We start from the raw sequence: 72,089 nt of genomic DNA on the forward strand, positions 1-72,089 counted from the left end.
CATTTTCCTCTCTCTCTCCTCCATTTCTACTAACATTCAACTGTTGTTTTTTTCTTGTTTATCTAATGGAAATCCTAATAACTCTCCAGCAAAGCCCCCGGGTTGTTGAGATTTGGATGTGCTAATAACAAATAGATGTGAAACAGTTTGGAAAAATTAAAAGCTCATTTGAGCTGTAAGATATTATTAGCACTCCTTAAACAGCAGTCACCTTGGTGTGACCTAGAGGAAAATTGTCTTTCTATGGATACAAGATTTTAGGAAGACAGGGAATTAGGGAAGAAAAGACAAGGTTAGGTACCTGCTATACTGAAGCAGAGAGATGAATTGAAGGAAATCACAGGTCAGAAAAAATGTTAGTATTCAAGACAGTAAGTTGGGGTGGCCCAGCAGGCTGCCTGGAGTGGCTGTTAGCATCCAAGGGCCAGTCTTGTTCTTTGTTCTTTTTCTCAATTCTATCTGAACTGACCTACGTCCCCTGACTATTCCAGAAGCTTTCTCTTTTAGTCTCCAGTTTTTTCAGAGCTGAAAACTTTTCCTTTTTTCCAAATGACCTTCTCCCTTCAACCTACATTTCTGGGTCTATCTTGGATGAATAGGTCTCTCCATCCAGAGCCATTTGATTTCCCCTGGGGAAGAAGGCAGCTCTTGTTTACCCATTGCCATGAAACAATGTTGTATTTATGTGCCTCCGTGTGGTTGTAAGAAGGAGGTCACTCCTTGACATAGCAAAGGTAATCCTCACCATCTAAGTGCCAGTGTATGCAAGATGGTACAACACAGCATACAAATAACAAGGTATACAGATAAACTAGAACAATCACCATTTCTCCCCAAACCCTTGCAAGGGGAAAGTCATGGATTCATGCTTACAGAAGAGAAAATAGCCTGCCTAATGACTTCCAATGTGTGAAGCCATCTCTTTAGCACAGTTCTTGTCCTGTATCAGCATTCCTGATGGAAGATATCTCTTCATCCTCTAGGAATATGCTCTAAAACTCAATGATGATTTTTTGTGGTTATTCTAATCCTTTGTAAGAAACAGACTAATGGAATAAGCACTTTGATGTGCAGATGTGAAATGTAAATGTATAGGCTTTAAAGGTTTGAATTGACAAAATTGTAGGAGGTAGTGGATGTCACAAAGCTGTAAAAATATTCAGTTCTGTTCCTATGTAGAATTACTAGGCACTGAACAAAGGCAAAATGAATATTAAATTTAGGTTTTTTAAAGGCAAACATAGCCAGAAATCCCTAAAACCTTCTAACCTGAGAATTGAGCTTAGTTTAGATGCAAAAATACAAATTGAATATGAGAATCAAATATTTGTATGTCTCATTTCTTCCATAGTTTTAATAATTGAACACTCTAATAATCCTGGAGAATTTCTGCAAATATGAATGACTTAAATATCATAGACCTGTTTTGTAAAAGAAAAAAATATACACTAAAACTCAACATTTTCTCTGTCTTGAATACAGAATTACTATATTCCTGGGCATCTTCATCTGGAAGCAGCAGTCTATGATATTCTCACTAAAAATGAAAATGAATTATATCTAAGAATCAAAGATAGAAAACAAAATAATTTCTGACATAAATGGAACTCCAATACTATAAGAGTTAGGTGTCAGGCTAAGATACTGTAACAAAAGAGAATAAACATTAGCACTTCACAAGGTTATTTAGGATCATTCGGGGTCATTCAGGGACCCTGGTTCCTTCTCCTTTGTGGCTGCCCGTCTCCTGGGCGTTGTCTCTAGCCAGTCAGCCACATTTACAGCTAAAACTTCAAGGTTTCTATTATTAAAAGGGAGATGGGAAAAATTTGTGCTAGGGGATAATAAAATGTCAGCCACAAACATTAAGAAAATCAATTTAAATGTCTCCTATTCTCTACATACTTTATTTCACCTTTTGCCAGAAATACTTGAAATGGTTTGAGAGACTTGGCAGAGGAGTAATTGTGTTTTTTTAAGCTCTCAGGATTATAGCAAATAATTAGCATACTCCAAGATTTTCAATTAATCTATACTTATTCCTCACCTCCATCAAACACTAAGCTGCTTTGGGGTTTGCTTAAAATTTTGTAGAATACTCATTTAAAAGAGAAAGTAAATGCTTCAGAAATAATTTTCTCTATCTTAAGCTGTTGTTGTAATTAGAAAAAGAATAGATGAATGTCTAGCAATTCTCAAGCTTCTGTTATCTCTCTACCCACCACTGTACTCTATTCAGTTGCTAAACTCTATAGACCTGGTACCCTAACAATTAGCTTCTCTTAGTTTCACCAGATCCTGGACAAAATGAATCAAGAGAGCTAAGCTGACCCAAGGCTGATTTGGGCTCCACTACTCCACAGTCAGTTTGATGAATTGTAGGACTATGTCAAATGCCAGAAAGGCTTCGGTATGTAAGCCTGTTAACCTTCATAAGGACATGATTTAAAATATACCCAATGATTGTATGGAAAGGGCAGGTCTACAGACAGTGCCGATGCCAGACAGAACATTAGGTGTTCCTGCTTTGTGCTTGGAAGGGTCTCCCTTGCAGCATTGCTGAAAACAGAAGATTTGGTGCACTCGTTTCTCTGCAGCCCTGCCTTTTCAGTACCCAAGGAGCCCTGTCAGTTCAAAAACCATCAGCACCCAGAGTCAAACAAATAGTTGGTCTTAGTTTACAGAAAGTCCCCAAAGGCATTAAATCTCTTTTTTAATATCTTGGGAGAGCTAGTTTATTCATAGCAGCATATTTTCCCCATTTTGACCTTCTAACAAAAAAACAATTAATGGAGGTAGTTCCCCTTTAAAAACAGTGGGATTTAAAACAAAAAGGTACACATGTAATTTATTATTCTACCTTGAAAATTCGAAGCATATTTTAGTCAGAATATAACCATGGCAAGATTCCTAAAGTACACTTTTAAAAATGTCACACTGATTCTGAATCCTCTATGGGGACACCTGGTTTAAAAATGGGGTGTCCAGAATCAATCTAGATCTCAATGCATACAACTTTTAAAAGACATTTTTTGCCAAGAAGTTGATGCGTTCCCTAGAACAAGAAGAAGACAGGAGAGAGTTGCCATCTCTCGGTAATGTAACATGGACAGGTGCCAGAGGATATCAGAAACTTGGAAGCTGTTATGAGTTTGAATTCTTACAGAGAAGAGTGCAGTCTAAGAAAGTAGAAGGTAAATATAATAATAACAAATTAAATCACTGGAATAAAATGTTTTATTTAGTTGATACATTGTAGGTTTTGGGGAGGGACGGGTGAGGGCATTTTGAAATTTGTAGTTGAGAAAATATTTTCATTCCATAGACAGTTTTAAGTTTTCTGTGGCAGGGATTGTGAATGATTAATATAGAATAGATTTGGAGCAGTTGGATTTAGAGCATTTCAGCAACTGCATAGACAGATCCCCTTGACACAGGCTGAATAAGTCCAGATCCCCTTGACACAAGCTGAATAAGTCCATTTCCCACTGAATTCAGGCCATTATTATTAACTAGATTCTGTCAAGACAGAATATCCTGTGAGAAAGAGCATAGACTATTCTGTATGAGAGAAAACTGCACCAGCTATATATATGAGTTCAATATTTCGTGCCTCTATATTGCAAGCCCGTATGAGTGTCCCCTCTGATTTTATGTGCCTTTAATATAGAACCAGAATTACATTTACACATTAGTGCAGAAGGCAACAGAGCTCAGGGCTCTAAGCCTAGGCTTTGAAATCAGGTAACTTGACTTCAGCACTTACAAACTCTGTGACTTGCGTAAACCATGTATCCTCTCAGATGCCCCATCTCCACATCTGTAAAATGGGGGTGATAGGAGTCATTAAATAAATTATATTAATGGAGTACAGGTCTCTGTCAGACACTGGAGAAATGACCGTCAATGAAACAGATATGCCTTCCTCCTAGAACCTGATAATTTGGCCAATTATACCATCAGGATTCGTTTCTTCAAAAGCTTTATTGTAAATCTCAAGTGACATAAGAAACAGAAGACTCTTCGCAGAGTGCGTGATATATAATAATTACTCAAAAGCATGCTGTGTTCATGTTGTGTTTTGATGTGAGCATCATCATTATCATTATTTCCTTCACTTTGCTAAAAAAGTTAGTCACTTATATGACATGATTTCCCAAGTTTCAAGGAGGTCCACACGCAAGTGAAATGCTCACTCTTAACTCTTAACCCACATGGTGATGTTAGACCAATAATCCAGTGTCCAAATTCAAGATTACGTATAGATCGTGGGCAACAGCTTGTCTGGAGAATAAGTGGGCTACACACATGAGAGGAGATGTATTTGGCTTATATTTTGGAGGAAATTGAAAAAATATTTTCTACAAAGTGAAATACCGTGAGGAGCTTGGAGGTATGTGTTGAAATGTGAAAGTTGTAATTTTTTGGATTTAAAATTCAAAATCATTTCAGGTTTATTCTGTCTGCAGCCAGGAGACAAGACAATGCGCTGTTTCAAAATACTGAAAATTTTACTAAGGTTTTTGTATGTATTCAAAATAGACAATGTGGATATGGAGTGGGGTAATGATTGTGAAACACTAAGTTCATTAAAATTGATTGTATCTGGGTTCTTAACCGTAAGTGTACATTGTAAATTGTCACTACTTCCCCCACCAGAATGTTCTAAGACATTCCACAATTCTCTAAAATGTAGTTTACAAACTTGCAACAGAAATATCAAGGTTTCCATTTAAGATGTTACATTTCCACTGAGGAAAGTGACAACAGATGTGTCCTTACCTCTTTATACTGACTGGCAGGTAAACACAACAGAGAAATCACCACCATCCCAAAGGCAAAGCAGAGCCAAATTAAACCATGTTTGAGAAATTTACTTCAAATATGGTTACCCAACCAATGCTTTTTTGTCTGGTTTACTAGGTGGGGATTTCAGTTTTCTTCTAAGCACTCAGAAAGGATTTATAAGACAGACACTAAATATACAAGTATTTTTCCCCCAGGAAATAGCCTGGCTTCCCTTTAATTAAAGCTGATTCTTTTTGAAAGCAAGAACCATATTTCTGATTTTATATTTTCCTGCATCAAAGAAGGGACTTATAATATTTGGCTTCCACAGGGGAAGCATAAGCAGAGAAGTAAACCCAGGGAAGGTTTTACATCCCAGCCCCTGAGAGGAATTTAGCAATGGCTGTGAATGAGGGGGTCAATTATTTAAAGGCTGAAGCTATCCCAGAATTCTATTACATGTAAGCAAGCATGCTGGCTATTATTTGAGGAAAGGGTGGTATGTCATTATCTGCTGGTTGATCTTCCCAGTGCAAGTGCTTTAAGAATACTTGTCCAGTATTCAAGTATTTCCAGGTGGGAAAAAGTGTTTTTCGTGGTTTTCTTTTCTTTATTCAGCTCTAACATACACGAGGGATGCACACAGCAGCAGAGACAGACCACATAGTGATTCTCTGTGGTGGGATTCCTCCCTTAAATGGAGAATTGCATCAGAAATTTGAGAGGAGATTGAAACAGAGCTTTGAAAATCTCCCTCAAACCTTAAATATCAGTGAAGTCAAGGTAATATGCTGTCCTCTCTGGACAGTCCCATAAAATCAGCTCAGAGACTTTGGTAGACGTGAGGACTCTGTCTAAGAGCGGCAGTGCAGGCTTGGAGAGAAGTGTGGCGGCTCAGTCCTTAACACTGAGATAATTAATTACTATATTATGGAATCACCAGGAAGCAGATTATACCAGGGAAAACTGGACAAAACCGTGAGGACATAGATATGTGGGAGTAGCAGAATGGAGGGCCTTTGGCTGCTTCAGAGTGCGGGCTGATCTGACACCGACAGGATCAAGAGAGAGACCAGTAATGGTGCAGCTGAGGCATGGGCCAGGGGGTTAAATCTCCCACACACTCTGCTAACCCCTTCTGTGACTTTCCATAAATTGCCTCATCCCTGTAAACTCCAGTGTCCTCATCTCTGCTGTGTGGACCTGAAACCTACTTCACAGAGCTGATTGAAGGAGGTGATGCTTATAAAGCAGTTAGTGCAGAGACATGACCAGCTGCTAATTCAGGTGACTTGCCTTCACTGTTGCTGCTGTTAGGTTGTCAGGGAAAAGAGAAGCACTCCCCAGAGGGACAGGATCGCTCTGGCAAAGGGGAGGCTCCTCCGGAGCCCTGGGGCCCTCCAGGTGTCTCTACAGGGTCACCGGAAGACTAATCTCTTGTGAGGAGATGCCTGCACTCCAGCTCAGAGCTGAAAGGATGGCCAGCCCCAGACTCTTCAATGTGCTGGTCCTCTTTGTGTACATGGGAGAAGCCTGTCAGGTTTTACCACCCAGAAAAAAATCTTCTGGATATCATCCAAGCACACAAAGTTTTGGACTCCCTTTTTCAATTCATAAAATGTGTTTAATGCATATTTAATGGCAAAGCTGAAAAACACTTCAAATTGGCCCAGACATTGAGAACTATGAATGCACCGTGTAATTTTCTTACAGATTTAAATGCTGCTTTTCTCTTCTGTGACTTGAAAAGGAAATGAATGAAAAAAATTACTGAAATGAGCAAAACTTAAGCATCCAACATAAAAATTTTACAATAATAGGGCAGTCATCTGATGATATACAACCTACTCATACTAAATTTAATTTCTTAAATAAAGGTAATTTTATGTCAATCTAGAAAGTAGAAATTTTAAATTTTCTAAGTATTGTGCATTTAAAATGTAAGCTTTTAAGGAACTATAGGTTTACATGCTGTTTGACCTCATGCATCCAAAATGGAAGGGTCGAAATGATTGATTATAAGCATTCCTTTGTTCTGACATTTAATTGTTTTTTCACAATCTCTGTATGTATGCATTTAACATGAGTTTTCTCTTAAACAATACACTTAACCTGCAGAAGCAATACCAAAAATGTATCAAAGAATCTCTCCAAAAGATGATATTTTAAGGATCTCAGACATTTTTAAACTTACGAGTCTGTAGAACAGTTAAGGGAAAAGAAATCCAAAAATGACTAGAGTAGAATTTAAGACTGTGGAAGAACTTCAGCTTATTCACGTAAAAGGCAAACCACATCTGTGAATATTAATGACAAAAACAAACAGACTCTTCTCTCTGCATCCACAGAGCTGCCAATTGCCGTCTGTTAAAATCAAATTTTAATATGGCACAAATAATGGAATTAATATTGAGTATGCACCAATACATTCTGGGTAACACAATATGATCAAGCTTTAAATGATTGATTTATAAAGTGAATTTAAAGGAAATAGTTCCTTAATTAAAATAGAGATTGGACAAACACTTATGAGGATAAAATAATATCAAGACCCTTGAGAGGTTAGAAAACTGATAGAATAAGGTATTGAACAAGGGTGATGGCACCTGAATTAAGCTGATGCAATGAAAATTCCATTCAATTGACAAAAGTAAGATTAAAGATTTAGGAAAACTATGTTTATAGGAGAAGAAAGGTGAGATGCTAGGCTGCTTAATAATAAGGACCTAGCATTTTCCCTTATGCCATTCTAGCACTCGGCACATTGACGTGCACAGCAGACCTTGAAAAAATGATTGTTGTAATAAACCAAATTTGTGACTGATAAAAATAACCTTTAACATATTTGAGAGCTTGTTCAGGCACAGTACAGAGGGAAGAGATAAATTAGATGTTGTATGTCAGGGTCAGATAATATCTCAATTTCTACGTTAAGTCTGGAGAAGAGAAATGATTAGATAGATACTCATAGGGTTTTTTTAAATTCATTTATTCAGCCATTCAGAAAAAATATTTGCCCATCCAGCACTCCAGAAAATATCCTCCGCTCTGGATACTTAACAGTGTTGACCATGTTAGTCCTTGGCCTCAAGGATTTTAGGAGGTCAGAGCTTTACCTGTGCTCTGACCACCTATCCTGAGAGGGCAGGAGGGTTGAAATTTCTAATCCTAAATCTAATGTCATTCCTTTGCCTAACATCCTTCAAGGTTTTCCCCTATTTTTAGGATAGAGCTCAGAATTCTCGGCAGTGCTCACAAAGCCTTTCTTGCCTCGCCCTCTGCACACCTCCTGGCTCAGCTGTCCTGTCCTTTCCTGGTCTTTGAAGGAGCTACGCGACTTACCTGGCCCCTCAGAAGCTTCTGTCCTGCTGGTCCCTTTGTCTGGAAAGCCTTTCCCTGCATTATCCACCAGATTACACTGAATATATCCAATAAATATTTCAATTTTTGATTTCAGTGTTTCCTTCCTGTGGAAAAGTATATAAGTGCACACACACACCTGCACACAGACACACACACCTGCATACACACACACGCACCTGCATACACACATGCAAGCCTGAGTCAGCTGTCTCCTTTTAGTACTCTTTCTCTGTAGTTATAATCCTGAGTCTCTTCATAGTGCTTATCCTTTAGGTTTGTAATCACTCATTGTTTTACCTCAACCAAGTTGCAAAAGGAACTCCATCTCTTTGAATGTTGTATAAATAGCACTTACTATTTTATCTGGCCATTAACAGGTTCTTGGTAAAAATCGTTATGTAATGATAGATACTAAAAGACAAAGAGGTCATTCTGGAAATGAAATGTCAGAGCTTCAAATAAGACCTCTATATTCTGGACCCCATATATTCTAGCTAGACCTTTTTCTGTCTTTGTGCATTTTACATCTTTGAGTTAAATACTTTCATGAACCATATCTTTCTTTAAAAGTTGCAATGAATTTCTCTCAAATTAAGGAAGAGACCAGATATTTGCAAAAAAGGCATATAGTGAGAAAAGTAGAACGATTTAATGGTCAGTGTATCCTAAAGGCATTCTCTTTTCTCCTCGAGTTAGGGAGGATTCTAAGTAACCTGTCCAGTCTGTCGGTCACTCTGAAAACGAAAACAAAAGCATTTTCTACTAAGTCGATTAAATTCCCTCCTTGAATAGGCCTGGATGAAAAATAACAAGTTAGGAACCCCAGAGACATCATGTGGCGAAAGAAAAGAGTTATTAAACCATAGAGATTTATTTACTTGAGATGAACTATTCTTAATATTTCCTTTGAGTTGCATAAATTCACAAGAATGTTATTAATTGAATAGAGCTGATAGTTCTTAAAATATTTTTCGGCAGTAATAAATGTGGCCCAGAGCTAAATTAGGACATCCTTCCACTACTTTGGGCATAGCATTTTTTCCGAACAGCTGGTTTCTGTTAATAGGCACATCCTTCCTGCCAGAGCAAGCAAATTTGTAATCCCATCATGCTTGCTGTGTAACTGCCCCAGAGCACATAATCACAGAGTACCTTCCCGTTGCTTTACAAGGATTTTTTTTTTCTTCCAAAGTTGTACTTTTGGGAGACACACCATCTATTTTGTACTCCAGTTTCATGCCTTTCTTTAATTATAGCATCTGATATTTATGGCAAGTAGAAAACAAAGCCAAACGTGTACACTGCCTGTTTAAAATATGTGAGCTCGCAAATTCTCAAAATGTAAAAAGTTCTCTGAGATGCTATGGAAACATATTTCAAATTACAGAAGCATCTCTGCTACGCCATTAGGAAATATTAACAAGCAGAGGATGGCCCTTATACATCCCAGCTCTGTAAAGCTCTGAAATGCATTGGCTGGGAGTGAAACAACCTCCTGACTGTAACTTCACAGTTCCATTGCACGTTCATCAGGAGCATCTGGTAATTCATTAAGATTTGGGTTTTTGAGTTTTATTTGGTTTGAATTTTTTCATTTTAAATAATGATTCTATTCATAATTTATTGCAGAAAAGCAATACTTGAGCTCACTACTTAACTCCCCAAGTAGACACTCTTGGTTGCTCTTTCAGGTTGTGAATTGGTCCAGAAAGAATTCCTCTGGGAAATACTAATTTGAAAGACTTTAATTCAAAATATATGGTTATTTGGAAAGAGAATGGATAGAAGAGTACCTTTTCTGTACATGAAGGGAAAACTCATTTAAACAGAAATTAAAGGTGAATATTTAATCTATTAAGGGGCAAATAAAAATGGTGTCAATCATTTCAACATACACCGAATACAAGTGATTTTTTTGGAGTATGTGGGAAAGGTTTCATTTCAAGATACCTTCAAAAATCAGAACAGTTAGATCATCAAGTATCAGTTAAGGTCACACAGGAATAAATGGGGAAAACATGCCCGGTATTGAGATTGAGGCAGATGACTGGAAGATGGATTTGCTCTCTGCCGATCCCTTGATAAGCCAGTCCCAGAGGGAGGTCGCTATAGGCGATGCCCAAGGCATTATTGGAGATAAAGAAGACACTTCCTAAAGATGAAAGTTTTAATTAACCATAAGAGAAAATGGTCCTAAATTTGCATTAACTTAATAAGATTCAGAAAATACAAACAAAAATTTGACAAAGAGAAAGATGATGAAATCAATAGTCATATTGGAAGACTTTTCAATGAAACAAAATTTCAGTAAGGATATCAAAGATCTGAATAGTGTGATTAGCAAAATTTTACTATATTTTATATGGTAATCTTTTTATAAGTTGCCAAATACACATAGAGCATTAATCATAATAAGTTCTAGGATATTAAAAAGCAAATTTGAGTAAAATAGATTGTGTTCACTGATTGCAGAGAAATAGTATGTAGAATCTCCATATATTTAGAAATTCACAAACACATTTCTAAATAACTCATGAGTTAAACAGCAGAAACCACAATGGAAATTAGAAAGTATTTTTAACTGTTTATGCTAACACAATATGTCAAATTTGAAAAATGCAGAAAAAGTTGTGCTTATAAGGAAATCCATCCCTTCTAATTAGCATATTAAAAGATGTATGAAAGTGTATCAGCTGGACCCCAGAGATGACTCCACAACGAGGCATGCCTCCTGGTGTTCACATCCTTGTGTGGTCCCCTGTCTTGAATTCAGACTGGCCCTCTGACCCACTTTCCACAAGCAGAATGCTACAGAAGTGAATCTGCATAATTTTGAGCACAGGTCAAGGGAAGTTGTCCAACTTCCACCTGGCTCTCTTAGACTGCTCCTACATGCTTAGACCTCTTTCATCTCTCTTAAGTTGCTCTCTCTGGGGCCAGCCGGCTACTATGCAAAAAGTTCAACTCTCTTGAGACCACCATGTTGTGAATAAGCCCAAGCTATCCACAATGAAGAGAGAGTGTGGAGAAAGGGTGATGGCCAAGCAGTCCCCAGCTGTTCCAGCCATCCTGATACCAGCACCAGACAAGTGGGTAAATAGACCATCTCAGGTGACCCTCCCAGGCAAGCTTCAGTTGACTCCTGCCCGAGATGCTGTCTGTAATGGCACAGGACACTCCAGCTAAGCCCTAATGACCCACAGAACCATAAGCAAAAATCATACATGGTTCCTTCAAGCCACTAACTTTTGGAGTAATTTCTTACATGACAGTAGATAACCAAAAAGACCAATCATACATCTTAAGAAATTAGAGGATGTTCAATAAACTAAATTCTCCCGGAAGAAAGAAGGAAAAAGAAAAAGCATCAAGGAAATCATAAAGAAATGTTAGAATCTCTCAACAACAGTGAAAGTTGGTATCTCAAGGAGAACTTATATTGATAAACTTCTGGCAAGACTTTAAAGAAAAATAGACAGTGATAGAAATCATGATGTAAACATCATCGCAGAGATGAAAGACATTAAAAAATTACTGCAAGATATTAGAATTAGAAAACATATACTGATAAATTTGAAAATTTAGATAAAATGAAAAAATGTCAAGGAAACTAGCACAAAAATAAATAGGAAATCTAATCAGTCTAATGCCTATTCAAGACCATGATTCTATAATTCTAAAACTGCCACAAAGAAAACTACAAGCCATAATGGTTTCATCGATGAGTTATACTAACATTTCACCAGTGAATTCTACTAATACATAGGAGAAAGTAATTCAAGTCCTGCACAAACTCTTCCAAGAAGCAAAAAAAAAAAAAAAAAAAAACAGGAAGGATTTATTTATTGTAAAATTTCAATGGAATCTGAATTAAAAAACTGGCATGAATGTTGTTAGAAACATTAAGCAAAATACTGGCAAACCCCAAATCCAGCAATATAAGGATAATAGCTTATGACAAGGTTGGATTTACTCCATTTCTGTAGATGCAGACAAAGAATTTGATGAATTTCAACATCCATTTGTGTCAAAAATAAAAATAAAATCTTATAAACTACCAAAGAAAGAAACTTGTATATATAGAAACCAATTCCAGGTCAATTTTATATACAATTACAAAAGATAAAATAATATAATTTTTAGAATCTAGATGATAAGATATTATCATACCGTAGGGTTAGGGTAAATTCTTAAACCAAACAGCACTAACTATGAACAAAAGTGTAATAAATCACACCATATCAATAATAAGATTATACATTCATGGAAAGTAATCAAATAGTATAAAAATAACCACTGAGTAGAAGATATTTGCAAGACATATTTCAATCAAAAGCTCCTATCTAAGTACACACAATTTAAGAAACAAAAGGAAAACAAATAAAAAACAGATAAACCACTTAAATTAGAAATTCACAGAAGATATTTAAATGTCCAATAAACTAGTGAAAATTGTTCAATTCATTTAGCCATCAGGAAAATGCAGCTTTAAATGCAATATGATCTCAATACACATCCAACAAAATTTTTTAAATTTCATTGAATCACCAAGTGTTGGCAAAACATTAACTCTTTTACTGCTGATCACAGGGTGATTTTGTATAAGCTGTTTGGTAACACTGAGAAATGAATACTGTATGACTCAACAGAAATACACTCACATATGCTCCCAAAGGTCATGTACAACAGTGTTCGTAGCAGCATTATTTATAATAAGCAAAACCTTAACCCAAATGCCCATTCTCAGTAAAATGGGTAAATATATTATGGATATTCATACTACAGAAACAACAATGAACATTAATGAATAAAGCTACATGGAACAAAATGAATAATTCTTGTAAACTTAACATTACACACAAAAATCCATATCGAATATAGTTCATACAGTATGACTACATTAAAAATAATGCAAAAAAATATTTCTGGTATTAGAAATTAGTATTCTGGTGATTTTTGGGGAGAGGGAGTCATTTGTGGTGGTAAGGGTGTGAAGTGGGTTTCTGGGGGCTGGTATTGTTCCATTTATTGGCCTGAGTGATGCCACATGATTAGGCTCATTTTCTGATTTTTCATTCAGTAGTACACTTACAACATGCATGTTTGTGCATGCATATAATATGTATATTAAAATGATTTTAAATACTGTATTAGAGATTGCCATTTTCAGCAGCATGTTGGAATAATTATTCTGAAAAAAAAAAGTTCTTCCACTACAAAGCTGCTAGAAATGTTAGAAGTAAATAAATCTTACAAATCTTACAAATGTATTACAAGAAAATAAGGGGCATCCCCCAAAATTAGAAAAGACAAGAAAAATGAAAGCCAGAATGCTGAGGCAATAACAGCTTTTTCAACCTTGCTGGGTTTGGCAAGTTCATTAAGAAAAGGGCTTTATTGCCCCTATGTGAGAGGGGCATTGTATGTAATACTCCCACAAAAAGCAGGGATTCTCCAAAGGGATTCTCTCAGGGAAAGGATGGATAGGAATGTGTGAGTGTGCATATATTTTCACAAAGGAAGACAACAAGTTAACTTATCAGACTTTGTGCTGTAGGTAGAAGAAAACCAATTGCCTCCTGAAGACATGACATGACACCTTCAAAAAGTTTTGGAGTCTGGATTTATTTTATGGATACAGTGCGAAGCTAAGGAGGCTATGGTCCCCAAAAGACAAAGAATCTGGGACAGACTAACAGTTAAACTCTAACCCCACATTCCTTCTCTGTTAGTTTAAAATATGTCCTAGATACCAGGTGAGGAAGGTGTTTGCAACCATAAATGCCAGTCCTTACTCAGGGAGGTCAGTTCAGCAAGAATGTAGGAGTCACTCCACTACCACCATCCTCTCCCACCCCAGTCATCCCCTCACCCACTTCTGAATCAGTTTCACTATCCCCTAGTATTATCTTGTTTTAAGAGGTCAGTTTAATTATTCCCATCCTTCTGTTATTTCAGAGGTCTTAGGGTCTCTTTATTTTTTCAATATGTCACAGTCATACAATATAATCACACTTGATTCCTTCACACGAACATCAAACTTGACCCTCCACTATGTAGCCTTCCAGGAAGGGGCCTTCCTAGGGAGAATCACAGTGTCTGTCAGTTTTCTAAGACGGGGCTGGAGATAGAGTTAATGGGCCATGTCCTTTAGTCACCCCCTCTCGCTCCTATTGAACCAAGACCTGGAGCATTTTAGCAACTTATGCTGTCTTGGGTTGGCCCCTCCAAATAGAGGGCAATTGGCCCAGCTCTTTGACCCATTTAGGTAATGTTATGTGCTAGTCTTTAAATAAGGAGCATGTTTTTAGGATTCATCTGTCAGAGTTTTCAAATGATAATTCATCAGCAGTTCAGCCTTCTCTGTAGTAAGTCTTGCCCTTTCTTGAGAAACCACCTTCAAAGCCATTAATAAAAAGCAAGGAATTCTATTCTGGGTGGGCTTTTCCCCCCAGAGTCTCCTGTTTCTCAGGACAGTGTAGGCATCCTTGTCTTTGAAGACGATGAACCACTGCCCCAGCTTTCCTTAGGCCCTTTCCGGAAGGCCATAGCAGGTACCAGCACTGACATTCACCTCACTGCACCATCTGAAGAGGAAAGGCTCATTACCCAACAGCACACGTGTGAGCCCTTCTCATGCAGCATTTACGGGCCAAGGGCTAGAGGCTGGTAATAGGTGGTGGGAGAGGAAAAGGAGGAGAAGGTGGTGGCAGGTCCTTTTCTTCAAACCTCCATTCTCTCTAATACTGGCTACATTGTAGTCTTCATAAACACTCCACTCAAAGTTACATAGTATAATGTTGAACGTAGGATTGTTGATATTAGTTATTCCCCAAAATTAGCACTATGTTCTCATAGAGTATGCTTTCAATAAATCTTAGCCAAATTTATGGATTAATGCTAATTTACAAATCCCACAACATTTGGATCAGTAAAAGATGAGTAGGTTAATTAGACATTACTTGTTCTGTGTGACACAATTTTTCCTCAGCGTCACATCTTCATTTTCCATCGGCTTTCACAGCGCTTATAAGATCATGTATTAATGTAATTTTGGTGAATATTGATCTGAAGTTTTCTTATTTTTCACTTTCCAAATTGAGTTTGGTGATTTTGATAAGGTTTCCAATTTGAGTTGGTAATTTTACAAATTAAAACATTTAATTATTTCCAATATTGAAACAATACTTCCATTTACTTTAGTCTCTCAGGTTTTAAGAGTTAATGAAAACACGTGTTTAAAATAGTAGACTTCCCCTTTATAATGGACCTAGGCTTAGAAAAAGGAACAATTAAAAGTGATTACATACACAGTATATTTTGCATGAACTTACTGTTACTTTTTATTGATGTAGAATTTGAACTTTATTTGAAAAGTTACTTTCCTCATGGAGAAAAGAGGAGCAAAACCAGAATCTATTACCTCCACATTCTTTTGGTCAACAGCCCTGGGCTTTTGTTAAGTACTAAATATATTTGTGCTAAATAAATAAATCTGTAAATACTATGCTACCTACCTTTTCTTCATTCTTAATGTATTAACAAGAACTATAGAATATATATAATAATAATACTTCCAACATTATTCTTATATCAAATAATTTGCTTTTATTTAAACTTGACACTACTCATTACTATTTCTGGTACTTTTAATTCATTTTTATTGTATATAGATCCTTCTATCCTGCAGTTTGATTTTTTTTTTTTACATCCAGTCTGTCATAAAGAATCCTGCATGCAGGTCACCCCTCTACTTTTGATCTTCCTTAAAGAGCACTTTTGGAGGAAGCCCAGCACACTTTAGCCCTGGCCCATGAATAATTCATGTCAGGCAGCTTCGGCCTGACCTTCTCTGTCTCTCAGTGATTCCTCTATTCAACTTTCATTGATTTTATGGAGAAAACTGAGGCCACACACATCTCTTTTTCACATCCAAGAATCAATGTGTCTATACTTATGTAACTTCAAGACTGAGAGGAAGAATAGAACTATTATTATAATCATAGACTTATAGAAATAAAGGGAGCTTTGGAGGTCACTGAATCTGTCTTTTCCTTTTACAGTTGGTAATCCTGAAGCCAAGAAACCATAAAAGCCAGGGATGCCTATTCCATATTCCATTATGCTTTTAATTCCTTTTTTTGTTAAAAAAATTGTTATATAGTTTTCTTTCCTGTCTTTGCAAGATGCTGCTTTATCAATTAAAAAAAAATCCCTTCCCCTCTTTAACAGATCTTTGATGTATCCTGTGGATCTGGCAGCTTCCATTCATGCCACATGTCACTCTATTAATCAAAAATGCATGAAAGTCTAAGCAAGATAGAACCTAAGAGGTGCTTTAAAATAGAAGATTACTTTTCTCACATTTCAAGCTCTCTGACATTAGGGGCTTCTCACTTTGGTTTAGAAGCTCAGGGGTGTCAAGACTGGCTTCTCTTCAGTCATTCAGACTTTTCTTCATAGTTTCCAAATGAGGCTTAGCTGTGGAATCACAGGCCTTCATGCAGGAAGAGGGACTAAAGGCACAGTACCATTTACATTTGCATTGTTTACTAGAAAACAAAAATGTTCCTACAAACTCCACTCACATGCCTTCCACTTACAGCTTGTTGGATAGAAATACAGCATATGGGACTCCTGAATGTAAGGAAGGCTGGGAGCTGTAATGCACGTTGCTGCCCTCAACAAAACTGAGAGTCTGTCTGCAAAGAAGATAATGTGTAGTGGGTTGGCAACTAGCAATGATCTCTGGTATTCTGAAATTAGAAAAGAAACCACCTTCTTCCTCATGGCACACTGTTTCCTCTTTCTAGAGCACTTGACTCTTCTCATAGCCGCCTCTTCCTCATTCTTCCAAGACCTTCAGGCCTGAGGGGAAAAAGAATCATCCTCGTCTTGGAGAAAGCTTCCCTGACTCTACTATTTAAAGAACATCTCCCTCCATTATTCTCTGTCAGCAGTTAGGTTTTTTTTTCTTCAATTGTTACAATTTGAAAAGAATCTCATATATTTTGTTAATGTTTGCTTTTACCTATCTACTGGACTGCTGGCATGACTCATGTACTTCATGTACCCCATTCCACAGATAATTGTTGAGCAATAGTGCTGTGCCAATCACTGTCCTGGGTGCTAGAGACAGCGATGAACGAGATCAAAAGACCCTGGCATCAGAAGGTCCACGTTTTAGTAGGAGAGAGGACACTAGATGTCTAACTTGTTTCACATTGCATCTCTAGAACCTGTCATAGTGGCTGATGTTCAATACATATTTACTGAAGAAGTATAATCAAATATTACTTCCTAGAAACTATACATAAACTGAGGATATAGCCCTTACCCTTTTGCAGAGCACCATCTATTCATGGTTAGAGTTTTAAAAACAAGCGTGGCTTTTGGCTTAAAGGTACCAGGACAACCATCAATGACAATCACCCGCAAGACTAGAATTATGATTGAAGAACAGTCTCTGCAGGAATTGCTCATTAAAACAAAGTTGAATAATTTTATTAGGAACAATCTCTAATCAATTGAAGCAACTTATAAATCATATATGTTTCAAGTATTTAGACAAGAGGTTTAGTGAGGAGTTTGGAATTAATAGCCTCTAAATTTCTATCACATGTTTTCCATTGAAACAAAGAGACAGTGAAAGGTGAAGGCATCAGATAAAACCAAAGACAACTTCAGTGATATAAAGAAAATCAAGAGATAATGACAATGCACATTTATAGTCTAACCACTGTTATTTTAACCAATCCAGGGAAGAACTACGGGTTATATGTATTTTCAGCTACTTTTGTCTACTAGGGAAACATTTTATCATTAGATTCATAAAGAAAACCAAAAATAAAATTATGCTTATTAGTAACATTTGTTGCCTGTAGAACAAGGATAATTACATATTGTGATTTAAGATGGCAGATGGTCAGATCCAAAGGAAAAATTATTGGTTCTGGACTACAAATCATAAGGTGGATTCTAACACAAGGTTTCTCAACACTCTAGAATGTTCTGCAGGTAACTGTAGGAGGAAACATACCTCACACTGAGCTACGGGCTCACATCAAGGGCAAGCCTCAATTTTTTCATCTAGAAACTTAGAGTAACAACACTTAGATCACAGGAATATTGCAATTGACAATGAAAAATGCTTTGTATAACACAAACTGCTAAACAAGAATTTGCTGTTTGTATACATAAAATCTACCCCTCTCTATAATATATATGCATACATAAAACAAGGTATGTATCATATACAGGTATATATATATATATATATATATATAACAGCAAATTCTTGTTTAGCAGTTTGTACTATGCAAAGCACTTTCTGATATTTTTTCTAATAATATGTATTATATATTATTATTACTCTAACCCATTAAAATATATAATTTATATATAATATATATATTATATATATAAAACCTATGGGAATTGCTTGATCCTCAGATTTAATTTGGCTAGAATTTTGCAGCTAGTCATGTCCTGATTTTATTATTTTTTATTGTTATTAAATTTTTCCTCTGAACAGGTCAAAATAGAATGTAAATCCTGTTTTTTGATGCATTAGACAGTCTTTCTTATGTTCACCTCACCAATTAAACTATTTATACAGAAAAGGTAATAATACAACATTACTTAGGTCATCTGAAGTGAAAGCACCCTTTGTTCACTATGGTAGATATTTAATAAATGCTGGCAGATGGACTAGTTAGTTGATACAAATCAGATTTTCTTAAACATACAGAAAAGTATTTTGATTCAGTCCACATGCTTTTCCCACTTCAGATACTTTTACATAATTTGTATGGTTTCAGTTTTATATGCTTATTGTTAATGAAAAATATTTTCTTAAAAGAATATTTCTCATTCCACCTTACAGTGAACATCTACTATGTGCTCAGCTCTGAGTTGAGATAGCAAAACCAAAGCAATTTTTCCATACTTGGACTGCTTCCAAAACTGTCATGACAAACCTTTATCTTGCATCTACCTACCACTTCAGCATTTTATTAAAAATAATAATAATAATAATAATAAAGGGAGAAATGTGGGATCCACATATAAATCAAGTATAAAAATCAAATGAATATTCATATTTGACCTGATTGTTTATAGTTCATAATGCGTGATCAGAACCGAAAGTTTCTGTGATGACTGCCCTTGTACTGTTCACCATGTAAGAACTTATTCACTATGTAAGAATTTGTTCACCATCTAAGAACTTGTTCGTTATGCTTCAGAAGATCGAAGACTGATGAGAATTAGGCTTGGGGTGGATTAATGATTGTGCATTGAGTTCCCTATACAGAATTTTATTGTTGTTAACAACCATTTGATCAATAAATATGAGAGATGCCCTCTCAGAAAAAAATAATAATAATAATAAGGGAGAAATGTGGGATTCACATATAAATCAAGTATAAAAATCAAACAAATAATCATATTTGACCTGATTGTTTATAGTTCATGATGCGTGATCTAAACCGAAAGTTTCTGTGATGACTGCCCTTGTACTGTTCACCATGTAAGAATTTATTCACTATGTAAGAACTTGTTCACCATGTAAGAACTTGTTCGTTATGCTTCAGAAGATTGGAGACTGACAAGAATTAGGCTTGGGGTGGATTAACGATCGTGCATTGAGTCCCCTATACAGAATTTTTTTGTTGTTAACAACCATTTGATCAATAAATATGAGACATGCCCTCTCAAAAAAAAATTGTCATGACAACATGAAACATCAGTAAATATGAAACATCAGTAAATAAAAAGCAATATTTTTATACAATCAGACCTTCTAAAGATTCTCATATTCTTCATCACCGAAATTCTTGCTTGTGGGAGTTTGGTCTCTACCATATAATGTGACCTTGTAGAAGATGTACTTACACTGGAGAAATTCTGTCCAGTAGATACACTTTCAGAGTGAAAATAGCATTCAGACAAGTCTCCACAAATCTTTCTCCTGTTCTAAAAAAAAGGAGACAAGGAGGTGGCTATTACAACCAAAAATAGCATGTGCCATTCAACAGAAGATTTAAAATTCTCAGGAACTTCTGATGATCATCAATTCTATAATTTCTTCCACATATACTGAATTTTAAGTGAAAGTTTGATTCATTTTCTCTATTATAAGTATATGAATGATAAGTCAGTGCTCTTTGAGATAAAATATGCTTTATCCCTGAAATTATATTAAAATCTTTCATTCAGATTAGAGATGAATGAACACATCTGGGCCACTTCCCTTGTCATCAAGAGGAAAAAAGAAAAACAATTTTTCTTCTTTCTTATCTCCTAAATATATGTAGCTATTGATATCTATATAGATAAACATATAATATACATATATACTTGAGTGAATCCTGATATTTTTACTCTCTGCTCATTGTTTAATATTGTGGTTACCATATTATTGTGGTTCCATCTTTGAAAGCTAGTTGTTTAGAAAATAATATGCCTCGCTGATTTTACATATGTTCCATGATCTTCTGTCCCCAAGGTGTCAGTTGTAATCTGTTCATTTAAGTCAAGCTAATGCTGGCAGGGAGCCCAGATGACTAGGGGCACAGCAGCTACATGAAGCCAAAGAGATTCTTATCAAGGTATTAGTGAGGATGACATTTCAAGCAGCTGGTTTAGAGTTTGGAAATACTGTCCTCTAGACATTTGGTTCCACCTGCTCTTGAACAAAAGTGGACAGAGGATCCATATTGGAACATTTCCCCTTCTTGCAGTTCTGCCCCTCCACGTGTAGTCAAGACTTAGTCATGGTCCATGGTATTCAGAACACCCTGGGCTCTCCTGCAGTATGATAAGAAGGGGACTTTTTTCCCCATTATTTATTTTATTTAATAAAAATTGTTAACATGCACAACATGACATTTGTATGTACATATACATAGTGAAATGATTATTGTAGTCAAGCTAATTAACACATCCATCTTCTCATATTGTCATTTTTTTGTAATGAGCACCTGAAATTTATTCTCTTGGCATATTTCAGGAGTTGAATACAGTATTATTAACAATAGGCATCGTGGTGGACATAAATGTTGAGAACATATTCATCCTACATAACTTCAGTTTTTGCGCCCATTGACCAACATCTCTTTCTCCCACCTCCCCATCCCTGGTAACCACTGTTCTACTCCTGGCTTCTATGAACTCAACCTTTTTTAAATTCTACATACAAGATCATGCAGTATTTTCTTTCTGTTTCTGACTTACTCAATTAGCATAATGTCCTCCAGGTTCATCCATGTTGTCACGAATGGCAGCACACACACACACACACACGCACAATGGAGTATCATTTAGCCTTAAAAACGTTTTAATACAAAAAGGAGTGTAGACACAAAAATTACTATTCCTGTATATAAGAAGTAAGTCAATAAAAGTTTTGCCTGGATGTTTCCTTCCTTCCAGAAACCTTTGCCATCCCTCAGACTAATTTGTGGATGGATATGTGAACATATGAAAGTGGATGGATTTGGAACCATTGAATCTTTCCTCTAAGATAGTAAAAAAAAAATCAGTATGACATATAAAATTATATACTCATTATTGCCAGGCAGTACTGACTATAATCAATATCAAATGATAGTTTTTTACTCTATTGATCACATTTCTTAAAAACAAATCATCTTTGTTATGTAACACAACCTTCCCTCTGAATAAGTTTTAATGATCTACACTTTTAAAATCAGAAATATTTCATAATACTTTTTCATTTTCTCTATTCGAAGGAAATCAAAGAAAGATAAATTCATAATTCATTTACATATTTTAATTTCCTGTATTCAAATTCCTTCTGCAAACTCCCATCAACATAAATACAAAAAATCATTCATTTCCTCTGAATTTAAGTAGTTTTTTTCATATTGAGGCTGTTGTGTAAGCCTCTAATCACAATTTCTATTATTCTTTGTACTTTTTTTCCTTTGTAATTCCTTAAGATAGTAATTGATGCTGAAAGTATTGACAGGATGCTTTGGTTCAACCAGTTAGAGAATTAGGTTGCTTCATTTAAAGAAACTCAAAAAGGAGAAACCGCATGGTGCAATAGAAAGAGTGCTAGGCTGGGAGGAAGATCCTAGAATTTTAGGTATAACTGTAAAACCTAGAGTAAATATCTTTACCTCTTGGTATCTGTCTATTTTAGTAAAATGTGGCAGCAGTGGAAAGTGTATTACAAGCTCTAAGAACTCTGTAGTATTCATGTAGCACCTAATAGATGCCAAAAAAAAATCCAAGATGCTGTAAAAATTAAAAGGAAATAATGGTATTTTCTTTTGGTAATTTTAGATCTTTGGTTTCATGAGTAAAAAATGCATAATATTAAATCTACAATGGGGAAAAGACAGCCTCTTCAATAAATGGTGTTGGGAAAACTGGACAGCTACAGGCAAGAGAGTGAAACTGGATCACTGACTCCATACGCAAAAGTAAACTCAAAATGGATTAAAGAGCTAAATATAATACATGAAACCGTAAAATTCTTAGAAGAAAATAAAGACAAAGATCTCTTGATCATAAGTATGGGCAATTTTTTCTGGATACATCTCCCCAAGTGAGGGAGACAAAATAAAAAATGAACAACTGGGACTATATCAAACTAAAAAGCTTCTGTATAGCAAAGGACACCATCAACAGAACAAAAAACCAACCTACAATATAGGAGAATATATTCATTAATGATTTATCTCATAAGGGGCTAACACACAAATATATAAAGAACCTCATACACCTCAATACCAAAAACACCCAAACAACCTGATTAAAAATTGGGCAGAGGACCTGAACAGACATTTTTCCAAAGAGGAAATACAGATGGCCAACAGGCACATGAAAAATGCTCCCATCACTAATCATCAGGGAAATGCAAATCGAGACCACAGTGAGATGTCACCTCACACCTGTTAGAATGGCCACCATCCAAAAGACAAGACATAACAAGTGTTGTGGAGGATGGGGAGAAAAGGAAACCTTCCTCTACTGTTGGTGGGGATGTAAATCGGTGCAGCCACTGTGGAAAGCTGTATGGAGGACCCTCAAAAACTAGAAATGGAAATGCTATACAATGCAGTAATTCCACTTCTAGGAATTTACCCAAAGCATACAAAAACTGATTTGAAAAGAAATATGCACCCCTATGTTTACTACCACACTATTTTCAAGAGGCATAATATGGAAGCAACCAAGGTATCCATCAATACAAGAGGTGGTACATACACACAATGGAATATAATTCAGCCAAAGAAAGAAAGAAATCCTGCCATTTGTGACAACATGGATGAGCCTAGAGGGTATCGTGCTAAGTGAAATAAGCCAGGTTTAGAAATACAAGTACCATATGATTTCACTTACATGGGGAAATATAAAAACAAAACAAAATGAACATAACAGCAACAGACTCACAGACACTGAGAAGTGACTAGTGGTCACCATGGGGGAGGGGTTTAGGTGAGTGGACGAGGAGAGTGAGGGAGATAAAGGGGTATAAAAATTCTTAATCATAATAGGGGGATGGTTGTACAGCATGGAGAATACAACCAATCATTTTGTAACATCTTTCTGTGTTGACAGATAGTAGCTGCACGAGTTGGGGTGAGGATTTAATAATGTGTGTAACTGTTGAACCACTGTGCTGTATACTTGAAACCAATATAATAATGTGTATCAACTATACTTCAATAAAGAAAAAGGAAAAAAAAAGAAATCTAGCCCCTTAACAAATTTTAAGTATAGAGTACAGTATTATTTAAGATGTTTATTACTCTATAGCAGTTTCCAATTTTCTTTTCATATTTTATGACTAAAACTCTATAGCCATCAAAGAGCAGCTCCCCATTCCCCCTCCTCAAACCCCTGGCAACCATCCTTACACTTTCTGCTTCTATGAGTTTGACCACATTAGAAACTTTATACAAGTGGAATCATGCAGTATTTGTCCTTCTGTGACTGCTTTATCTCACCTAGACTAGTCATCCATGTTGTTATAGCATCTGACAGGATTTCCATCTTTTTTAAGGCTAAATGATATTTCACTAGATGTATAAGCTGTATTTTGTTCATCCATTCCTATGTCAATGTACATTTACGTTGTTTCCACCTCTTGGCTATTGTGAATAATGCTGTAATGAACACAGGAGTACAGATATCTCTAAAAGATCCTGATTTCAGTTCTTTTGGATAAATATTCAAAGTGGGATTTCTTGATCAAATGGGAGTTCTATTTTTCATTTTTTTAAGCATTTTTCATTTTCTTACTGGGCTCTCTGTTCCATTCCATTGGTTTATATGCATGTATGGCAATACTGTACTGTTTTGACTGCTCCTGTTTTGTGATATGTTTTGAAGTTGTAAATCAGTGTTCTTAGATCTTGACTGGTAGTGTGAGTTTACACACAATCAAAAATGATAGGCTCATGTTAAATTAAATACTTAAAGATGAAAATAAGAAAAAGGTAAATGCTATAGAGATAAATGGATATTGATTACTATTATTTGGTAAAACATTATATAAAACACGGATCCTACAGTATGTGGAGAACTGTGTAAGTAAAACTCACTGCAGGTTAAGAGGGAAAATATTACAAATGTTCAGTGATGGGTGCAAGAATTGCAGATATAAAAATGAACAAAGACTTGTCAATAGAGGCATGGCTCCTGCTCACTGTGTGCACTGGAGCACATTTGTGATTTATTCACTCCACTGAATACTTGTCTTCTCTGATTGGCCACTCCACCTAGTCCATGAATGGAAACCTCACTCCCTCTTTTTAAATCACAACTTTAATTGAAATTCTTTCAGGTTGACAGTTTTTCTTGCATTCCAAATAACTCACAAAGAAGAGATGCCGAATCTCTTAGTTACCCACCCATCTCACCCCCAGTAATGTTTTTCTCCAACCTATCTGTTCCCACTATATGTTATAATTACTATAAAATCATCCCATGTGAAACCTTGATTTAAACATCAAGTTCTTTGATTAGTACTTCCTGTATTTCCAATTTATGGTTCCCACTCTCAGGTCTCTAAAGCCCTTCTCCCTGCCTGTCACAACAATATCACCTTCCTCCTATCGTAGTTTCAATTCCACGCTCCAACAGCCTATCAACATTTTTATCCCTTATACATACTCTCAAATCTTTTTTTATATTCCTCTCCCTACTTGTTATTTGCTTGCTTAAAAAATGTATTATATATAGTAATTTCTTTCTCTGGACTTCTAAATTTACCATAAAACTTACTGAGAAATAAAACAAGTATAATTCATTTGCTGCCATAACTATCAAAATCAATGAGGTATTGCATTGCCTGGATACCCTACCTTCTATTTCCCACATTTATAGTAATTGATCATATTGACCATATGCTAAGTCATAAAGCAAACTTGAAAGTAGTAAGTTTGCTTGCCCCAAGATAATTTAACTTTGAAGTAATAATGAAAAGATAAAAGTATATAAAACTTATATATGGAAATTTTAAAACACTTCTAAATAACTCATTGAACCAAAAAAAGTAATATAAATTTAACTTAAAAGTACAGCTAAATAATATTTTATATATTCTACCTTATATTACATAGGGCACAATGAAAATAGTATTTATGGAGAACTTTATAGAAGGACAAATACTACATGATTCCACTTATATGAGGTATATAATGTAGTCAAACTCATAGAAGCAGAAGATACAGTAGTAGTTTTCAGGGGTTGGGTGGAAGAAATAGGAAGCTCAATGTATCTAAAATTTCAGTTAAGCTAGATGCTAGATGATACATTCTAGAGATCTTCTATACAACATAGTATCTATAATTAATACAAAATTGTGCTCTTCAAAATTTGTTAAGAGTGTAGATCTCTTGAGTGTTCTTACCACAAAAAAAGAAAAAAATGGAAAGAGACATAAGGAAATTCTGGGAAGTGTTGAATATGTGTATTATTTTGATGGTAGTGATAGTATCACAGGTGTTTGCATATTTCCAAAGCTATCAAAGTGTGCACATTAAGTACAGTTCTTTGTGTATCAGTTATGCCTCAATAAGGCTGCCTTAAAAAGAGAGAACTTTCTAGTTTAAATGCTTATATTTTAACATAAGCAGGACTTAATTTGCTAAATTCATTTTGAATTTTGTTCAATTTAGGGAAATAGTAACAAAAGATGATAGAAGGGAAGAAATAATAAATATCAGGTCAGAACTTAAATGAATAGAAAACAACGATTCAACTGAGAAATAAAAATCAAACTTAGTTATTTTAAACAATAAAATAGCAAACACTTTGAAGGTATCATCAAAGAAAAAAACAGAAATACGTAAAATCTCTAGTTAAAAGGTACACAAAAAACACAGATATTGCAGAGGTTAAAGAGACAGCACAGTAAAGAATTTGGCTTTTGCTATGGTGGTATAAGCTTCTTACAGTCCATTCCTTCTGATTTCAGCTACAAATTATAGACAAAAATTCAAAATAACCTACCTGAAAACTGAAAAGTAAAGTAGTCAGTTTGTCCAAGAGAGTCAAAACTTGGAATCAGGGAAAACTCATAAGAGCAGAAGAGAGATGATATATCTAAGGAAATAGAGCCAGAGAAGAATATCGCTGAATTTCATATATGATCCTGTGGAACTGTCAGCCTATTTTTGAACTACATATGTATGGAGGAGCCCCAAACAAGAAAAGAAAAAGCTTAACTGGTTTTGAACAAAACAGAATGAGAGACGGAACTCACTGTGTAAACATAACTGTATTTAGTTGCCAAAGCAAACAATATCAACATTATCCAGAGTCTATACAGCATAATTAAATCCAGAGTCAATGCAACAAAACACTAAAAATATCAAATATAAAACCCAAAATTGCAAATCATGTAAACAACCAGGAAAATAAAGCCCATTCTCAAGTAAGAAGACAATCTGCTTATGCCATTCCTAAAATAATCCAAATGTTAGAATTATCACACAAAAACTTTAAAGCAGCTAATATAAATGTTCACTATAAGATAAAGAAGAAAAAACACTTCAAGTGCATAAAAAGATAAGAGGTATTAGTGGAAAAGATGGAAAGTTTGTAACATAAAAATAAAATTGGAAATAAAAAACTGTGTGTACCCATTAGCAGAATGAACATGTCAGAAAAGATACATAATAAACATGAAGATAAATAAAAAAAAAAGTATTCAGCTGGAAGAAGAGAGAGCAAACGTATTGAGAAAAAAAGCAGACAAAGTCTGAGGGAACTACAGGGGTAGCTTTCACTGGAGTCCCAGAAAAAAGAGAAGATGGTTACCCTTCTCAAAAATGTGAATAACAGGTAAAAACTCCCACAGTTTTGTGAAAAATTTATATTTACAGATTCAAAAAGCATCAGTGAACCCTAATCAGAACTAAGTCAAAATGCCTAGATACATCATAATCTACTGAAATTAAAATTAAAAAATATATATTGAAAGCAGCAAGAAAACACACTATGGTAAATAATAAAGGGATAATTTGAATTACTGTGGATTATTCATCAGAAATCATGGAAGCAATGGAATGATTTTAATGGAAACAATGCTGAAAGAAAAGAAAAAGAGAAAACACTCTCAACCCAGAATTCTATATCCAGCAAAAATAGTCTTTAGAAATGAAGGCAAAGTAAACATGTTTTTTGGTGAAAGAACACCAAGAGAATTTGTCACTAACAGTGATATATAAAAAACTGTTTTTCCCTCTTTTTGATATTTATGGCTATTCAAAGCAAACTTATTATTTGATGGATACTGTTTGTAGATATATATATGAAAACTAATAAAAGTGGAACCTGGGGGTAAAGGAAACTGGTTGAAAATTTTTACATTTCAAATGAAGTGGTAGAATATTAATGCTAAGTAGATGTACAAGATTTAATTATGTAGATAGTAACATAATAAAAGTATTTAGCAAAACTCTCCAGCAGATAGTTTAAAACGGCATGCCAAAACTATTCAAATAATCCAAAAGAAGTCAGGAAAACTGGAACAAGGGAAGAAAAAAGTAGAGGAAACAATGCAAAAAATAATGGTGGAAAAATTCAATCATATCAAAAATTGCATTAAATGTTATTGGTCTAAATAGGTCCATTAAAAGGCAGAGACGGAGTGTTTAAAAAGCAACACTCATTCGCAAGCTGCCTACAAGGGGTGTATTTTAATATAAAAATGCAAGTACCTTCAGCTAGGTAGTAAAAGATAGTAACATGCAAACTGTAACTATAAGAAAGCTAGGGTAGCTGTATCAATATTAATGGAAATAGACTTCAATGCAAAGGGTAATACCAGACATAAAGAGGGACAGTTCATAATCACAAAAGGTATACTTTATGGGGAAATCATAGAAATTATAAATGTATACACCTAATAAAAAGCCCCAAATTACAAGAAGGATACATATGAAAGAAAGAAAGAATCCACAACCATAGCAAAAGACTGTAATACCACTCCCTCAGCAATTGAGATAAAAGCAGGCTATGCATTCATTTCATATACTCGCCAAGAGAGACCAAAAGGAAAACTCCCACCTATAAAACTCAGGCCCAGAGAATTTATTGGTTAATTCTATCAAACATTCAAGGGGTGGTTTTACACAAACATTTGCAGGAAAATAAAAAGGAAGAAGGAACAAAAACTTAATACCAAACTTTTCAGAGATATTACACAAAAGAGAAAAGTGGAGATGATATCCCTCATCAACATAGGTGATGAAATCCTTTAAAAATTATACAAATTAAATTTAATGGATAATAAGTTATGACCAAGTCAAATTTATCAGGAAATACAATGTTGGGTAGGCTTTCAAAAGCTATTAATATAACTCACTATCCACAGAATAAAGGAGAAAACACATGTGAACTTTTCCACGAGTGCTGAAAAAACATTGGACAAAATTCAGCAACCATTGATGATAAAAGTAAAAGAAATATTCACCACATCAGGATATAGTAGGAAATGATGTCAGGCCGGAAAGACCTATATTTAACATCATATGCAGTAAGCAATGACTAAATTCTTTCCCTCTAAAATTGGGATCAACACAAAGATGCCAATTTTCACAACTTCTAACATAATACTGGGAGTTTGTAGGCATTCTTACAAATCAATACAAGAAATAAAAGGCACAAAAATGAGGGAAATGCAAAGAGGTAAAACTGCTTGCACCATTTGCAAATGACATAGTTGTATGGAGAGAAAATGCCAGAGAGTTTACAAAATTACTGCTAGTCCTAACAAGTAAATTTAGCAAAATTCAATTTTTTTCTTGTACTCTAGTAGCGAACAACTGGAAATGAGTTTTTAAAAGTAATTTAATTCATGCCACAAAGCATTAAATATTAAGAATAAATCTGACAAAAGACGTCTGAGACTTTTACACTGAAAATGGCAAAGCTTTGCTGAAAAAAGAAAATGGACATAGATTAGATAAAAGAAGATAGAAGTTCATGGACTGCAAAACTCAGAATCTCAAATCAGACAGCAATTCTCTCTAGATTGATCTATAAATTCAATGAAATCCCAATCAAAATTCCCCCTAAATAGGCTTTAAAAAAATGACAAGCTAATTGCTTGGGGGTATGAGGACACTTTGAGGAGCAAGAAAATGTTCATTATTTTGACTGATGATATTTTCAAGGTTATACACATATACCAGAATTCATCTCTTGTACCCTTGAAATATGTACAGTTTATTGAAAATCAATTATACCTCTTAAATTGTAAAACTACAATTGTAACAAGGAGGAAATTTTGACCAAATGCCTACACATTTGAAAACTTAAAGACAGCAAATTCCTCGATAACTTCAAAATATAAAAACTAATCTTGAAAAAAAGAAACCCTGGATAATTTATAGCTAATCATCAATTAAAATAATTTCTTTAAAAAAAATATTTTCCCAGAGGAAATGCCAAAGTCCAGGTGGTTTTGCAGATGAGTTTGATCAAATCTTTAAGGAAAAGAAATCATTCAAAGGCTTATTCAAACTCTTCTAAAGAACAGTGAAAGGTACCGCTACCCAACTCAGTCTGTGAGGGAGGTGTAACCAAAACGGAAATAGCAAACACAACATGAAAAAGGAAAATTAAAAGCCAGTCTCAATTTTGAATATGGTGCAAAACCCCTAAACAAAATATTAGCAAAGTGAATTCAGCACTGTATAAAAATAAAGTATATAATGCCAAAATAAAGTTTATTTTAAGAATGTCAGCACTGTTCAAAATCCAACAATATAAAAATATAATTCTGAAAAGATCACATGATTACTTCAACTATGGAAAATAGATTACATAAAATCCAATTATTCATTATTTTTCTTATCAAATAAAACATAGAAGAACACCTTTTTAACCAGATAAAATGTGTCCTCAAAATATTATGGCAAATTTTATTCTTAATGAGGAAATATTAGAAGAATTTGCCAGTAGCCCATTTAATGCTTTTGTGAAAATTATTAGAATAGTTAAATACACAGATTGCTTAGCTTTGGAATTAGTAGAACTATGACAAAAATATAAACATTTCAAAATATTATGAATAAGGTAAATGGTTATTATTAATAATCTGTATACAATATAAAATATGACCCTGGTGATATATCTGAAAAAGAGGCAAAACTTAGGGGATATAGGATTCAAATTGTGAGAAAATCAGAGATGAGACTCACGTCAGAAGGTTTCCAACACAGGAGGGCTGTTGAAAAGAAACTGGGTGACAGAAAACATGACAACTGTTCATTAATGTGGGGAAGTTACTAAGTTATTTTTTCGAATTATTTGTAGTATAATTTATTCCATTTAGGTATCATACTACCTCCATTACATAGTTTTAATTAGTCCATTATTGTATATTACTTCCTAAAAGCATTACTGTAAAATACATACCTATTATCTTGTGTTTATTTATAGCACTGATTCAGTAGAAAATGTTTATTGAACATTTACTATGTGCCAGGCACTGTTTGAGGCATTGAGATACACAGGGAATAAAATAGACAAAAATCTCAGCCCTTGTGGAGCTTATATTACAGTGAGAAACCTAGTCACTGGATCATATTCTGTTATTCAGAAATCATGCTGAGTTAGAATAGCATCAAACAGGAAGTAAAAATCAATGAGGGTTCAATTTAAGCATATGACACGTCAGCAGTTGTCAGTAGATTGTGTAAAGAAAGATGTATAATTCTTACAGCCCCTTACAGAGAGCTTGGGGATGCAATTCTGGCAATATGTGCCTAGTTAAGAAAAAAAAATTAACCTCCACAAGCCAGGGTAGGAGCTCTTATATTTACTGAACTGCATCCTGAATATAACAGTTACTTAAGCACAATGTTGCAGTGTTGGGTAAAGCAATCCCTAAATATGTCAAGTGGCAATGTAAAGTGGGTTTACTGCACCCTGGAAAATGCTTCATAATAAAAGATGCCATACAAATATAAGTCTTTTGCTGGGCTAGTAGTTTATATTCATGAAGAGGATACATCCAGCAATAATCATTTAATTAACAAATATAGAAGATTCTAAAGAGAAATGATCCTTCCCTTATGCCAAATGTGTCATCCAATATCAGTGTCACTCCCGAGGTATCAAGAATGTCAGATAAATCTTCAGATGCCTTATACTCTATGCAGTGGAAGTAATTTCACTTGGGGATAAGGCTGCCATTTGGCTCAATTACCTTCATACAGTCTAATTCTAGAAGACAGGCAGGTTTCTTTTTCAACACTCTTTTTAAGCTTCGAAGGGTTTCATCACCAGAATGATTTCCCTGGATGTGGAGTATGTTTCACTTCAGCATTAAAAACAGTTTAAAACCAAACAATCTTTGGGAAAGATTTTAGCAGGCAGTTTTAAATCTCCCTGTGAGTGGGGGTTTTTAAGCACCTATAGCACTGAGGAAATGTAGTCATTTTGCACTGTATTTACCACTCAGGTTTTAAACACAATCTCTAGAGGAAGGTGATAGTTTGTCAGTGAAATGTAGCAAGAGTAATTTATATAAGGTCAACAAAGGTTTATAATGAGCCGAAGACAGATACTCAAAATCCTGTAGTCTTTTCTGTTTACTGTGCATGAATTTTGGGTGTTCCTTGTAACTTTATGCATTGAACTTCCCATTAATAGGAAGCCCCTTATAGTAAGAGGGAAATTTAAGTTCAGGTTCAGATTTGTTTTTCAGCTCATAGGTAAATGATGCTTTGTTTTAAAAAAGTAAAGCAATGTTACAATATATGCAAAATATGATGTAAATTCCCTTTTTAAGAGAATATTAAGTAATATTTTGGACAAAACAGTTGTCCAAATAGGAGAATTTTGACAGGTCATGGGAAGTATTCTGTAGGATGCACCCCAAAATCAGATTATTTAATCAACATAAATTTCATTTTAAAATGGTTTTTAACTAAATATCCAGATATAATATTTTTTCTCCTTTTTTTTACTTGACACATCATTGTTATACAATTTTATATTGGTTTCAAATATACAACACAGTGGTTCAATAGTTATCCATATTATTAAATCCTCCCCCCTCTAATGTGGTTACTGTCAACATAGGAAGATGTTACAGAATCATTGACTATATTCTCCATGCTATTCTACTATCCCTGCAACCAACTTACATTGTGATTGAGAATTCTTGTGTCCCCTTATCCCCCTCATTCTCCCCAATCACCCACCCCATCCTCTCCCCCGTGTAACCACTAGTCACTTCCCAATGTCTATGAGTCTATTGCTGTTTGCTGATTCTGTTTTGCTTTGTATTTATATGCCACAAATAAGTGAAATCATATGATACTTGTCTTTCTAAGCCAATATTAAAAAAAATAAATTAGAATATATTATCAAATGTAACTATTTTTGCACCTGATACTACCGACCTTATGGAATTAAACAATGCATATATATATATAATACTTAAGGACTGAAAAATCAAAAGCTATGAAAGAAGTTTATGTCTAGGTATTTCTGATTTTGAATTTCTAACTGAACTTCAAAATATCTTTCATAACACATGTAAGTTTCATAGCACATATAAGGCACCTTAAGAATATATATTTCATTTTCCATGATATGCTCAATTTCAAATTGTGTTCAACCTCTGTTTCTGTAATCGTTAATGTAATTTGTGCTTTGGACCTATTTAAAATTATAACCTTTATGTTGAATAGTCATAAGAAATTTCTTAAATATTATATGCTAACATATTTTCATCTATTTCTATGGATCTTTATTTTGTACTGACCATCTTCTCATATGTCTTTTCTCATTATCTATGCTTTGTCATCCCAAATAATTTGCAACAGTAAATCCAGAGAAATATTCTTATTCCCTATCTCATCCAAAAGAATGGGAAGTGGGAAGTGATGGGACAAAAACATCATTAGATAGAAAAGAGTTCATTCTAGATACTTAATTTAGGAAAATAAAAAATTGTCTGCCTTGCTTCAATCTGATCCCAAATAGAAAAACAAATAAAACACAAGAATTCACTTTGATGAGCTAACAAATAAATCATGAGAATAAAGTTTTAAATTTTTCACTTGTTTTTATCAAGTAAGTTCAAATTCAGTGACTATTTTATTTTTGTCTCCTTTATATATAAGGTGCATAATGTGTTACTATTAAGATTCTTATTTTTCGCAAAGGATATTCAGGTATGCAGTACAAAAAACAGACCACTTGGAAACTTGTATTGTTTCTAACCCTTTTAAATTATTAACAGTAACCTTATAATTTAGAAATAAGAGCCTTTGTTATTCATAAGTTGTAAGAAATCACCACCATCTCGTATTTGTGCTTATTGAAATTACATTCACCATTCAGCCCCTCAGCTGAAAGAAATGATTCCACGAAGATTTTGCACATCCCCTGCCAATCATAGCACCATGATCTTTTATTATGTCTCTTCTCTTTGAACTTCGTTTATCACTTCTGTGGGAAATAGAACTTCTTTGGATTTTCTCACTGCTCCTGTAATAGCCATTCCCTCCCTGGACTCTTCAAGTAGGATGAAATTAAGTCTGTATCCATTGGTTTAGTTAATTGTTTTGTGACTGGAAATGAGAATAAAACTTCTTTTACAACCTGGAGTAGACTCATAAATTAAGTTCCCAAGGTGTCTGGAAGACTTCATGCTATCTCCCAAGGCATTTACACTTCAAAAAGTATGGAACCCAGACCTTGAAGACATCTTTAGGTCAAAAAAGTCAAATAAGAGAATTTATCTGACCTTTAGAAAAACACTTACAATAAGGGAAGGTTAGGGTGAGAACCCAGGATCCTTTTCATCTCTTCTCAAAGGACTAAAGTTTGTCTCTCCTTTCAGAGGGAGGGAGCCTGGCTATCTATTAGTCCCTTGTCAATCCATTGCTCTCTGTTCCTCACCTATTCAGTATCTAGTCAACTCCTATTTGAAGAATTTTCATTGACCCTCATTACATGGTCAAGGGGTAAGGCTGGAGCAGAATGTGGGGTCATTATTATTCACTGTGAGATAATTAATAGGGAATGTGTCTTTGATCCATAACACCCCATATGTGCATTCAAGATACAATTAGTAAAGAGAAATATTAAACATATTAAAACAACTTAACATTTTCTGATAATCTTCGCCCATCTCTGATTTGGCAAATATGTGTGGACATACCCATTTCTTCATTACGTTATTCCTTCACAGCACGCAATGCATTGGACGTAGAAGAACAAGTGTCTCTTCAGCTTGCTCTTAGTGCTTGTCCACGGCATAAGGATAAACAGGAAATGAGCCACTGTAAGCCAAGTTGAGATGCGGCAGGAGAGGCACCATAGAGTGTTGAAACTGAAACCTGAACATTGTAAGTGGGCATAATGTTGTGTCGCCTTAGATAATAGAAAAATGCAAATTTATTTATACAGAAAAGTCCAAATCTTGAATTGGGAAAACATCTGTTCCTTTTGTTCCTTTATCCCCTTCACCTATTTCATCCATCTCCCCACCTCCTTCCCTGTGGCAAGCACCAGTCTGTTCTCTGTGTTTATGAGTTTATTTCTATACTGTTTGTTTTGTTTTTAAGATTCCACGTATAAATGAAGTCAGATGGCATTTGTCTTCCTATGTCTGTCTTATTTCATCAGCATAATACCCTCTAGGTCCACTTTGGTTCCCTAAAAACAGTCCCCCCAAATTAACTACCTGTCTTCAAGCCCTTGTCCTAGTTTATGCTTTCTAACAGAAACCCTGACTAAGAAAACTTATATCAAAATTGACCCTAGAAATCAGACCCTCAAAAGGGAATTCTGGAACGGGTCAGATGGTAGTAACCTGGGTGGCGACTGCCCCTGGCCCGTAGCAGCCGGCAGGGAGCACTAGGATCGTTTCATCAGGTGGACTGGGGCGAGGAAGAGGTAGAAAGCGAACGCAGGTGCTGTGGCAATCAACAGTATGGGGCAAAGGTGATTGTACGGGTGTGGAGTCGGCTGCTTTTGTTAAGTTGTTCAGAAGCCTTGAAAAAGGAATTAGGCTTAGTCTACTTCCAACTCAAGGCATGCTGTGACAGTCAGAATACTTCCGTGGCAGTGTCGAATGAAACGTTTATCTTGTGGAGTCTCGAGGCAGACTAGGCTGGAAATCTTGCCCAGGACATGATCGTAAGGGGATCAGAGGGAGAGAGAGACTGCGTACATGAGCTCAACAGCTGGTAGAAAAGAGTGCCTGAGATGAGGTCTTCGAGTAGATGAACTTAAGATTCTTGAACCGCTAGGATCCTCTGAACCCTTCAGGACAACAGAATTAACTGTCTCCCCATTGCTAGAAGAGAACATTTCCCTTGGCTGGACACCCTGAAAATATTTTACTTGAGCCAGGTATCTTGCTACAGAATGGTTTTCCTTCTCTAGAGCTGCCCACATGGGACCCGTTGACTCCAGACCAATAGTTGTGTTTGGACCATGGCCTAGACTGTACCGGGAAATACAGCACTGGCTGTAAGAGAAAAAAAGCAGACATTCTCCAGAAGTCTAAGACATGAACTGTTAGCAAACAGGAGCAGAGTAGCCGTGGCTCTTAAGGAGATCAGACCAGGAGGAACTGGAGTCTGGGCAGGCAATAAGGTGTTGAAATAGGAAGATTCTCCCATGATTCAGTTTAATGGCTTGACAAGGACACCTAGCGCCTGCCCAAATGTTACCCGTTATGTTACCCCATAAGCTGAGTAAGGGTTTATGGAGGCCAGAATACAAATGAAGTCCTTTCCCAAAAACATATCATAGTGGGTCAAAGGGTCTGCACAGCTATTCTGTGGTCTTTTCCCTAGTCTCCCAATGTGTGACTGGAATGGATATACTTAGGATCTGGCCAAACCCAGACCCGTAGAGTAAAAGCCATTAAGGGAGAAAGGACCAACTAGAAGTCCCTGACATACCTTGTCTTCTGTATTCAGTCTGTTACAATGTGTTATTTTAGTTAAAGAAAACCCTGCTTCACAGATATATAATTGGGAAAGGCAGAAGTATTTTTATATCCCTTTTAGATAATTGTGGTGGTGGTTCTTTGATACTACACCAAAATTCAACAAGTAGTGGCTTTTTAAACATTCAGATTCGCAATGTGGAATCTGAAACCATATCAATAAACTTTTCATACTTAGTTAAAATTCTATTGTTTATTTTGCACTTTGAATGGATTTTTTTTACCCATCCTTGATTTTATAACATCTTCCAAATGCTGACACCTTTCATTGTGTAATATTAAAATGTCACATTCATTACTATCACCACCAATCTCTTCAGAGAGGTCTTCAAGCTTTGAGAAGCTGTCAAGCTCAAGGTACAGTTCGCTTCCCAGAATTATAACTGTTGCTTAAAGCCTTGAATTTTGCCATTGGCAATTAATTCTGTCAGTTATTCTTAAGGTGACAGGCTCACTTCATTCATTTTCAAGAAAATGTCTGCCAAATACCGAAGTTTGATTAACCATAGTTTGTCTTTCAATGGTTGGTTCAAGTCAAAATGATATTCTGTGAAAAAGTGTCTAGAGAAATTCACAAGTGCCTTCCCTAGAGACAATCTGCATATTTGGGTTTGCAGAAGAATCAGTTCATGCATACTTCCTAGTTCATCATGGAGTATTGAAAATGCTCATTAAATAGCAACACAACATCTTATGGAAAATTAACTATTTTCAAAACATAGTGAAAAGGGTGAACACTGTTTTACCAGATCAAAATGTATACTTTTGCTATTTTATCACAGCATTCTTTAGCCCCTAAACTATTTTATAAAAATGTTCTTAACATTTTTTTCTTTGCTGTGAGCATATGGTGGTGAAGCACATAATGCCAACAAGTACGTTACCAAGTCCCAGCTTGTGCCCCTCACCGCCCAGCATGCCAACACGTTGAGAGACAAGGTTTTAGGGCAAGAAAAGCGACTTTATTTGGAAAGCCAGCAGAACAAAAAGATGGTGGACTCATGTCCTGAAGATCCATCTTAACTCAGGGTTGATTTCAAGCTGCTTGTATGTGAGGGGAAGATTTTGCAGGAGGGGGCTGAGGTTAGGAGGCAGCGGATGGCAGACTTCTGGGAGCCAGCAAGGATCCAGGACAGTTGTGAAACCCCAGGTCCTTGGCTAGCTGACTCTTGCTGACTTAGGTCTGTCTGGTCATGATGGTCCTGAAAATTTTTGACAGGGCAGCTGTGATTTTCATGCATATATCTGTGTCTTCTCGGGAAAGGCAAGTTTTGGGTAAGGGGCTCTTTGCAAAAATCTCTAACTGTAAGCAAAATTCCTTTTGATGGTTAACAAGCCTATGTGAAGTGCTTCAGGCTGAGCAGAAGCTGTTTGACCCGAAGATTAAGGCAGCAGAGGAGACAGATACATATTCAGGCAGAGATGCCCAGCTATCCTTCGCCTGCTGCAAGTGCACATTGGTGCCGCTGCTTTGAGCTGTGCTGTAGTTCCAGAAGCATGGCCGGCCCTCGAGTGCTGCATCCCTGGTGCAAATATCAACTGAGTGAAAGGGAAAAATGATACCTTGTGCTTTTATGAAAGTAGTTTGGACCTGGGGATTCTATGAAAGGATCCCAGAGACCCCCAGGAATCTATGAACTAGACTTTGACAACTGCTATCATAAAGCCAATGAAGGCAGAGACACCAGGTAGAAATAGAGATTTGATGAGACTCAAAATGTTATCTTTATGAAGGTACCATGCAGACTAATGATCAGGACCTGCATCAATACTTTTCAAGCATCCCGGTGTGCAAGCAAAGGATACTCAGTTGCCAGCCTTCCTTCCCCTGCAGTAGAAGCTCCCCAGGTCCCAGGAGGTAGGGGACAAAGGCCCCTGTGAGAGGAAGCCGGGCACAGCGCCTCCCCATGTGATCCTCAGCTCAGATATCCACGCAGCCCAGGGCAATCCACGCAGACTGTTTCCCAGACCTTTTCTCATCCCTCTTAGGGCAAAGGACAATTATACAAATAGATGTTCAAGAGTAGCTAAAACATCACCAAATTCCCAAAGGTTGATGTTCAAAATGAGATCTAACGTGAGTCTAGTAATGGCTGTTTCTTTCCCCAACAGCCTTTGGCAAGGAGATGTTTCATTTGACTTTCTGAAATGCCTCCACAGTCCCTAGCACAGTGCAGGCCTTGTGATAAGCCTTAGGTAAATACCTTAGTCACTGATTTATTGGTACAATAAGAAGTGGAGTTAATGTGTGCCTGGAGCAATGAAGGGGGCATAATGGAGTAAATGTGCCCCAGGCAGATATACTTCATGAAAACTCCCACATAACAAAGATATGCACTTTGGATAAAATTCTCTGAATTCCATTTCCTTAACTTTTTTAATTTGCAGATTGACCCTTACTTTGAATGTATTTTCATTAGCATGCCATGCAGTTTGTCCTGCTCAGTAAACAGCGCTCATCCTCAGCTAGGCTTCATTCTGAGCCTCACAATGAACTGCGGTCCCCAAGCCATGCAGACAGGAGGGACTGGCGGCACCTCTCAGCTCGGCAGGAATGGCAGGGAGTTCTGAATTTTTAGCAGGGAGTAGGGGAGGAATCCGTTGAAAGAGTCCAGTGCTTCTCCTGTTGTACAGTAAGGACTTGAAATCTGCTTCCTAAATACTGAGTGCTTCAGGAGGTCCTCCCTCAAAGCACCATGTTGCTGCTGTGACATTTAAGACACACTTCAGGCTTGAGAATAAACACAGCTTAATGCAGACGAACGTATGCTGGCATCGAGCACACCACTCAAAATCTGGTGCCAAATCAAAGCCTGACAGTACCACATCTAAGCCTCGGCAGACTACCATAATAGATCACTACGGCCCAAGGATGCTAAACAGCTTACGGAGTGTAAGCTTTGCAGAAATCATCTAGAAGATGACCTTTCCACTATATGTAGGTGTATGTGTATATATGTACATGTACATAATAAATATACCATATATAATATATGTATTTCCTTATATATAATATCCTCTGATATTTCCTTGTTTTATTTTCAGAACATACAAGTCCCATTGCCAGCCTCCATCACTGATAAACAAGCTCTCTTCGGGGTGTAGCTTTGGGTGCAATGGCCGTACCCTCAGCCCTCTGACCTTCCCTCTACTCAACAGCTCAGAGGTGAGTGAAAGCTCTTTCACAGAGGCAAATGTTTTATTTACAAGAGCATATGTCTTAAAGTGCAGCTGAGGAGGTAATTTGTAACCCTGTGTATGAAAGTATAAATGCTGCGAATGAATTACCCCCAGAGAGGCGCTGGGTGTCCTAACAGCAGGTGAGGAGCCTGGGGCGCCCCCAAGGGGCCCAGGAGCCACAAAAGCAAGGGCGGAGCAGAGCAGCCGAGTGCCCACTGCACAGGTGTCTCAATAATGTCCAGCCAATTCAGAAAATGTTAAGTTCTCTGAAATAGCGTATATGATACAGCCTTATTTAAATTATTTTCCTGAAGTCTGCCTTCTACTAATTGCTTATTACACATAACTGTCTTATACCATAGTTATATGGTTTCTTTTTCCTTGTTCACGTTTTCACACAAAAAAAAATCTTTTAGTGATTGAGACTTACCTTTACTATTTCCATATGCACACTCAATATTTAGATTTTCATCACTTCTCTGCAGCAAGTTCTGGAACACATTTATTGCCTAGTAGTGCTACAAGAAAAATTCATCTGTTCACTTGTTTGCATTGACAAATCGGGGCCACTTTCTCCACCTCACCCAGCTTCCCAGCCAATCTCTCACTATCTTTATAAATAACCACTGCTGAGGGGCAGAAGCCTCTGAGAACTAAACACAGAATAAGAAGGCAGGGACGGATTAGGCAGAGAAGATGGCGGTGTGAGAAGAGCAGCAGAAATCTCCTCCCAAAACCACATTTATCTATGAAAATATAACAAAGACAACTCTTCCTAAAATAGAGACCAGAGGACACAGGACAACATCCAGACCACATCCACACCTGCGAGAACCCAGCGCCTCGCGAAGGGGGTAAGATACAAGCCCCCGCCCGGCGGGACCCAAGCACCCCTCCCCCCGGCTCCCGGCAGGTGGAGAGGAGTCAGCAAGGAGGGCTAGGGAGCCCAGGACTGCTGAACACCCAGCCCCAGGATTCCGGACCAGAGTGCAGACACAGGGCATGCGCACGGTCCTGGATACTAGGGAAACAGGGCGGCAGGACCAGTGAGTGGTTGCCTGAGGCTGACGCTGGAGAACAAAGAACTGGGAGCGGCTCTTTTTTGACCGGTGCCTGAGGACAAAGAAAATCGCATGTTTTTCCTTTTTTTTTTTTTAATTATTTATTTCATTTTTTATTTTTTCTTTTGTTGTTGCTTTGGTTTAGAGAGTGCTTTTTGGAAGTCTTAAAGGGGCAGGACAGGACACGTAGCCCAGAGGCAGGGAATCTGGGGATCTCTGGGCACTCTAACCCCCTGGGCAGCAGGGAGCACAGAGGCCCCTAATGGAGATAAATAGCCTCCCAGCCGCTCCCCCTACAACGGGGCACCACCATTTTGGAACAGCAGCCCCAGCCAGGCCATGCCCACAGCAACAGAGGAGATAAAATCCATAGCAACCAGGCAGGAAGCAGAAGCCCTGTCTGCACACAGCTGCCCAGCACAAGCCACTAGAGGTCGCTATTCTCCCAGGAGAGGAAGGCCACAAACCAACAAGAAGGAAAGCTCTTCCAGCGGTCGCTTGTACCAGCTCTGCAAACTATCTCTATCACCATGAAAAGGCAAAACTACAGGCAGACAAAGATCACAGAGACAACACCTGAGAAGGAGACAGACCTAACCAGTCTTCCTGAAAAAGAATTCAAAATAAAAATCATGAACATGCTGACGGAGATGCAGACAAAAATGCAAGAGCAATGGGATGAAATCCGGAGGGAGATCACAGATGTCAGGAAGGAGATCACAGAAGTGAAACAAACCCTGGAAGGATTTATAAGAAGAATGGATAAGATGCAAGAGGCCACTGAAGGAATAGAAACCAGAGAACAGGAACATATAGAAGCTGACATAGAGAGAGATAAAAGGATCTCCAGGAATGAAACAATACTAAGAGAACTATGTGACCAATCCAAAAGGAGCAGTATCCGTATTATAGGGGTACCAGAAGAAGAAGAAAGAGGAAAAGGGATAGAAAGTCTCTTAGAAGAAATGATTGCTGAAAACTTCCCCAAACTGGGGAGGAAATAATCAAACAGACCACAGAAATACACAGAACCCCCAACAGAAAGGATCCAAGGAGGACAACACCAAGACACAAAGCAATTAAAATGGCAAGGATCAAGGACAAGGAAAGAGTTTTAAAGGCAGCTAGAGAGAAAAAGGTCACCTATAAAGGAAAACCCATCAGGCTAACATCAGACTTCTCGACAGAAACCCTACAGGCCAGAAGAGAATGGCATGATATATTTAATGCAATGAAACAGAAGGGCCTTGAACCAAGGATACTGCATCCAGCACGACTATCATTTAAATATGATGATGGGATTAAACAATTCCCAGACAAGCAAAAGCTGAGGGAATTTGTTTCCCACAAATCACCTCTACAGGGCATCTGACAGGGACTGCTCTAGATGGGAGCACTCCTAAAAAGAGCACAGAACAAAACACACAACATATGAAGAATGGAGGAGGAGGAATAAGAAGGGAGAGAAGAAAAGAATCTCCAGACAGTGTATATGACAGCTCAATAAACTAGCTAAGTTAGGCAGTAAGAAACTAAAGAAGCTAACCTTGAACCTTTGGTAACCACGAATCTAAAGCCTGCAATGGCAATAAGTACATATCTCTCAATAGTCACCCTAAATGTAAATGGACTTAATGCACCAATCAAAAGACACAGAGGATTGGAATGGATAAAAAAAGCAAGACCCATCTATATGCTGCTTACAAGAAACTCACCTCAAACCCAAAGACATGTACAGACTAAAAGTCAAGGGATGAAAAAACATATTTCAGGCAAACAATAGTGAGAAGAAAGCAGGGGTTGCAGTACTAATATCAGACAAAATAGATTTCAAAACAAAGAAAGTAACAAGAGATAAAGAAGGACATTACATAATGATAAAGGGCTCAGTCCAACAAGAGGATATAACCATTCTAAATATATATGCACCCAACACAGGAGCACCAGCATATGTGAAACAAATACTAACAGAACTAAAGAGGGAAATAGACTGCAATGCATTCATTCTAGGAGACTTCAACACACCACTCACCCCAAAGGATAGATCCACTGAGCAGAAAATAAGTAAGGACACAGAGGCACTGAAGAACACACTAGAACCGATGGACCTAATAGACATCTACAGAACTCTACATCCAAAAGCAACAGGATACACATTCTTCTCAAGTGCACATGGAACATTCTCCAGAACAGACCACATACTAGGCGACAAAAAGTGCCTCAGTAAATTAAAAAGATGGAAATCCTACCAACCAACTTTTCAGACCACAAAGGCATAAAACTAGAAATAAATAGTACAAAGAAAGCAAAAAGGCTCACAAACACATGGAGGCTTAACAACATACTCATAAATAATCAATGGATCAATGATCAAATCAAAATTGAGATCCAGCAATATATGGAAACAAATGACAACAACAACACTAAGCCCCAACTACTGTGGGACACAGCAAAAGCAGTCTTAAGAGGAAAGTATATAGCAATCCAGGCATATTTAAAAAAGGAAGAACAATCCCAAATAAATGGTCTAACGTCACAATTATTGAAATTGGAAAAAGAAGAACAAATGAGGCCTAAGGTCAGCAGAAGGAGGGACATAATAAAGATCAGAGAAGAAATAAATAAAATTGAGAAGAATAAAACAATAGCAAAAATCAATGAAACCAAGAGCTGGTTCTTCAAGAAAATAAACAAAATACATAAGCCTCTAGCCAGACTTATTAAGAGGAAAAGAGAGTCAACACAAATCAACAGTATCAGAAACGAGAAAGGAAAAATCACGACGGACCCCACAGAAATACAAAGAATTATTAGTGAGTACTATGAAAACCTATATGCTAACAAGCTTGGAAACCTAGGAGAAATGGATAATTTCTAGAAAAATACAACCTTCCAAGACTGACGCAGAAAGAAACAGAAAATCTAAGCAGACCAATTATCAGGAATGAAATTGAAGCAGTAATCAAAAAACTACCAAAGAACATAACCCCCGGGCCAGATGGATTCACCTCAGAATTTTATCAGACATACAGGGAAGACATAATACCCATTCTCCTTAAAGTTTTCCAAAAAATAGAAGAGGAGGGGATACTCCCAAACTCATTCTATGAAGCCAACATCACCCTAATACCAAAACCAGGCAAAGACCCCACCAAAAAAAGAAAACTACAGACCAATATCCCTACTGAATGTAGATGCAAAAATACTCAACAAAATATTAGCAAACCGAATTCAAAAATACAACAAAAGGATCATACACCATGACCAAGTGGGATTCATCCCAGGGATGCAAGGATGGTACAACATTCGAAAGTCCGTCAACATCATCCACCACATCAACAAAAAGAAAGACAAAAATCACATGATCATCTCCATAGATGCTGAAAAGCATTTGAAAAAGTTCAACATCCATTCATGATAAAAACTCTCAGCAAAATAGGAATAGAGGGCAAGTACCTCAACATAATAAAGGCCATACATGATAAACCCACAGCTAACATCATACTGAACAGTGAGAGGCTGAAAGCTTTTCCTCTGAGATCAGGAACAAGACAGGGATGCCCACTCTCCCCACTGTTATTTAACATAGTACTGGAGGTCCTAGCCATGGCAATTAGACAAAACAAAGAAATACAAGGAATCCAGATTGGTAAAGAAGAAGTTAAACTGTCACTATTTGCAGATGACATGATATTGTACATAAAAACCCTAAAGACTCCACCCCAAAACTACTAGAACTGATATTGGAATACAGCAAAGTTGCAGGATACACAATCAACACACAGAAATCTGTGGCTTTCCTATACACTAACAATGAACAAACAGAAAGAGAAATCAGGAAAATAACACCATTCACAATTGCATCGAAAAGAATAAAATACCTAGGAATAAATCTAACCAAAGAAGTGAAAGACTTATACCCAGAAAACTACAAGTCACTCTTAAGGGAAATTAAAGGGGACACTAACAAATGGAAACTCATCCCATGCTCATGGCTAGGAAGAATTAATATCATCAAAATGGCCATCCTGCCCAAAGCAATATACAGATTTGATGCAATCCCTATGAAACTACCAGCAACATTCTTCAATGAACTGGAACAAATAATTCAAAAATTCATATGGAAACACCAAAGAACCTGAATAGCCAAAGCAATCCTGAGAGAGAAGAATAAAGTAGGGGGGATCTCACTCCCCAACTTCAAGCTATACTATAAAGCCATAGTAATCAAGGCAATTTGGTACAGGCACAAGAACAGAGCCACAGACCAGTGGAACAGACTAGAGAATCCAGATATTAACCCAGACATATATGGTCAATTAATATTTGATAAAAGTGTAATGGACATACAATGGTGAAATGAGAGTCTCTTCAACAGATGGTGCTGGCAAAACTGGACAGCTACTTGTAGGAGAATGAAACTGGACCATTGCCAAACCCCATATACAAAAGTAAACTCAAAATGCATCAAAGACCTGAATGTAAGTCATGAAACCATTAAACTCTTGGAAAAAAACATACGCAAAAACCTCTTAGACATAAGCATGAGTGACTTCTTCTTGAACATATCTCCCCAGGCAAGGAAAACAACAGCAAAAATGAACAAGTGGGACTATATTAAGCTGAAAAGCTTCTATACAGCAAAAGACAACATCAATAGAACAAAAAGTAACCCTATAGTATGGGAGAATATATTTGAAAATGACAGATCCAATAAAGGCTTGACGTCCAGAATATATAAAGAGCTCACACGCCTCAACAAACAAAAAACAAATAATCCAATTAAAAAATGGGCAGAGGAACTGAACAGACGGTTCTCTAAAAAAGAAATACAGATGGCCAACAGACACATTAAAAGATGCTCCACATCGCTAATTATCAGAGAAATGCAAATTAAAACTACAATGAGGTATCACCTCACACCAGTAAGGATGGCTGCTATCCAAAAGACAAACAACAACAAATGTGGTGAGGCTGTGGAGAAAGGGGAACCCTCCTACACTGCTGGTGGGAATGTAAATTAGTTCAATCATTGTGGAAAGCAGTATGGAGGTACATCAAAATGCTCAAAACAGACTTACCATTTGACCCAGGAATTCCACTCCTAGGAATTTACCCTAAGAATGTAGCAATCAAGTTTGAGAAAGACAGATGCACCCCTATGTTTATTGCTGCGCTATTTACAATAGCCAAGAATTGGAAGCAACCTAAATGTCCATCGGTAGATGAATGGATAAAGAAGATGTGGTACATATACACAATGGAATACTACTCAGCCATAAGAAAAGGGCAAATCCTACCATTTGCAGCAACATGGATGGAGCTGGAGGATATTATGCTCAGTGAAATAAGCCAAGCGGAGAAAGAGAAATACCAAATGATTTCACTCATCTGTGGAGTATAAGAATAAAGGAAAAACTAAAGGAACAGAACAGCAGCAGAATCACAGAACTCAAGAATGGACTAACAGGTACCAAAGGGAAAGGGACTGGGGAGGATGGATGGGTAGGGAGGGATAAGGGGGGGAGGAAGAAGAGGGGTATTAAGATTAGCATGCATGGTGGGTGGGAGAAAGGGGAGGGCTGTACAACACAGAGAAGACAAGTAGTGACTCTACAACACTTTGCTATGCTGATGGACAGTGACTGTAAAGGGGTTTATATGGGGGACCTGGTATAGGGGAGAGCCTAGTAAACATAATATTCATCATGTAAGTGTAGATTAATGATAACAAAAAAAAAGCAGTTCCTGTGTGGTGACCTCCAATGAGTTCTACACAATGGTATAAAGGGCATATAAAAGTGTAGGCAAAGGGTTTGTTTGTGCTTATACAGAGGATCAAAGTCTAATTTGGCCATCCCAAAAATCAACTAAGATATGATATGAAAAAGAACTTCCAACATCAGCACTCTCTGGAAGACTCATGCCAGAAGATGATCATCAAAAAACCCCAACAAAGATCCACGCACTGCTTCAGGTGTAGATGCACTCATCCCACTGGTTCCTGGACTTGCCATGGGAATGAAGAAGGAGATATCTAAGCTGGCCTGTGCATACAGTAAAACAACAAATTTGACTGGATCTATACTGTTGGAACTCAACTAAGAATTAGGAGAAGTGCAAATTGTAGCACTCCAAAATCTTACAACTACAGACTATTTACTGTTAAAAGAACATATAGGATGTGAACAGTCCACAGGAATGTGTAGTTTTAATTTGTCTGATTTCTCTCAGACTCTTCAAGTTCAGTTGAACAATATCCACCATATCATAGATAAGTTTTCACAAATGCTTAAGGTGCCTAACTGGTTTTCTTGGTTTCACTGGAGATGGCTGGTAATTATAAGTATGCTTTGGTTATGTAACTGTATTCCTATTATGTTAATGTGTGTGCACAATTTAATTAGTAGTTTAAAACCTATACATGCTTAAGTTACTCTACAAGAAGATATGTCAAAGAAATAATCAATCTTCCCATGTTTTCTTCCATCTGCTACTTCCATAGCTTTTCTTCTTCCTTCCTAATTACAACCCTTTAGTAGAATTCGTGCCTCATATCGAAAATTACCGAGTATCATAATTCTTCCAAGTGGTAAAGATACCTCAAGACAAATGCTGGGCATAGAAGCCACAGGGCATAAATCTGCAAAGAAGTAAAAAGCTAACCTTTTCAAACAATATTGCTTCTCTCTCACTTACCAACTTTACATTTCCCTGTATGGCCCCAGAAGATAACTGGTTAGCCAGACACAGGTAAGAGTCCTTAAGGGAGGAACAACCTAAGACAGGCACAGTCTCAGGGGGGCAATCAGGTGAGAAATTGGGGATCAACAGAGGTCAGGCTTAGAACCTCACCCCCCCTGTTTTGAGAGAAATCTTCTGCATCCGTGGGTGTTTTATTGCCCTTGTCTAGCTTGGTTTAACACATAATCTACAGGCACACACCTGATCATCTACATTTGCTCTCTTACAACACTAAACTAGGTTTTCTTCCTTTATCTTGCATCTACCTACCACTTCAGCATTTTATTAAAAATAATAATAATAAATAGAGAAATGTGGTATCCACATATAAGTCAAGTATAGAAATCAAATGTATATTCATATTTGAACTGACTGTTTATATTTCATAATGCATGATCAAAACCGAAAGTTTCTGTGATGACTGCCCTTGTACTGTTCACCATGTAATTTATTCACTATGTAAGAATTTGTTCTCCATGTAAGAACTTGTTCGTTATGCTTCAGAAGATTGGAGACTGATGAAAATTAGGCTTGGGGTGAATTAATGATTATACATTGAGCATTGAGTCCCCTATACAGAATTTTATTGTTGTTAACAACCATTTGATCAAAGAAAATAGGAGAGATGCCCTCACAAATATAAATAAATAAATAAATAAATAAATAAATAAATAAATAAATAAATAAATAAATAAATAAATAAATAAATAAAGTACACACTTCTAATTGTAAAATAAGTAAGTAACCGGGATGTAATGTAGAGCATAAGGAATATAGTCAAAATATTGTGACAACTTGGTATGGTGATAGCTGGTACCTAGAATTATCATGTATATAAATGTTCAATCACTGTGTTGTACACCTGAAACTAATGTAATACTGTATGTCAACTACCCTTCAATAAAAAATAATTATCTAAAAAAAAAAAAGAAGGCAGGGACATACGGTTGCTGTGGGGCCTGTAATCTTTCTGTTTAGATAAATATCTCAGCTTGTGGATGTCAGATGCATGCAAGGAACTTGGTTATAAAATCTGGGCCCAAATCTGTTTCCAGAGATCTCCTTGTTTTCCCTTTTATCCTCTATTTCCTTCTAACTCTTCGTCTCTCTCTCTGCTTCTCTCTCTTCCCACATCTAGACTTCCTGTGTCTGTCTCACTGTGACTCTCTTAATCTGTGTCTCATCTTCAAACTGTCATCTTACTCAGCTGAAAATTGATAACCCATGACGTCTAGAACTACTTCTGTCTTAATGATGCCTCTGGAGCTCAGAGAACAACTCAGGAAGGTTATTGTGGATAAAGTGAAGGTTCCTGTAGCCAGGATTCTCACCTGGCCCTGGTTGGCTGGCTCACTACACATGTGTGGGCAATGTGTTGTTATTGACTCTCTGTAAAGAGCCCTTCCCAGGTCTCTGGGTGACACGCTGGTATGGCTGCAAGGCTGCAGGAGAGCAGAGCTGAGGCTGGAGTGGTGGCAGCACCGAGGACAAAGGTGCAGAGGACGGCTGTGCCGGATGACTGTGCAGAGAAACCCAGAGGTGGAGACTGGCTTGCTGCCTGCAGACTCACTCTGAGTGAATGAGCTTCTAGTGATTGACCTGCCACCATGGAAATAAAGTTGGGTATAGCCCTTTCATCCTAAAAATGTTCTACTCTCATTTCTTTGGTCACAGTGAATCCACAGTGAACTTGCCCATGGCTGAAACCCATTGGCAAGGCAGTTATAATAATAGAAAAAGAGAGTAAGTGGGTCCAAACACAGTCTAGGTATGTTCCTTGTGTTAGTATTTCTCCTTCCATGGTATAAACTAAGAAATGGGAGACATATATAATAAAGAAATGGAATGGAACATTTATGTTCATTAAAATTTAATAGATTTGTGGATTTAATGCTCCACCAAAATATAAAATCAGTGAAGAGTCACCACAAAGTCTGCCCTCCCAGCAAGCCTCCAGGATGTCCTCTCTCCTCTGGGTGGCTCCACCTGTCTACACCGATTGGACTGGGCACTGTGACATCTGTGACCTGACATTCACAAACCAATGGCTCATGCCATCTGGAAGCAAATCAGCTTTCTGTTACTGCACACTGAAACTTTTAAAGGTTGACCATTTGCAGATCCTTGTAAAATGATCCCATTTTGAAGAATGATTCAGGTGGTGATATGCCCAAGTGATTTGTTTTCGACAGGCATAGCTTGTTTTCCCGTGCTTCACTTTCTTACACGGCACAGATGCTGCCCTTTTTACAAACTGAGGGTTTGTGGCAACCCTGCATTAAGCAAATAAATTTATCAGTGCCATTTTTCCAACAGCCTGTCCTCATTTCATGTCTTTGTGTCACATTTTGGTAATTACCAAACTTGTTCATTATTATATTTGTTATGGTGATCTCTGACCAGTGATCTTTGTTAGCATTGTAATTGTCTTGGGGTGCCATGAACACCCCAACTTAATCAGAAAGCGCAATCAATAAATATGCATGTTCCAATTGCTCCACTGACCAGCCATCCCCTCACCTCTCTCCGTTTCCCTAGACACAATATTGAAATTGGGCCAATTATTAACCCTTCAGTGGACTCCAAGTGCTCAAGTGAAAGAAAGAGTCGCATGTCTCTCACTTTAAATCAAAAGCTAGAAATGATTAAGCTAGTGATGAAGGCATGTTAAAGCCGAGAGAGGCGGAAAGCTAGGCATTTCCTGCCAAAGATCCAAAGTTTGTGATTGCAAAGGAAAAGTTCTTGGAAGAAATTTAGAGTGCCACTCAATGAACACAGAAATGATAAGAAAGTGAAAGAAACAACCTTATTGTTGCTATGGAGAGATGGAGAGTTTTAGTTGTCTGGATAGGTCAAACCAGCCACAGTGTTCCTTTAAGCCAAAGCCTGACCCAGAGCAAGATCCTAACTCTCTTCAATTCCATGGAGACTGAGAAGGGGAAGGAGGCTATAGAAGGAAGGTTTGAAGCTAGCAGGTGTTGGTTCATGAGATTTAAGAAAGAAGCTTGTCTCCATAACATAAAAATGCAAGTGACGCAGGAAGCGATCCAAAAGATGAGCTCAGATCTTTCATGAAGGGGCTCCACTAAACAACAGATTTTTAATGTGAACAAAGAAGCCTTCTATTAGAAGAAATTGTCATTTAGGACTTTCACATCTAGAGAGAATTCACTGTCTGGCTTCAAAACTTCAAAGAACAGACTGAATCTCTTGTGGGGTTAGTGCAGCTGGTGGCTTTAAGCTAAAGGCAGTGCTTGTTGACCGTCCTGAAAATCCTAAGGCCCTTAAGAATGATGCTAAATCTGCTCTGCCTGTGCTCCATAAAGGGAACAACAAAGTCTGGATGACAGCACATCTGTTTACAACATGGTTTACTGAGTATCTTAAGTCCACTGTTGAGACCACCTGCTCAGAAAAAGAGATTCCTTTCAAAGTATTACTGCTTATTGACAACACACCTGTTCACCCAAGAGCTCTGATGGAGGTGTTCCTTAAGATTAATGTTGCTTTATTGCCTACTAACACATCCATTCTACAGCCCACGGACCAAGGAGTAATTTCAACTTGTCTTATTTAAGAAATACATTTCATAAGACTCTAGCTGCCATAGATGATGATTCCTCTAATGGATCTGGGCACAGTAAATTGAAAACCTTGTGGAAAAGACTCACCATTCCAAATGCCATTTAAGAAATTCATGATTCATGGGAAGAAGTCGAAATATCAACATTAGCAGGAGTTTGGAAGGAGTTGATTCCAGCCCTCGCGGATCCCACTGAAGGGTTCAGGCTGTGGTGGAAATAGCAAGAGAACCCGAACTAGAAGCAGTGCCTGAGGATGTGACTGAACTGCTGTAATCTCGTGATAAAGCTTGAATGGGAGAGGTGTTTCTCCTTATGGATGCACCAATATAGTGGTTTCTTGAGACGGAATCTACTCTTGGTGAAGATGCTGTGAAAATTGCTGAAATAACAAAGGATTTAGAATAATCACATGAACTGAGCTGATAAAACAGAGCAGGATTTGAGGACTAACTCCAGTTTTGAAAGAAGTCCTACTGTGGGTAAAATGTTACCAAACAGTATCATATGCTACAGAGAAATCACTCATGAAAGGAGGAGTCCATCGATATGTGGCAGAGTTCACTCTTGTCTTATTGTGAGAAATGGCCACAGCCACCCCAGCCTTCAGCACCCACTGGTCAGCCACTATCAACATGGAGGCAAAACCCTTGACCAGTAAAATGATTATAACTCAAAGGAATCTGAGGTGATGGTTACCATTTTAATCTTAATTAAGGTATGTACTGTTCTTTCTTTAGACATAATGCTACAGCACGCTTATTAGACTACAGTTTAGTGTAATCATAACATTTTTATATCTACATTATTGGTCACCCCTGCTGGTGTAGTTACTATCTATCAACATAGAAAAGATGTTAAAAAACTATTGACAATGTTCTTTATGCTGTACTCTCATCCCCATAACTAATTATATTATGATTGAGATTTTATGCCTCTCTATCCCTTTCACCTGTTTCACCCACCCCAGCCCTTCCCACAAGGTAACCACCAGTCACTTCTCAGTGTCTGTGACTCTATTGCTGGTTTTTTCATTTTTGTTTGTCTTGTTTTTAGATTCCACATATAAGTGAAATTATATGGTATTTGTCTTTCTCTGCCCGATTTATGTCACTTAGCATAATAGTCTCTAGGTCCATTCATGTTGTTGCAAATGGCAGTATTTCTTTCCTGTTATGGCTGAATAATATCCCATTGTATATATGTACTGCCTGTTTATCCATTTATCTATCAATGTGTCCTTTGGTTTCCTCCATATCTTGGCTATTATAAATAATGCAGCAATAAATATAAAAGTGCATATATCTTTTTGAATCACAGATTTTGTTTTATTTGGGTAAATTCCTAGAACTGGAATTATTGAGTCATATGGTATTTCTATGTTTAGTTTTTTAAGGAACTACTGCTTTTCATAGTGGCTGCACCAATTTACATTCCCACCAACAGTGGAGGAGGGTTCTCTTTTTTTCTACATCCTCACCAACATTGTTAATCTTATTATTTCTTGTCTTTTGGAAAATGGCCATTCTGACTGGTATGAGATAATATCTCATGGTGGTTTTTATTTGCATTTCCTTGATGATTAGTGATGTGGAACATCTTTTCATGTATCTGTTGGCCATTTGTATTTCTTCTTTGGAAAAATGTCTATTCAGATCTCTGCTTGTTTTTTAATTGGGTTATTTGTGTTTTTTTGCTGTTGAGTCATTAGGAATTCTTTATATATTTTGGGTGTTTGCCCCTTGTGAGATGTGTCATTTGTGAATATATTCTCCCATATGGTAGGTTGCCTTTTTGTTCTGTTGATGGTTTCCTCTGTTGTATAGAAGCTTTTCATGTGATATAGTTCCACTTGTTCATTTTTGCTTTTGTTTACCTTGGGGAGACATATCCAGAAAAAAATTGCTCATGCTTAAGTTCAAGAGATTTTTGCCTGTTTTCTTCTAAGAGTGTTATAGTTTCAGGGCTATATTTAGGTCTTTAATCCATTTCAAGAGGATTTTTGTGTAGTGATAGACAGTGATCCAGTTTCATTCTCTTGCGTGTAGCTGTCCAGTTTTTGCAACACCACTTATTGAAGAGCTTGTCTTTTCCCCACTGTGTATTCTTGCCTCCATGGTCATGCATTAATTAACCACATAGGTGTGGGTTTATTTCTGAGCTCTCTATTCTATTTCATTGATCTTTGGGTCTCTTCTTGTGCCAGTACCATACTGTTTTAATCACTGTAGCTTTGTAGAAGATAGCTTGAAATCAAGGAGCATGATACCCCCAGCTTTGTTTTTCTTTCTCAACATTGCTTTGGCTGTTTGGGGTCCTTTGTGGTTCCATATAAATTTAAAGATTGTCTGCTCTAGTTCACTGAAAAATGCCATTGGTATTTTGATAGGGATTGCATTGAGTATGTAAATTACTTTGGGAAGGGTAACCATTTGGCAATATTCTTCCTATCCATAAGTAGGGGATTTCCTTTTATTTGTATCTTCCCCTTTGTCAGTGTCTTATACTTTCCATAGTACAGGTCTTTCACTTCCTTGGTTAGTTTTATCCCTAGGTATTTTATTGTTTTTGATGCAATTATAAATGGAATTGTTTTCTTGGTTACTCTTTCTACTGGCTCATTGTTAGTATATAAGAATCAACAGATTTCTGTATATTGATTTTGCATCCTGTGACTTTGCTGAATCCAGTTATTAGTTCTAATAGTTTCTTGGTGGAGTTTCTAGGGTTTTCTACATATATTATCATGTCATCTGAAAATAGTGACAGTTTTACTTCTTCCTTACCAGTTTGGATGCCTTTTATCTCTTTGTCTTGTCTGATTGCCATGGCTAGGACTTCTACTACTATGTTGCATTAAAGTGGTGAGAGTGGGCATCCTTGTCTTATTCCTGATCTTATAGAAGTTTTCAGCTTTTCACCACTGATTATGATGTTAGCTGTGGGTTGTCATATATGGCCTTAATTATGTTGAGGTATGTTCCCTCAATGCCCATTTTTTGTTGAGAGTTCTATTATGAATGGATGTTGAATTTTACCAAATGCTTTTACAACATTTATCGAGATGATCATATGGTTTTTAGCCTGCCTTTTGTTAATGTGGAATATCACATGCAATCATAACTTTTCTATGTACTGAGAAACAAAGAATATATTTGACTTATTTTATTATGATATTTGTTTTATTGTCATGGTCTGGAACCAAGCCTGCAATATCTTTAAGGTATACCTGTATTTCATTTTAATTCCTTTAAAATGTTCTCACAATCATTTTTCTCCTTTAAGTTTTTGCTTTCTTACTTTCATGTTTTTAGCTCTTGACGCTTCCTTATCCTGAATTCCATGTAGAATAAGGTTTCCATCTCATTGCTTTTTATCATTTTTTACTGCATCTATACTAATATTTTTAGAAGTTATTTACTTTTTAAGTTGAATCTATTTTACCTGAAATGTGAAATTTTAGCTTCAATATTTATCTTTCTTATTAGCTCCGAATTCTATTATGTTTCTGAGAATACAAGAGTTAATAACTATACTGACTTGTTTAACTTAACATTTTATGTTTTTACATATTTTTAGAATTTATTTTTCCAATTTTTCCCCTTATCTCCTTCTTTTCTATGCCTTTTCATAATATTTGGTGAGAACCTTGATCCACTTGTGTATAAATTGCATGAGTCTAAGTCATCAAAAACAAGGAGAGGATGAAGTCATCCTTATGCTTACTTCATTGGCTTTTCCAAACAGATCTATACTTCGTACCACGTAATGATAAATGTTAAGAAAAAAACTTAAGACACCCAGTTTAACCTAAAGGTTTTAGTTCTTTCCAAATAGGCTTTCCTTTGTGAAAATCTCCCACCATCTAAACCTTATGCAGAAAGAGGCATGTTTTGACATCTGTAGTCTGTACATTATACCCACTTACCATGAGTTTGGAGGTTTGGCCTGTTCAAAGCAAAGACAAGGCCCCCCCATTCATTGCCTCTGGCTTGGAATCACCTAAAATCTTTGGCACATTTTTAACTGAATTTTTTCATCTCCTTATTATTGAGTTGTAAGAGTTCTTAATATATTCTTAACACAAGTGGGTTGTTAAATATACATTTTGCAAGTATATTTTCCAATCTGCAGCTTTTCATTTTCTTAAAAACTCAGGCAGTTTATATATTGTGCTCAGGATGACACAGCAAGCCAGCTTGATTCTAATGTCACCATAATTTCCAATAAGCAGTAATAAGGACAGTTTCCTCTGCAGAAACTTCACTGAATATTTAGAGAACATTCCACAGATCAGGAGCTTATACTGGGGGGATGAGAATCTGTACTTATTGTGTTGTCTCAAGAAATCCTTTGGCAGTTTCCCATGTGGGATTACTACCAGGCTCAAATATTAATATAACCCCTTTGTTTTTCAAATAGTTTATAATGTAATGACTAAATCTTTTTTCTTTTAAAAAAAGGCCTTACCATACTGACTGTGTATAAATAAGTTTAAGCTTTATTAGAATACAAAAAGACAGCTTTGCAAAAACTTCTGTGGGTCAGTTCCTATGAAAAGTAGTTTATATGTAAGCACAGAATTTTGCTGACTATACAGAAGCAGTCATTCAAGACTATAACAATGAACTCAGAGTTGTTCTCATTTCCATAGGAGCAAACATTCTAATAGAACATCCCCAATCCATGAAAAGTATTGACATATTTGTGCAGATCCATAATATTTTTCCACTTCATTCCTCTTGAAGTAACTCACTGAACGTAGAAGGAGGTACAAAGTGACCTGTACATAGATTCAATCTGCATCTTTGGCTTAATGCTTCTAACTAACTTACTGGATTTTTTTCCCTCTAAAAACAAAATTTATTAAAATATTTCCTAATAATCTCAAAGAACTGCTTATATTCACAGTAACTAATTTAAGACACTACCAAAATCACAGAGAATCATATTTCCTAAGTAACTTTACAGGAAATGTCGTCTGACTGTTCACTAAGAAATTGTCACATTACAAAGAGAAAATTTTAGGACATACGTATGCATCATTTCTCCTCAACTGAGACAAATGCATTTTATTTCAATTTTATAAATGTAAGTTGCTCTCTGAGTTCCTGCTCTTAATTTAATAAAACTGTATTTAAAAACCTAAGAGGAAAAAAAAACAACAGTTGAGGAAGATTCCCTAACCTAAAAACTGATCAAGGAATTCTCTGACTCTTGAGCTTTGGTTCTTGGCTGGTCATTTCTTTGTATCCACGCTGTTGGCATGGTTCCAGTGACCTGGATCCCAAAAGTAGTCTGTCCAAAGCTCTACAAAGGACAACTCATTGCTCCTTTTACCAAAATTATAAACTTGGTAATTTATTGTACAATCTGTCTAAAATACATGCTCCTGTTCTTGATAAACAGCACACTGGGCCTTCTCAAGCCTACAGGTAGACTTTGGACATGTTTATTGCTCACATGACCCCGATTCTACTTTTTCTGTTGTTTAAATATCAGTTTTAATCTTTATCAAAATTACAGATACCTATGTTTTAAAGTTAAATATTTCCATAATGATGTTATAAGCACTACCAATTTCCCTGACCAATTACCCCATTTCCTCCTCTTCATAGACAAGCACATTGAAACTTTGCAAAGCTGACATTTTAAGAAATTACTTAATGTGATTAGTAATTCTTGATTATTCAGTTTTAGCTTTCTCCAAGGATGGAGGATTACATTACAGAGGGTGAGGATGAAGCTTCATTTCCTCCCCTACTCTACACTTATCTCCTCCTCATCAACCTGTCCTCTCAATAAAGTTGTGTAAAACTTGAAGTAGATTGTTATCCAACAGTTACATTTATAGGACTATGTAAATACTATTCTTAATGGAGCTATGCAATAAACTATGATTGCTTGAATCTACTGCACAACTCTTTGTTTTTCCTGGAGTTAACAATTGTACAAATGTTTCATTTTCTAGGTAATTATCACCAAATCAACCCCAAACATTCTGCCAATCCTGTATCTCCCCTCAATAAATAACACGTGTATAAGGTAATCTATCAGTTCTATCTTCTTTAAGAAATATCTCCTGGAGACATCTGAGGAGTTTCCATATGGGCTGGTTGCTTGATAAGCCTTCATCCCCGCCTAGAGATTCTCTTTTAATCTCTATATTATCTTTCCTTCTTTTTTTATCCTATACTTTCTGCATCCTTGGGTTATGTTCTCATTTTGATAGAGCATATTGCCAGTATCTTCCAAGAGAGGATTCATTGAAGCAAATTTTCAATAAGTGACATGTCTAAGAATATCTTTACTTTTTTTCATACTCAGTTGATAACTTGCTTGAGTATAGAATTATAGAATGGAAAACATTTTCCTTCAGAATTTAGTGATCTAGCTTCTAGTGTTATAGAGACCCCACGTGATTACTGATACTTCTATTTTTATTTTTAATTTCCCTAGGTCACGGTCCAAGAGAAATTTAACATGACCACCAAATGTTAGCCACACATGTAATTCAAAAATATTTAGTAGCTCCATTTAAAATGTCAAAAAGAAACATGTAAAATTAACTTAAGTATTTTATTTATTCAAATATATCCAGGTCATCACTGTTTTAACAAATAATACTATAAAACATTTAAATAATGTATTTTACTTTTTTATCTAATCCTTCTAAATCTGCAAAATCTGCACTCATAATATGTCTCTGTTTGGACTAGCTACATGTCAGGTATTCAGTTGTCAAATGTGGGTAGTGGCTACTTATTGGACAATGCAATTCCAAAAGGATTTAGGACATCTTTCTTTTTTTTGAGAGGGCATCTCTCATATTTATTGATCAAATGGTTGTTAACAACAATAAAATTCTGTATAGGGGACTCAATGCACAGTCATTAAGCAACCCCAAGCCTATTTCTCAACAGTCTCCAATCTTCTGAAGCATAACGAACAAGTTCTTACATGGTGAACAAGTTCTTACATAGTGAATAAGTTCTTACATGGTGAACAGTGCAAGGGCAGTCGTATCACAGAAATTTTCAGTTTTGATCATGCATCATGAACTATAAACAATCAAGTCAGATATGATTATTTGTTTGATTTTTATACTTGATTTATATGTGAATCCCACATTTCTCCCTTATTTTATTATTATTATTTTTTTAATAAAATGCTGAAGTGGGAGGTAGATGCGAGATAAAGGTAGGAAACATAGTTTAGTGCTGTAAGAGGGCAAATGTAGATGGTCAGGTGTGTGCCTATGGACTAAGTATTAATCCAGGCTAGACAAGGGCAACAAAACATCCACGGATGCAGAAGATTTCTTTCAAAACAGTGGGGGTGAGATTCTAAGCCCTCCCCTCTGTTGATCCCCAATTTCTCTCCTGATGGTCCCCCTACGACTGTGCCTGCCTTAGGTTGTTCCTCCCTTGAGGAATCTTACCTGTGTCTGGCTAACCAGTCATCTTCCGGGGCCATACAGGGAGATGTAAAGTTGGAAGTGAGAGAGAAGCCATATTGTTTGAAAAGGTTAGCTTTTTACTTCTTTGCAGATTTATGCCCTGTGGCTTCTATGCCCAGCATTTGTTTCGAGGTATCTTTACCACTTGGAAGAATTATGATACTCGGTAATTTTCTATATAAGGCATGAATTCTACTAAAGGGTTGTAATTAGGAAGGAAGAAGAAAAGCTATAGAAGTAGCAGATGGAAGAAAACATGGGAAGATTATTTCTTTGACGTATCTTCTTGTAGAGTAACTTAAGCATGTATAGGTTTTAAACTACTAATTAAATTGCACACACACATTAACATAATAGGAATACAGCTACATAACAAAAGCAGACCTACAATTACCAGCCATATCCAGTGAAACCAAGAAAACCGGTTAGGTACCCTAAGCATTTGTGAAAACTTATCAATGATATGATGGATATTGTCTAACTGAATTTGAATAGTTTGAGAAAAATCAGACAAATTAAAACAATGCATTCCTGGGAACTGTTCACATCCCATATGTTCTTTTAACAGTAGATAGTCTATAGTCCACGATTTTGGAGCACTGCAACTTGCACTTCTCCTAATACTTGGTTGAGTTCTGAGAGTATAGATACAGTCAAATTTGTTGTTTTACTGTATGCACAGGCCAGCTTAGATATCTCCTTCTTCATTCCAATGGCAAGTCCAGGAACCGGTGGGATGAATGCAGCTGCAAGTGCAGCAGCGCCAGGATCTTTGTTGAAGTTTTTTGATGATCATCTTCTGGAATGAAGATGTTGATGTTGGAAGTTCTTCTTCATATCATATCTTAATTCGTTTTCTGTGTAGCCAAATTAGGCTTTGATCCTCTGTATAGACACAAACAAAACCTTTGCCCACATTTTGATATGACCTTTATGCCATTGTGAAGAACCTATTGGAGATCACCACACAGGAACTGCTTTTTATTTTTTTTTTAAGAGAAAGGAATATTATCAGAAAAATGTACTTCCTTAGCTGATCATCTGACACCCTTTAAAAGATCAAAATTAAGGATATGTAAAGCATGCATTACCCATTGATTTGCAGTTAGTTTTATCCTATCAGGGAGTAATCCCCCTTTTCTTTCTCTTTTTTTTTTGTTGTTATCATTAATCTACAATTATATGAAAAATATTATTTTTACTAGGCTCTCCCCTATACCAGGTCCTCCCCACAAACCCCATTATGGTCACCGTCCATCAGCATAGCAAAATGTTGTAGAATCACTATTTGTCTTCTCTGTGTTGTACAGCCCTCCCCTTTCTCCCACCCCCCCACATTATACATGCTAATCATAATACCACCTTTTTTCTCCCCCCACTTATCCCTCCCTACCCACCCATCCTCCCCAGTCCCTTTCCCTTTGGTACCTCTTAGTCCATTCTTGGGTTCTGTAATTCTGCTGCTGTTTTTTTCCTTCAGTTTTTCCTTTGTTCTTATACTCCACAGATAAGTGAAATCATTTGGTATTTCTCTTCTCCGCTTTGCTAATTTCACTGAGCATAATACCCTCTAGCTCCATCCATGTTGTTGCAACAGGTAGGATTTGTTTTCTTCTTATGGCTGAATAATATTCCATTGTGTATATGTACCACATCTTCTTTATCCATTCATCTACTGAAGGGCACTTAGGTTGCTTCCAATTCTTGGCTATTGTGAATAGTGGTGCGATAAACATAGGGGTGTATCTGTCTTTTTCAAACTGGAGTGCTCCATTCTTAGGGTAAATTCCTAGAAGTGGAATTCCTGGGTCAAATGGTATTGCTATTTTGAGTTCTTTGAGGAACCTCCATACTGCTTTCCACAATGGTTGAACTAATTTACATTCCCACCAGCAGTGTAGGAGGGTTCCCCTTTCTCCACAACCTTGCCAACATTTGTTGTTGTTTGTCTTTTGGATGGTAGCCATCCTTACTGGTGTGAGGTGATATCTCATTGTGGTTTTAATTTGCATTTCTCTGATAATTAGCGATGTGGAGCATATTTTCATGTGTCTGTTGGCCATCTGAATTTCTTTTTTGGAGAAGTGTCTGTTCAGTTCCTCTGCCCATTTTTTAATTGGATTATTTGTTTTTTATTTGTTGAGGTGGGTGAGCTCTTTATATATTTTGGATATCAAGCCTTTACCAGATCTGTCATTTACAAATATATTCTCCCATACTGTAGGGTATCTTCTTGTTCTATTGAGGGTGTCCTTTGCTGTACAGAAGCTTTTCAGCTTAATATAGTCCCACTTGTTCATTTTCATTTTTGTTTTCCTTGCCCAGGGAGATATGTTCAAGAAGAGGTCACTCATGTTTATGTCTAAGAGATTTTTGCCTATGTTTTTTTCTAAGAGTTTTATGGTTTCATGACTTAGATTGAGGTCTTTGATCCATTTCAAATTTACTTTTGTGTATGGGGTTAGACAGTGATCTAGTTTCATTCTCTTACATGTAGCTGTCCAGTTTTGCCAGCACCATCTGTTGAAGAGACTGTCATTTCACCATTGTATGTCCATGGCTCCTTTATCAAATATTAATTGACCATATATGTTTGGGTTAATGTCTGGAGTCTCTAATCTGTTCCACTGGTCTGTGGCTCTGTTCTTGTGCCAGTACCAAATTGTCTTGATTACTATGAATTTGTAGTATAGCTTGAAGTTGGGGAGTGAGATCCCCCTCACTTTATTCTTCTTTCTCAGGATTGCTTTGGATTTTCGAGGTCTTGGGTGTTTCCATATGAATTTTTGAACTATTTGTTCCAGTTCATTGAAGAATGTTGCTGGTAATTTTTTAGGGATTGCATCAAATCTGTATATTGCTTTGGGCAGGATGGCCATTTTGACGATATTAATTCTTCCTAGCCACGAGCATGGGATGAGTTTCCATTTGTTAGTGTCCACTTTAATTTCTCTTAAGAGTGTCTTGTAGTTTTCAGGGTGTAAGTCTTTCACTTCTTTACTTTTATTCCTAGGTATTTTATTCTTTTTGATGCAATTGTGAATGGAGTTGTTTTCCTGATTTCTCTTTCTATTGGCTCATTGTTAGTGTATAGGAAAGCCACAGATTTCTGTGTGTTAATTTTGTATCCTGCAACTTTGCTGTATTCTGATATCAGTTCTAGGAGTTTTGGAGTGGAGTCTTTGGGGTTTTTTATGTACAATATCATGTCATCTGCAAATAGTGACAATTTAACTTCTTCTTTACCAATCTGGATTCCTTGTATTTCTTTGTTTTGTCTGATTGCCGTGGCTAGGACCTCCAGTACTATGTTGAATAACAGTGGGGAGAGTGGGCATCTCTGTCTTGTTCCTGATCTCAGAGGAAAAGCTTTCAGCTTCTTGCTGTTCAGTATAATGTTGGCTGTCGGTTAATCATAGATGGCCTTTATTATGTTGAGGTACTTGCCCTCTATTCCCATTTTGCTGAGAGTTTTTATCATGAATGGATGTTGAACTTTGTCAAATGCTTTTTCAGCATCTATGGAGATGATCGTGTGATTTTTGTCTTTCTTTTTGTTGATGTGGTGGATGATGTTGATGGACTTTTGAATGTTGTACCATCCTTGCATCCCTGGGATGAACTCCACTTGGTCATGGTATATGAACCTTTTGATATATGTTTGAATTCATTTTGCTAATATTTTATTGAGTATTTTTGCATCTACATTCATCATGGATATTGGTCTGTAATTTTCTTTTTTGGTGGGGTCTTTGCCTGGTTTTGCTATTATGGTGATGTTGATTTCATAGAATGAATTTGGGAGTATTCCCTCCTCTTCTATATTTTGGAAAACTTTAAGGAGAATGGATACTATTTCTTCTCTGTGTGTCTGATAAAATTCTGAGGTAAATCCATCTGGCCTGGGGGTTTTGTTCTTGGGTAGTTTTTTGATTACCATTTCAATTTCTGTGCTCATAATTGGTTTGTTTAACTTTTGTGTTTCTTCCTTGGTCAGTCTTGGGAGGTTGTATTTTTCTAGGAAGTTGTCCATTTCTTCTAGATTTTCCAGGTTGTTACCATATAGGTTTTCACAGTAGTCTTTAATAATTCTTTGTATTTCTGTGGAGTCTGTCATAATTTTTCCATTCTCATTTCTGATTCTGTTGATGTGTGTTGATTCTCTTTTTCTCTTAATAAGTTTGGCTAGAGACTTATCTATTTTTTTTATTTTCTCAAAGAACCAGCTCTTGGTTTCATTGATTTTTTCTATTGTTTTATTGTTCTCAATTATGTTGATTTCTTCTCTGATCTTTATTATGTCCCTCCTTCTACTGACTTTAGGCCTCATTTGTTCTTCTTTTTCCAGTTTCGATAATTGTGATTTTAGACTGTTCATTCAGGATTGTTCTTCCTTCTTCAAGTGTGCCTGGATCACTATATACTTTCCTCTTAAGACTGCTTTCACTGCGTCCCACAGAAATTGGGGCTTTGTGTTGTTGTCATTTGTTTCCATATATTGCTTGATCTCTATTTTAATTTGTTCATTGATCCATTGATTATTTAGAAGCATGTTGTTAAGCCTCCATGTGTTTGTGAGTCTTTTTGTTTTCTTTGTAGAATTTATTTCTAGTTTTATACCTTTGTGGTCTGAAAAGTTGGTTGGTAGAATTTCTATCTTCTGTAATTTACTGAGGCTCTTTCTTTGAGCTAGTATGTGGTCTGTTCTGGAGAATGTTCCATGTGCACTTGAGAAGAATGTGTATCCTGTTGCTTTTGGATGTAGAGTTCTGTAGATGTCTATTAGGTCCATCGGTTCTAGTGTGTTCTTCAGTGCCTCTGTGTCCTTACTTATTTTCTGCTCAGTGGATCTATCCTTTGGGGTGAGTGGTGTGTTGAAGTCTCCTAGTATGAATGCATTGCAGTCTATTTCCCTCTTTAGTTCTGTTAGTATTTGTTTCACATATGCTGGTGCTCCTGTGTTGGGTGCATATATATTTAGAATGGTTATATCCTTTTGTTGGACTGAGCCCTTTATCATTATGTAATGTCCGTCTTTATCTCTTGTTACTTTCTTTGTTTTGAAGTCTATTTTGTCTGATATTAGTACTGCAACCCCTGCTTTCTTCTCACTGTTGTTTGCCTGAAATATGTTTTTCCATCCCTTGACTTTTAGTCTGTGCATGTCTTTGGGTTTGAGGTGAGTCTCTTGTAAGCAGCATATAGATGGGTCTTGCTTTTTTATCCATTCTGTTACTCTGTGTCTTTCTATTGGTGCATTCAGTCCATTTACATTTAGGGTGACTATTGAAAGGTATGTACTTATTGCCATTGCAGGCTTTAGATTCGTGGTTACCAAAGGTTCAAGGTTAGCTTCTTTAGTTTCTTACTGCCTAACTTAGCTCATTTATTGAGCTGTTATATACACTGTCTAGAGATTCTTTTCTTCTCTCCCTTCTTATTCCTCCTCCTCCAATCTTTATATGTTCTTTGTTTTATTCTGTGGTCTTTCGTGTTTCCTTTAACTGCTTTTAGTGGGTAGTTGATTTTATTTTTTGCGTTTTGTTAGTATTTGGTTGGTCTGCTTTCTTTGCTGTGATTTTATTTTCTCTGGTGACATGTGTTTAGTATTAGGAGTGCTCCCATCTAGAACAGTTCCTCTTAAATACCCTGTAGAGGTGGTTTGTGGGAAGCAAATTCCCTCAACCTTTGCTTGTCTGGGAATTGTTTAATCCCTCCTTCATATTTAAATGATAATCGTGCTGGATACAGTATCCTTGGTTCAAGGCCCTTCTGTTTCATTGAGTTAAATATATCATGCCATTCTCTTCTGGTCTGTAAGGTTTCTGTTGAGAAGTCTGATGATAGCCTGATAGGTTGTCCTTTATAGGTGACCTTTTTCTCTCTAGCTGCCTTTAAAAGTCTTTCCTTGTCCTTAATCTTTGCCATTTTAATTATTATGTATCTTGGTGTTGTCCTTCTTGGGTCCTTTCTATTGGGAGTTCTGTGTATTTCTGTGGTCTGTTCGATTATTTCCTCCCCCAGTTTAGAGAAGTTTTCAGCAATTATTTCTTCAAAGACACTTTCTATCCCTTTTTCTCTCTCTTCTTCTTCTGGTACGCCTATAATATGGATATTATTCCTTTTGGATTGGTCACACAGTTCTCTTAATATTGTTTCATTCCTGGAGATCCTTTTATCTCTCTCTGTGTCAGCTTCTATGCATTCCTGTTCTCTGGTTTCTATTCCATCAATGGCTTCTTGCATCTTATCCATTCTGCTTATAAATCCTTCCAGAGTTTGTTTCACTTCTGTAATCTCCTTCCTGGAGTCTGTAATCTTCCTCCAGACCTCTTCCCTTAGCTCTTGTATATTTCTCTGCAGCTCTGTCAGCATGTTTATGATTTTTATTTTGAAATTTTTTTCAGGAAGACTGGTTAGGTCTGTCTCCTCAGGTGTTGTTTCTGTTATCTTGGTCTGCCTTTAATTTTGCCTTTTCATGAGAATATAGTTTGCAGAGCTGGCACGAGTGATGGCTGAAAAAACTTCCCTTCTTGTTGGTTTGTGGCCTTCCTCTCCTGGGAGAACAGCAATCTCTAGTGGCTTGTATTGGGCAGCTGCACACAGACAGGGCTTCTGATTCTTGCCTGGCCGCTATGGAGTTTGTCTCCGCTGTTGCTGTGGGTGTGGCCTATCTTGGGCTGCTGCTCTGATATGGTGGAACCACGTTGGAGGGGGAATGGCCGGGAGGCCATTTATCTCCATGAGGGCCCTCTGTGCTCCCTGCTGCCTAGGGGGTTAGAGTGCCCAGAGTTCCCTAGATTCCCAGCTGCTAGACAAGTGTCTCGGGATGCTTCCATCTGGCTGTGAGGTCCCTGTCCCTTTAAGACTTCCAAAACGCACTCGCTTTTCTTTGTCCCGGTGCTCTGGCTGCAGGGACTTACTCACATGTCTTATTGTCCTGTTTCCGTAGTTTTCAGCACCCCATGCATGCACTGGGTCTGCACTCTGATGCGGATGGCTAGGGCTGGCTATTTAGCAGTCCTTGGCTCCCTCTCTGTCCCTGCTCTGACTCCTCTCCTCCTGCCTGGAGCTGGGGTGTGGGCCACTCGGTTCCCACGAGCCAGGGCTTTTATCTTACTCCCTTCGCCAGGTGCTGGGTTCTTGCAGGTGTTCATGTAGTCTAGCTGTTGTCCTGTGTCTTCTGGTCTCTCTTTAGGAAGAGTTGTCTTTGTTGTATTTTCAAAAATACATGTTGTTTTGGGAGGAGATTTCTACTGCTTTATGCACGCCACCATCTTGTCTCCACCCCAGAGTGCTAGGACATCTTTCTTGCTTCCGGTATTGTGATCTGTCTTAATAATTTGCTCTGGGAAGGCTCAAATTTTGCCCATTTATCTAGACACAATTTGGACCTATTTGTTTGACAACTCATACATCTAGGAGTATTCTTTAAATTACTGCCTTGACAATCCTTCTTTCCATTCTCTGTGATGGCTCTTCCTGAAACTTCTGTTATTCAGATAATGTATCTGCTGTGCTGGTCTTCTAATTTATATATTCACTTCTTTTGCTTTCTATTTCTTCTGCTTTCTGGGAAATTAATTTTATTTTCCAACACTTTCTGTTGAGTTTCTCTTTTCTGCAGTCATATTTTTAATTTTGAGAAACCCTTTGTTCCCTGCCTGTCCTTTTTAAGTGTATCTGTTCTTGTTTAATGATTATTTCTTCTTTCGGTCTCTGAGGATATTCATGATGGCTTTTTTTAAGTTATCTTTCTGTACAGTTTCTGTTTCCTCTAAATTTCTTTTTTCCCTTCTTTGTTTGTTTCATCTGTTTCTTTTTAATATAAGAGGCTTTCCTCAATTATCTGCAACTCTCAGTAATCTGTTCTTATTTAAGAGTTAGAAATTGAGAGTCAACATTGAGTATATGGGTCATGCCTCTCAAGCATCAACTGTACTGTAGGGCGAGCAGACTGAAATGTTTCACTGCAGAACCAGTGTTATTCAGTATAGTATCTCCATTTGCATTTGTAATTGGTGTCCCTCATTTCAGAAACCCTGTATTGTCACTAAGGAAAATAAATCATTAGTAGTCAGCTGAGATAAGAGAAACTCTATCAGTTTTGCCCTCTTCAGAAGTTATTTTACTGTTTTGTACTTTGGCATGGTGCCATAAATATATATTGAGAAATGCTGTATAAAAGAGCAATGTTATTAGTTCTACTTAATTAATTACACCACTGTGTAAAAATTTGGAATTTGGAGAATGAATGCAGTTGATCCTTAAATAATAAGGGTTTGAACTGCATGGATACACTTACTTGTAGATTTTTTTCAAAAGATATATTGGAAAATTTTTTGGAAATGCAATAATCTGAAGAAAAATTTTATTTTCTCTGGCTTACTTTCTCCTAAGAATATAATGTATAATACATATAACATAACAAAATGCATGTTTCTCAACTATTTATATCATTGATAAGGCTTCTGGTAAATACTAAGCTATTAGTAGTTAAATTTTGGAGGAGTCAGAAGTCATACATGGTTTTCTGATTGGTCAGGGATCAGGACACCTAAACCCCACATTGTTCAAGGGTCAACTGCATTAGCCAGAATAGTTTTTATAATTTTTTCTGCATCTAAGTATATTATGATTCCACCATCCTTTGTCTAGTTACAGATAAAAACAACCTTGCCTACCACAACTAGCTAGTGTGAAGTCTGTCCCACCTCCAAAATTTAAGTTCAGTGGGTTTAGATCTCTGCCACCCTCTCCTACCTCTTTCTCCACACCTATCCACTTTAGTATGAGGTTAGGATATACTGCCACCAGGCAGCAGATCTTGTTTTTATTGCTAATGTATCAATTATAAATTGCATGTTCTGAAGGAGATTCAAGATTCATATCCATTAATGTTTCTACTCATATGATTTATGAAAAGAAATATGTTATTGAAGAGTCTAAATATTTAAATATATAGTAAGGGGTACAATTCACATTAAGTGAGAATTTTTCTTGGATAAGTAAGTACTCAGGGAAGCATGTCAACCATCTCAACAATCTTTATCAAAAACAGCTTCATCTAACCTTGTGCTTTATACTTATATTATATGGAATACTCGTTTTGACATTTCTTGAATCCTAAATTTCAAAGCAAGACTGTTTTAAAATATCTACTTGTGAGTTTTTATTCTGCAAGTACTTCTGTTTCACAAGCCTGAAAGACTTGGAAACACATCTTCACTTCCCGTACTGCTTTGTTTCTGATGGCTACCATATTTCTCTGATGTGTTAGGGATATATAGATAAGTTTTCCTTCACTTCTTTAGCAAGGGAGACCATGCCAGAACCAAAATCTAAATCAGTGAAAAGCCACTGTAAGAATAAGTAAATCTCTGCTCAGCAATATAAATGAGCCAACCACTGATACACACAACTTAGATGGATCTTAAAGACAATCTGCTGAATAAAAAAACTCATACCCAAAAAGTTACATACTGTCTAATTCCAATGATATAACTTTCCCCATATGACAAAATTATAGAGATTAAAATCAATTCATAATTGTCTGCAGTTAGGTATAGTAGGGAGAGAGAAAGGGATAGCTAGAAGGAGAGTTTGTGGCGATGGAATCATTTTATGTCATGATTACAGTGGTGGTTATATGAATCTACATATGTGATGAAATGATATAAAACTATATGCACAGTGTACCAATTTCAATTTCTTGGTTTTGATATTGTACTATAATTATGTAAGATGAAACTATTGGGAGAAACTGGGTGAAGGATACTAGAAAGACTCAGCACTATCTTTGTAATTTCCTATGGATGTAATTTTATGTGAATTTCCTATAATAATTTCAAAATAAAAAATATTTTTACAAAAAATAAAGAAATCAATGTCTTTTAGTAATTAAAACTTACATACCTGAAATTTAGAATTTAGAAATTCCTTTGAAATGGAATGTGGCACATGTTCTATTGAGCCTAGAAGAAAAAGGAGGAAATAAAACTCCAAGATCCCATGTGGGAACAAATATTTTTTATCTCATTCCATCATGTCCCTCCCATTACTGTGGCGCAATTCATTTATACAACTTCAGAGTCTATTTATCATTATTTCTATGCTGAATTTGGAATTTAGTTTGAGTCCTCATTTCTAAATTTGTGCTCTTTTTGGTTTCTTCTCTTCCTGATGAAATGGCAGGGTTTTTTTTAATAGTTTAAACTTGAATATCTATACTCAATAATACGGCACCTTAGGATTTTGCATTGTTTTCTTTATTGTGTGTCATATAGTTTTATTACTTCTTGAAAGATTGTTTTCTTTCTTATATTGTTTTGAGCTAGAGACTGTTAAAAAGGTGGCAGCAGTCATTCACAATAATAACAGCACTTTATGGAGAAGTCTGGAACCTTTATTCCATGAAGAGAAGTCACTGAAGTTTTAATGGTGCCCCTATCAATCACTGCAGTTATGTTATGGTTTGAACGAGTACCACTGGGAAACAGTGCATGCATGATATTCCCCCCAAATCAAATTTTAATGAATAACAACTTGATATTTATTACACTGTTATTGTGTTCTGGTGGCTTTGATTTAAACTTGAACTGTATCGACTGTATGTTTAATTGATAACTAAAGGCATTCCCCCAGCCTCAAAGTTGACTATATTCTGTTTATAAATTGATGATTTTTACACAGAAAATTTATTTTCTCATAGTAACACTGTAACTTACATTTGAGTCACAGATTAATCCACAACGTCAGATTTAAGCCTAGAAGTAGATGTATTCTTACCAGAACTGTCATGGACCTATCTGCTATCATTTAGTTCTTTTACTAAGGTATACTCAAACAGCAAAGCAAAATGACTCTCATATTTTCTTACATTCCATTTTCCAGCTCTCAAATTTCTTCAAATCTTGCTCCTGCTTTTTCCAATTCTGGCCTCACAGTGACTCCCTAACTTCAACAGGAGGTAAGGCTTCCAGCAGAAAACAGACTCCATATAAGGTTGCACTGCAGAGCTCAAAGCTCAGATCTGTTTGCGTCCCACCTTCCTTGCCAGTAATCACAGTGGCCTCAGCTGGAAATGCGCCCTTCTCTATCTGCTCGGTGATGCTTGCTGGAGCTCTCCCAGGCATCTCTCCTCTGGAGTGAGTGTTCCAGAGACGCGATGCAGGAGGAAGGGGTTCTCCCGTTGTCTCTGGCTGCAGCTCAGGACCCTCAGTGTGGGTGTGAGGACCTCCGCAGAACTCTGCCAGCGACATGCATCCGGAGTGCTTCCTCGCCCACCTTGCAACCTCCACCGCACACGGCCTTCCTGCGGAGGCCTGCAACCCTTGAAAGCTTCCCACCAGCACCAGTACTGCAGGAGCCTCATACCCGAATTCCCTCTGTAGCCCCTACACACCCTGCACTACTCTTGTGCCCAGCAAGTTCCAATGAGCTTCTGGAAACCCCCCCACTCTGCAGCCCATATCACCACTTGCTCACCACCTGCTCCCTGCCTGCATTCCAGGGCTGCCACCTGCTAGCCCAGCTCCTGCTCACCAGCATCTGCTGGGCCAAGCTTGGCTTCGTTATGGTCCCAGGACAGAAATGGGGACAAATAGAATGGAGAGAATGAAGGGGACAGTCAATTAAGAGGAGCTTAGTCCTATAAATAGGGTAAAGCTCAGGTGTACGTGTACATCAGTTATTCCATTCTTTCCAATCAAGAACAAAGAAAATGTTCCACCTAGGAAAAGAAGACAGACAGATTGGATGGGCTGACATGAGAGAGCTCCACTGGGCTACCCAAAAGGCATCCAAGTAACTGGTCCAGCAGGCAGGAGGGGAGACTGGAAGCCATCCAACAAGCATCAGTGGCTTCCTGGTCTTTTTGGAGTATCCTTGAATTGACTATAGCAAATACTGATTTGTAAATTATGTTCTAGTATTCAGACCACCTGTGTACATAGAGAAGGCAGCAGTGTTTGGTCACTCTGTTGGCCTCATTTAGCACTGTTGATATTGTGTAATGTTGACTGTATAGCCTATCTCATGGAAGCCCACGAGAAGAAAAAGGACTTCTGCTGTGCCTCAGAGAGTAAAGAAAATCCCAAATAGGCAACCCCGTCACTAATAGTGGCCAAGCAGAATTTGGACAACTAATCTGGAAAACCACAGAAAGGAAGCAGTCCACACAGGTCTTGTCAGCCCATGTGGTCTGTGGTTCTGAAAGTTGGTCAAAATTTAAACAATTGAAATGAAGTTCATTGACCTCTGTTTTAACCTATAATTCCAATTTGCTGATGCAATTTCATTCTTTTCCTAATAATAAGCCCTCCAGTCAAGGATAATTCATGTGAACAGAGTAGGCATTCAGAAAACAGATCAATTGAGACAATTCCCCAAAAACTCTAAACCATAAATGATTAACTACCACAACATTTAATCATTGGCTTCTGAGTATTATTGTATTTCCTATCTGTCTGAAGGGATAAAGGTTTAAGATGGGACATGGAAGCAAGAATTAAACTCTGGGGAAAACATTACTGTTGTTTATAACCAGTTGAAAAATGAAATGCAAGATAGGTTTTTTAAAGAGTTCTTCAATAAGGGTCAATGTGTGCAGTAGACTGCAAAAGTAAAAACAAACATTTTACTTCAACATATTATCTCTTAAGTTTAATACTTTAATTGTTAATAAAAATGATTTAAACACACCCTCTTGAGACAAAGTTATAGTAGTTAAACCTCCTTATATTAGTTTAGAGTTAGATAGGAAGTAGACCTTAGTCATTCACATTTTAACTTTATTGTCTGTTTTATTAGTATATTTTTCAGAGTTCAGCAATGACCCACCCTAGTGTTTACAAAGCTCGCACAGCATATGCTTACAACTTTGGATTGCTGCCAGAAAAGATGTGATCACAGAATCGGAAGTAAGTTTTTAATCTACTTTTTCTGTGTAACACTTATCCCTCTATTGTTATTGGCCTCAAGCTTCCTGTTCTCTAAAATTCTTAGGCTGACATTTTATCTCTTCATCTGTTCACGTGTAGCAAGTTTGCATCCAATTCTACATGAAATTAAAGTGTGTCACCACTCTTCTAGAGACATCTTCGTTTTTATAAATGTGTCCATCTTTCATCTTGAGCAGGCAAGGGCTAGTTCATCCCTGAAAAGATGGAATGGATTCACTAAACCCTAAAGATTTTTGACCTTTTCAAAAAGTGATTCACACTACACAAGATGTTTTGCAAAATGACAAGGATTTCTGTGCATGAGATGAAATCAGTACCATGTAAATAAAACATATTTCCTAAGGAGATTGTTGACTAAATGACATTCAAGAATGGTATCATGTTAACTAAGGGACATTTTGAGTAATTTCATTTGTGGTTTTCTGAAAAGGGAAATAGTACTTAGAAAAAATAAAACTCCATGCTATAGACTGAATCTAA

Source organism: Manis javanica, chromosome 6 (assembly GCF_040802235.1).
Source record: "Manis javanica isolate MJ-LG chromosome 6, MJ_LKY, whole genome shotgun sequence".
In the NCBI taxonomy this organism is placed as follows: Eukaryota; Metazoa; Chordata; class Mammalia; order Pholidota; family Manidae; genus Manis; species Manis javanica.